At 37.0% G+C, this 60948-nt stretch overlaps 3 protein-coding genes across 4 annotated transcripts; 1 reads left to right on the top strand and 2 right to left on the bottom strand.

The window, feature by feature from the left end:
• Positions 1–23319: 23319 nt before the first annotated feature.
• Positions 23320–31989, bottom strand: LOC133745644 (protein EI24 homolog). The gene is made up of 12 exons (XM_062173749.1): positions 31797–31989; positions 31640–31705; positions 30225–30375; positions 27970–28022; positions 27502–27636; positions 27323–27386; positions 27112–27197; positions 26937–27019; positions 26440–26516; positions 26230–26345; positions 23772–23870; positions 23320–23618 (listed from the first exon to the last, which is right to left on the bottom strand). The coding sequence occupies exons 1-11, from the start codon at positions 31895–31897 to the stop codon at positions 23804–23806; spliced, it is 999 nt and encodes a 332-aa protein (XP_062029733.1). The 5' UTR covers positions 31898–31989; the 3' UTR covers positions 23320–23618; positions 23772–23803.
• A 1597-nt stretch (positions 31990–33586) lies between these two features.
• LOC133746280 (cx9C motif-containing protein 4, mitochondrial) lies at positions 33587–34796 on the top strand. Its single transcript, XM_062174460.1, has 2 exons — positions 33587–33767; positions 34334–34796. Exons 1-2 carry the CDS (start codon positions 33667–33669, stop codon positions 34437–34439), a joined length of 207 nt encoding a protein of 68 aa, XP_062030444.1. The 5' UTR covers positions 33587–33666; the 3' UTR covers positions 34440–34796.
• Positions 34797–42215: 7419 nt separating this feature from the next.
• Positions 42216–49635, bottom strand: LOC133743876 (probable magnesium transporter NIPA4). 2 transcript variants are annotated; one of them, XR_009863293.1, is made up of 10 exons: positions 49232–49635; positions 48983–49039; positions 48657–48747; positions 48424–48584; positions 48173–48300; positions 47915–48052; positions 43652–43744; positions 42808–42913; positions 42425–42658; positions 42216–42330 (listed from the first exon to the last, which is right to left on the bottom strand). XR_009863293.1 is itself a non-coding variant. In XM_062171943.1 (9 exons), exons 1-9 carry the CDS (start codon positions 49401–49403, stop codon positions 42549–42551), a joined length of 1056 nt encoding a protein of 351 aa, XP_062027927.1. In that variant the 5' UTR covers positions 49404–49635; the 3' UTR covers positions 42216–42548. The 2 variants fall into 2 exon arrangements, 1 of the variants encoding a protein (XP_062027927.1); XM_062171943.1 differs by having other exon boundaries at positions 42216–42658.
• Between the last annotated feature and the right edge of the window lie 11313 nt (positions 49636–60948).

Below are 60948 nucleotides of genomic sequence, written 5' to 3'. Positions count from 1 at the left end.
TCCTTACATTTCTTGCGCCATTTCCTTAGTAAAACTCTGTTTAGGAAAGTTTCCATTCTTTGATTGGGAAAGTTCCTATTTGTAGAAAGTTTCCATTTTTCTTAGTTTCTACTTTCCATTTTTAGAAAGTTTCTATTCTTGTAGTTTTCATTTCTCATTTCTGGCAAGTTTCTATTTTTCATTTTTAGTAACTTTCTATTTTTCATTTTTTTAGTAAGTTTCTATTTTTCAAATTAGGAAAGTTTCTATTTCTCATACTAGTTTCTATTTTCAGGACCTCCGAGCTAAAAAGTGGAAATGAACACACGAGTGGAAAGAGGAGCTTGCGAACGTCAAGGGGAACAAAAATGAAGAACATTGAACCACACATTTGAGCAGAAATGAAGAAACAAGCTTTCCTAGTGCAACCAGGAAATCCTGCGAACTGGAGGAGAGCTTACCAATGAAGTTTCCAACGCAACTATGAAAAGAAATGAAAGAAATGAAGTGTTTTGCGTTGGAAAATATGAAGGCTTGAAGATGAAGCAACGTGGCCCAAGAACTCTCAAGAATGAAGTGGATTTTCGGCAAAATGGACCAAGGCCCACCAAAGCCCATGACATTAGGGTTTGTGACGCAAAACCCTAAACCTAAAGTTGTTTTGCCGTGAAAACCAAAGGGAGGAGAGAGAAGTGGCGTGAAAATCAAGCAAGGATAAAGAAGATTTCGGCAAAGAGATTTCTTAGGGAGATTTTAAAGGAAAGAGAATATGTGTTGAACTCGAAAACCTCTCAAAAGAAGTCTAGATACATTCCTGGAAACCCTAAAGGAAGTTTGGCCGAATTGGAAGTGCAAAAATCAGAAAATTCTCAAGGTATTTCGGCAAGAAAATCAAGGGAAATATTCTAGGAAATTATGTGATTGGTTGAGACACATCATAGGGCTTACTTGGCAAGATTTCATTGGAGGGAATTATGTGGAGTTAACAAGTCTTTGCCGTGAGTTTCTCTAGGGTTTTACACGGCCTTGGAGACCAAGTGGCCGTCCCCTATATAGTCTCTCCTCTTCTCAACGTAAAGAGTTCCTCGCCCCATACAATTTACACTTTGAGAAAAATTCAGAAAACTCTCTAGCCTAGCCGTGCTCTTCTCCATCCTCTAGGGCAACCACGAAGTGCAAGCAAGGCCAAGGAAGAAGAAGACAAGCCGTGAACACCATCCATCCTCCACCTTGAAGATTGCTTTCGAAATTCAAGAGACCACATCACCTTTTCGTTCATCACCATCTCCATCTCTTGGTGTAATCCGATTCTCCTTGTAACTTTGTTTGTATTTTCGTTGGTTTTGCCCTAGTTGACACATATGTTTGAACAAGTATTGTTTTCTGAAATTTTATGATTAATTGTTAATTTTCAGATTCATGTTTTGCGATTTATGGTTGCTTATGTGTGAGTGTTTGATTAAATTTGCATGATAGAAATCTTTTGTATGTTAATCTTAAAGGGTTCGAAACTTTTAGGGTTTTTATATAATTGGTGCTACGAATTTAAGAACATGAATCAACTTTTTGGTTTTGTGTTCTTGAATCAATAAGTAGTAAAGGTTTTGTACAAAAACCGAATTTAATCAAAGAAGATTGCAATTAGGTGGACTTTTTCATACTAAGTTGCACATTTGAATTGATAGCCTTTCTAGATGCTTAATGCGTTAGACATGTATGATTGACTAGCTTTCTAGGGCTTGAATGCATGTTTGATAGGATTAGTCTATGTGCTTTCACTTAGATTAATTAGCGTTGAAAGTAAAATATGGGAAATTGTTTGCTTTGAACGTTTCACATGATCAATTCCTCTTGCATGACTATGATGAACAATGATGAACTTGAATTAATTTTAATCATATGTTTCGTTTTTGATCTTTGTTCTCTCATTCCATCTTTATTTTTATGTTTTTGCATTTTAATTGTTTTATTAACTTAGTTTTATTTTCAGAAAAACCAAAATCAAAAACCCCCTTTTAATTCGTAAATAATGTGCATATGTGTGAATATTATACTTTGTTTTAATTTTAATTGTTTAATTGTTTGACAATGACAGGTGTACCCTCAATCCCCGGAATAGAACGATCCCTATTTACTTTATACTACTAATGACATTTCAGGGTTAAATTATGCGCTTGCTTTTAGCGCATCAGGGAGTAGCTCAAGCCAAAATGGATTCTGCCTCTTGTGCTCGCCCTCCCCTACCTAGCCATTTCAGTAAGGTTGCCCAAAGGATGTAGGAGGGACTTTGTGTCTAGACGACTATACTTGGGCCGCACGTCCACTTGATTTACCACTTGGAATTAATTCGACATCAATGATATTTATAACAAAAGAAAATGTTGTAATACACTAAGGTATATTGGATTAAACATAGTCTTGGAAAGGTAGCTGTTACAGCCCATTGCACTCCGAGATTCCCTGTTCCCGTACCTAAGTGTTGAAATAATTGTAAATAAAAGAAAAGAAATTAAGTTTAGGGAGTTTAAATTGGAGTTTTGTGATTGGTTGGACCACATCATAGGGCTTACTTGGCAAGCTATCATTGGAGGAAACTATGTGGAATTTTCAGATTAATTCCATGGGTTTATTAGAGAAGTACACGGCTTGGAGACTGTCATGCCGTCCCCTATATATACTCCCTCATTCTAGACATCTAGGGTTCCTCTCCATACACTTTTACACTTTAGAAAAATCAGAAAACTTCTCTTGTTGCCGTGAGTTTTCTCTCCCTCTCTCCATCCTCTAAGTGCAAGCCACGGATTTCAAGCAAGGCCAAGGCAAGAGAAGAAGGAGCCGTGAGTTCATCATTCATCACCACCCTTGAAGCTTGCTTTCGAGATTCAAGAAACCAACAACGTTAATCATCCATCCTCATCTTCCATCCACAGTGTAATTCGACCTCTACCTTGTAACCTTGTTTGAATTTCGTTGGTTTTGTGCTTAGTTGACATTGATGTTTGAACAAAGTTATTAATTCTGAAATTTATGTAATTGAATGAGTATTTTCGAATCCTATATTGTAATTCTTGGTTGCTTTTGTGAGAATTGTTTGATTAAATTTGCTTAATAGATATCTTTCGTATTTCAATCTTGTGTGGTTCGAAACACTTAGGGTTTCTATATGAATGGTGCTAGAATTTAAGAACATGAATCAACTTTTTGGTTTTGTGTAACTTAAATCGAAAGGTAGTAAAGGTTTTGGACAAAAACCGAATTTAATTAAAGAGGATTGCAATTAGGTGGACTTTTTCATACTAAGTTGCACACTTGAGTTGATAGCCTTTCTATGTGTTTTATGCGTCTAACATGATGTGATTGTCTAGCTTTCTAGAGCTTGAATGCATGTTTGATAGGATTAGTCTTTGTGCTTTCACTTAGATTAATTAGCGTTGAAAAGTAAAATATGGGAAATCGTTTCTAACGTTTCACATGATCAACTCCTTTCTCATGAGATGAACAATATTAGGGTTGAATCGAATTTGATTATGATTTCGGGTTTGATCTTTGTTTCTCTCATTCCATCCTTGTATTTATGTTTTTGTGTTTTAATTGTTTTTCTTTACTTAGTTTAATTTTCGAAAACCTAAAACAAACCCCCCCCCCCCCCCTTTTTCGTAAATATGTTTATACTTTGTTTTATTTTTGTAAATAATATACTTTATATTTTTATTGACAGGTGTACCCTCAATCCCCGGATTAGATCGATCCCTATTTACTATGTACTAACGATGACATTTTCAGGGTTAAATTATGCGCTTGCTTCTAGCGTATCACAATCCCTTGAAACTCTCCCTTGATATTCTCAATGTAATCCCCTTGATTTCTGCTACGCTTAAAGCAAGCGCATAATTTAACCCTGAAAATATCGTTAGTAGTATAAGAAAATAGGGATCGTTCTATTCCGGGGATTGAGGGTACATCTGTCATTGTCAAACAATTAAACAATTAAAATTAAAACAAAGTATAATATTCACAAAGATATTCACAAGTATAAACATTATTTACGAAATTAGGGGGGGGTTTTGGATTTGGTTTTTGAAAATAAACTAAGTAAAAACAAATAAAACACAAAAACATAAAAACACGAATGGAATGAGAGAACAAAGATCAAACCCGAAACTATGATTAAAATCGATTCAATTCTAATATTGTTCATCTAAGTCATGAGAAAGGAGTTGATCATGTGAAATATTCGAAAGCAAATAATTTCCCATTTTTACTTTTCAATGCTAATTAACCTAAGTGAAAGCACCTAGATTAATCCTATCAAACATGTAATCAAACCCTAGAAAGCTAGTCAATCATGACATGTTTAACGCATTAGACATAGAGAAAGGCTATCAACTCAAGTGTACAACTTAGTATGGAAAAGTCCACCTAATTGCAATCCTCTTTAATAAAATTCGATCTTTGTCCAAAACCTTTACTACTTTGATTCAAGTTTACACGAAACAAAAAGTTGATTCATGTTCTTAAGCCTAGCAACAATTATGCATAAACCCTATATGTTTCGAACCACACAAGATTAATACACAAAGGATATCTATAAAGCAAATTTAATCAAACAAACTCACATAAGCAACTCTTGAATTACAATAATAGAATCTGAAAATTTCTCATTTAATCATAAAAATTCCAGAAATTAATATTTGTTCAACACATATGTCAACTAGTTCATAACCAACGAAATTCAAAGCAAAGGTTACAAAGGAGAATCGGATTACACCGTGGATGATGATGATGATGAACGATTGATATTGTAATCCCTTGAATCTCGAAAGCAAGCTTCAAGGATGGTGATGGATGATGGATGCTCACGGCAATTCTTCTTCTCCCTTGGCCTTGCTTGAACTCGTGGAGATGACTAGAGGATCGAGATGCTCACGGCTATGCTATAGATTTTCTGATTTTTCTAAAGTATGAAAGTGTATGGAGAGGAACCCTTGACGTTGAGAAAGAGGGAGTATATATAGGAGCACGGCATCCTTGCTCTCCAAGCCGTGCACTCCTCTTTATTTTCCACGAAATTAATGTGATAATTCCACATGACTTCCTCCAATGGTAGCTTGCCAAGTAAGCCCTATGAGGTGGTCCAACCAATCACAAAATTCTCTAAAATATCTCCCTAAATATTCTTGCCGAAATTCCTTGAAAATTTTCTGATTTTCTTTCTTTTATTTCGGCCAAAATACCTTTAGGGATTTTAGGAATGTATCTAGACTTGTTTTGAGCTTTTCTTGGTCTCCACACATATTTTCTTTCCTTAAAACTCTCTAGAGGATATCTCTTTGCCGAAATCTTTTATTTTCTTCTTGATTCTCACGCCACTTCCTTCTTTCTCTCTGGGCTTTGGACGGAAACCTCTCTCTAGGGTTTAATCTTGCGTCACAAACCCTAATTGCATGGGCTTTGTGGGCCTTTGATCCATTTTGCCGAAAATCCACTAAGTCTTGAGAGTTCTTGGGCCTTGTTGCTTCAACTTCAAGCCTTGTCACCTTCCAACGCCATAACACTTCATTTTTCCATTTCTTTTTCATGGTTCCTCCCTTTCGCAGGATTTCATGGTTGAAGTAGGAAAACTTCTTTTCTTCATTTCTGCTCATTTCTGTGGTCCATTGTGTCTCATTTTTGTTCCCCTTGACGTTTGCAAGCTCCTCTTTCCATTCGTGAGTTCATTTCCACTTTTTAGCTCTGAGGTCCTGAAAATAGAAACTAGTAAGAAAAATAGAAACTTTCCTAAAATGAAAAATGGCAACTTTCCTAAACTGAAAATGGAAACTTTTCCAAAAATGAAAATAAGAAACTACAAAATAGAAACTTTCTACAAATAGGAACTTTCCCAATCAAAGAATGGAAACTTTCCTAAACAAAGTTTTATTAAGGAAATAACGCAGAAAATGTAGGGAAATGCAGTTAAAACGTCGCATTAAAATGCTCCTATCAAATTCCCCCACACTTAGCTTTTGCTAGTCCCTTAACAAAATCACACTAAGACACACACTAAGACTCAACGAAAATTTAAAGACTCAAAACAAATACAATGACTCTACTGCCCTTCAACTTTTTGTCTCAACAATCTCTTACTTTCACAACACCAAGATTAGCACTCAACCAAGATTCAATGTTTAAGCATTCGAGAGTTAATTAAAACATATAATCCGCACATACATAAGTAGGACTTGGTTGTAACAATGGTGATGGGGTTAGGCTCAGCATGCTTTAGACAAGTATGATTCAAATCTCACAAAGTATATCCACTCTTTCTTCTCTCAGATCATGGCAATGCTTAAAGGCTAATTCACTCAAGTATATGTGAAAGATAAACAAACTAGATCACATATGTATAGAAACGAAAGCACATAATTTTTCTTTTAAAGATCTCATGAAGGATATCAACTGCCTGCACGAATGGACTGCCATAGGTTCAACTCTTGTAACTCATCTCCGCATCAAGGGCTGTCCCATCTTAAGGATCAAGAAGGTCTTCTCAAAGGTCGTAATGGGGCTAAGGCTCAAGGTTTAAAGAAATGAAAGGTAAGGATTTATCAAAGTGTCCTAAAAACCTAGCAGAGCTCATGTAAATGTAGAGTCCTCAAGAAATCCACCAAAGCATTGCAAAAACGTCACTTCCCCTAGAGGTAACATAAAAGGGCCAAATGTCTTCATGTTGGGCCCAATCTTCAATGTAAACTTCCCTTGAACTCTAGTGAAATAGACAAAGGCCAAATTTTTCTGTAGTGGGCCTTCAATTCAAAGCAGACTCCAAAATCACTAAGTATGGGGGACTAAAATCCATAAACCTATATTTTTCTTTTTCTTTTTCTTTTTAGCCGTACACATTTTTTTTTTTCTTTTCATTTTCATTTTTCACGGCTTTCACATATTTTCCTTTTCATGGACAAGTCTACCCCCACACTTGAACTTTCACCTCTTCTCAATTTTCATCCTTAGCACCAAACCCATGTAGTATGTCTCAAAAGATAGCTCCACTAAGTTCTTAGAACAAAGGGTAAGGTTGTAACTATACTAAGGTTCATGGTTAAGGATTTTTAAGGGTGATGAACGAAAAGGCTTAGTGTAGGCTCAAAGGGGCTTATCTAGGGGGGTCCCACGACGGGCACAAATAGGGACACAAGTTCATTTGGCAATGGTGGTAATTCCTAGGGTGCCTCTATCCCTTCCAGAATCAGGGCCATGTATTGATATAACGTCTCAACAAGCACAAGAGTGAATTCTAGCATTCTCTAGTCCATTAAACTTAATCTATGGCAAGCAATCAATCAAGATGAAAGAATAATGAGATCATCAAAACATCGCCAAGAATTAAGAATATATATTTTTCATTTTCACTCCAAGAAAAAGGAACATGGCTCAATTATCTCACATGGCTTTTATAAATCAAACTTATCTTAACATGCTCATATTCTGTGCCAAGGTCACGAGATCCATATCCACTACACATGCATACATTTTTCATATATCTCAATTAACCAAGGAATACCATGTTTAAAATCATCTCAATATTGTGATCCTCTTTTAGTCATGATTTCAGAGATATAGAATCATCCTAGACAGTTGAAAGGCATCCTATGACTCAAACAAAAACAAAAGCAACGAATTTTTTTTTTTTTTTTTTGTATTTTCCTATATATATGACTCAAAATAAAAGACAAAAATATAACTCCCTTCCCCCACACTTACATATTGCATTGTCCTCAATGTAATCAATTAAGAGCATGCAATGAAACACTTAAGCATATAGAGATGGAATTTACGAAAATAAAGTGCAAAGAAAAACAAAATTACAAAATAAAGAAGTAGGGAGGAAAAAGCAAATCTGCGTTGAAGGCTCCTCCACAGCTACTTCTGAATTGGGTTGCCTCCCAAGCAGCGCTTAATGTTTATAGTCTTTCAGCCTAGACTTGTACCTCCATTTAATCCTCTGGTTGTGGGGCGTTTTGGAGGGGTACATCCTCCAAGTCATTCTCTAGTCTTCAGAAGCTCTGCGTCTCAACCAAATAGGATACCTGGGTGGACTAGGAGAGCCCAAGAACAAGCTCAAAACGTCATCTACAAAGGTGATATGGATTGGGAGTCATTTTTGGCAAGAAAAGATGGTTAAAAATCAGATTTTGGATCCGTATTAGATGCAAACTAATTTTGGCCGAATTTCAAGAATATATATGGATAATGACATCTCAATTAAATCCTAAATGCATGATTATGGCCAAAGGGAGATTTCGACAGATAAGGAAGGAGAATTTCAAGGGATTGCAACAAGCAGAAAGGTTGAAAATAGGTCCAGATACATTCCTTGATTTCCACATTCATTCTTGGCCAAAATTGAGGAGATAAATAAGAAAATAATCATGCAATTAATTCAAAAATAATCTCCCTAAATCAAGGTGTTAAATTGGAGGTTTCTCATTGGTTGGATGACATAGCAGAGCTGACGTGGCATTATCTGATTGGTTAATGCTGTGTGGATCAATCTTGAAGACTTGGAGACTAAGTTGCCATCCTCCTATAAATAGGAGCATTCTCGACACCAACACAACAACACCACAACCACACCACAATTCTACACAAAAAAATTATCTCCATTCTCTAGTCTTCAGAAGCTCTGCGTCTCAACCAAGGAGGAGAAGAAGTCATGCAATACATCAAGATCCTAGCCACCATCCATCCTTGTGTCGTCCCTAGAAGATTGCTTGCTTTCAAGGATCTTCAAGTTCTTCGTCTCAAGGCTTGTCATCCATCTTCCACGGTGTATTTCATGCTTTTCTTTTGTTTTCCTTTGTTTGATTCGTAGAGTTATGAATTCTAGTTAACATGACGTTAAGAGCAAAGTTTAAAGCCCATTTTTATGTTTTGAAATAAAGTTGTGATTTCTATATGTTGATTTTTATGTTGCTTATGTGAGATAGCTTAATGATTTTGGATTATAAAAAACTTTTATATGTATGTGTTCTTTGGTGGCCAACTTAGGATATATGCATGTAATTGGAGCTAGATTTAAGTAGTAAAGGCTTTGGACAAAAGTCGAAATCAATTAAGGAGGATTGCAAATAGATGAACTTTTTCATACTAGGTTGTGCACTTTGGTTGACATCCTTTCTTTGTTCTTCATGCATTGAATGTGTTCTTGAGTAACTAGCTTTCTAGACTATGATTGCATGTTCAATAGGCTTAATTTAGGTGCTTTCACTTAGATTAAATATTGAAGGAAAGTAAAATATGGAAAATCGTTTGCTTATTAACGTTTCACATGGTCAACTTATTTCTCATGACATAGAAAATCAACTATAGGAATTGTAATTGGATTTCATTCATATGGATATGGTTTTGATCTTTATTCCTTGCGTTCCACCCTTGTATATATGTTTTTACATTTTATTTATTTTATTTATTAATTTTATATTCCTAAGACCCCCTTATTTGTGTTTACTTGTATATATTTCTTTTCTTTGTTTTATTTTTGTAAATATAATACTTTTTACTTTTATTAATTCTTTATTTGTTTTTGCAATTACAGGTGTACCCTCAATCCCCGGTTAGAAAGATCCATATTTACCATATACTAACTATGACATTTTACAGGGTTAAATTGCGCGCTTACTTTAAGCGTATCATCTAGAGAGGAGGGTATATATAGGGGAAGGCAAGGCTTCATGAATTTAATTTCTAAGGAATTTTCTGGTTGCACCACACAGCTCCAACCAATGAATTAATGCCACGTCAGCTCTGCCATGTCACTCAACCAATCAAAAAGCTCCAAAATAAGTCTATAATCTTTCCAAATATATTATTGCTGATTTTCCCAATATTTTATTTGATTTTTCTCTTAATTTTCGGCCAAAATAATCTTGAGTGAAAATAGGAATGAATCTGGACTTGTTTTGGACCTTTTCTCCCTTAAATCTCTCCCTGGCTTTATCCTTAACATCCTCCCCTTGATTTTCTCTTGATTTTCACATTAAAACTACAGATTTTATTCTCTAATTTCAGCCAACATATCTTGAGGGAATTAAGGAACGAATCTGGACTTGTTTTGAGCCTTTTCTTGTTGCACAATCCCTTGAAACTCTCCCAAGATTTTCTCAACGTAATCTCCTTGATTTCTTCTTGATTTTTCACATTATCTTCATGATTTCCCACGGCAAAAATCAGATTTAATCTCCCATAATATCTCCCACGTCATCTTCAAGCCATGTGGTCTCCTAATGCCTTCAGGTTTCCTAGCCTCATCAGGATTCCTGCGTTGACTGGGATTCCTAGTCGGACCAGGAAAACTCCAATTCTTCATTTCAGCTCATTTCTGCATCCCTTCTGCCTTTAAGCTCATTTCTTCTCCATTTATTCGATGTACCTAGAAAATAGAAACTAAATTAAAAATGATTAAGTAAAGGAAATAACTAAGCAAAATATGGGGAAATAACTATTAAAACATCGCATTAAAATGCTCTTATCAAATTCGCCCATACTTAGCTTTTGCTAGTCCCTTAGCAAAATAAAAACAAAGAAACTAAAAACAAAGACTCAAGGACTCATGAAATACACTAAGTATAGAAAATGTAAAAGACTCAAGGACACTTAACTCAAAAACTACTAAGCCTTCCAACTATTTTTCTCAGAAATCTCTTACTTTCATAGCATCAAGATTAGCACTCAACCAAGAATCAATATTTAGGCATTCGAGAGTTAATTCAAACATATAATCCACATATGAACAAGTAGGACTTGGTTGTAACAATGGTGATGGGGTGGAGCTCAGCATGTTTCAGACAAGTATGATTCATATCCTCACAAGGTATATCCACTCTTTCTTCTCTCAGATCAAGGCAATGCTTAAAAGCTTATAATCACTCAATTATATGTGAGAGAAAATATTTTGAGGCAATCAAATAGCTCACATATATAAGAAATGAAAAGCACTTTGTGAATATAATTTTTTTTCAAAAGATCTCGTGAAAGATATCAACTACTTGCACAAATGGACCCAAGCCATATGTTCAACTCTTGTAACTCATCTCCACAGATCAAAGGTTGTCCCATCTTAAGGATCAAAAACGTCTTATAAAGGGTTGTAATTGGGACAAGGCTCAAGGTTTTAAGAAACAAAGGGATAGGGAATTTCACAAAGTGTCCTAAAAACCTAGCAGAGCTCATGTTGATGTAGAGACTTCTAGAAATCCACCAAAGCAAAACGTCACACCCATAGAGGCAAAATAAAAGGGCCAATATCTTCACTCTGAACTTCCCTTGAACTTTTTTGAATTGGACAAAGACCAAATTTTTTCGATAGTGGGCCTTCAATTCAAAACAATCTCCAAACTCACCAAGTATGGGGGACTAAAATCCATAGACATATCTCTTTTTCTTTTCTTTTTTTTCTTTTCTTTTCTCTCTCTTTTTTTTTTTTCTTTTTTTATAGACAAGTCTACCCCCCCCCCCCCCCCCCCCCACACTTGAACTTTCACCTCTTCTCAATCGTCATCTTCAACGCCAAATCCTCAAGTAAAGTCTCAAAATTAGCTCCACTAAGTTTTTAGAACAAAGGGTAGGATCGTAACTATACTAAGGTTCAGGGTTAAAGATTTTTAGGGTGATGAAAGAAAAGGCTTAATGTAGGCTCAAAGGGGTTTATCTAAGGGAGTCCCACGACGGGCACAAATAGGGACACAGGCTATATTTGGCAATGGTGATAATTCCTAGGGTGCCTCTATCCTTTCCAGAATCAGGGACATGTATTGATAAAAGTTTCAACAAGCACAAGAGTGAATTCTAGCATTCTCTAGTCCATTAAACTTAATCTATGGCAAGCAATCAATCAAATGAAAGAATAATGAGATCATCAAAACATCGCCAAGAAAATAAGAATATATTCTTCATTTATCACTCCAAAAAAAAGGGACATGGGCTCAAATATCTCACATAGGCTTTTATGAATCAAAACTCATCTTAACATGCTCATATTCTGTACCAAGGTCACGAGATCCATATCCACTACTCATGCATACATTTTTCATATATCTCAATTAACCAAAGAATACCATTTAAAATCATCTCAATATTGTGATCCTCTTTTAGCCATAATTTCAGAGATATAGAATCATCCTAGACAGTTGAAAGGCATCCTATGACTCAAAAACAAAAACAGAAACATTTTTTTTTTTTGAATTTTTGATAGGAGCATAAAATGCGACGTTTATAATGTTTAAACCCTATATTTTGCTAAGTTATTTCCTTTATCTTGATCAATTTAACTTAGTTAGTGTTTTACAGGTAAAATGGAGTCTCAAAGTCCAAAAATGGCTAAGGAAGGCACAAGTGGCGCAGAAATGAAGAAAAATGAAGAAATGGAAGTCTTCCCAGTTTGACTAGGAAAAGGAATCCCAGTTGAAGTAGGAGTCTGAAGCTGACTTGGACTAGGAGTTCTACTTGGACAAGGAAACCCAATTCTACTCAGATAAGGAATACTAGTGTGACAAGGAGTCCCTGTGGGATAAGGATTACTCAAGAAGGTTCCGGAAGAGTGTAGAAGCATCTCGGAAAAGAAAGCAGTATTCAACTAGGAAACCTATTTGCATATGGAGTTCTACTCATACTAGGAGAGCCTTGGAACGTTCATGAAGTATCTAGAAGTCTCAAGAATGGTCATATGCCGTGCACATGGAAGAGGAAGCAACAAGGAATTCGGATTTCAAAGCAATGTGGAGTTTGGATTTCTAGTTGAGTATGGATTGGAATTGCCGTGAGATTCTTGAAGGTTCTAGGGAGTTCTTGACGTTTCATTCTTCAATAAGGCGTGGAAGACATGTGAAAGGCATGTGATGTGAAGGGAAATCGAATTAGACTTAAGTTGTGCTTTAAAAGTCAAATCCATTACAGATTCGGATTACTGCCTGTGCAGATCAGTCAAATTCAACGGAGCATAGAAAATCGCTCAGAGCTCAGAAAATTATGATCTTTATATGGTTGGAAAGCTACAGATGTCTAGTTTCCAGAAAATTTTACAGCTCGTCGATATCTATTTTCTAGAGGAAGTTATGGCCTTTTTAGTGGACTGAGGTCAATCCTGCCGGAAATCTGCTTTGTGCCAAACAAGTCCTAGATCAACACAAACTTGGAGAAGTCAAGTAGAAACGAATTGGGAGTGCCTTGGGACGTTCTACTATATATACCTTGTGTATTAGACGTTCATGGGTAACAATATTCTCCACAATTTCGTATTCTCACTTGTTCTCTCTAGTTTTTCAGGTTTCGCAATCTTCAAGGAGAAAGGCCGTGACCATCCACCTTCCTAGCCGTGATTAACACTTGTGCATCATCTTGGATCTGCTTTGGAGCTTGGGACGTGATCAAGGGTTGTCCACACCATAATCTCATCATGAATTTTCACGGTTTTTGCTTTCTTGTAGTTAGAGTTTCTGCTTTGGAAAATCTGTTGTGTAAACCGAAACTATGATGTGACAAAACTGTTTTCGACGTATAATTTTGATGTTCTTTTCATGATTGATGTGTTTATGTGTTCTTGATCTTGCTTGGTTGCCGAATTGTTGGAGTGATAATCTGATTTTGTGCTTAACTACATGTTAACGATTCTCTAAGTCTGACAAACAATTAGGATGACTTGCATGTAACTTGCTAGTAATTAGGTTTTATGCTTTGTAAACCCTAATTCGAAATAAGTAGTAAAGGCTTGCTTTGAGTCGAAATTTGGTTATGCATGTGATGAATTGACTTGCTTGGAGTGCTTGGATTTGCATGTTTATCGATTCTTTCTTGAACTTAATGATTTGAAAACGGATTTTCAAACACAGTTGCTTTGATTGTGTGATGTCTTCTTTTCAAAATAAAATTGATTTGGTGCTTTGCTATTTCGATTTAACTTAAGAAAGAAAGTTAAAAGGGACATTGGTTGCTTTGATCTTTGTGTCTTGGTTGATAACTCTCCACGGTAATTGAGAAAGATTAAGGGATGCATGAAACATGGGTCTCGATTGGTTCTTGATAAGTTGTTCTTCGAAAATTCTTCTTTTCCCACCTTTGTACAGAAACGATTTTAATCTTTTTATTTGTTTTCAAAAATTTATGTTTTCAATCTTCAAAAACCCCCCTTGTTTCGTTTGTTATGTGTTTTTGTATATTTGTAAATAATTAAAATTAACTTAGAGTTTTTAGGTAGCATGTTAATATAAATAATAAAATATAATAAATAAAATAAAAAATGTTTTTAAATTCGTGAATAGTAATTCCGTGAATAGTAAATATGTGTTGGTGTTTTCTAGGAATTAATTTAGTGGTTTTTAGGAAATTGTTTTGTGTTTTTTAGGGATTGCTAAAAAATAGGGATTTCTTTGGTGTTTTTTAGGAATTGTGTTTCTTAGGGATTTTTGGTGGTGTTCTTTAGGGATTTTTGGTTTCCTTGTTGTATATGGTTTTCCCTATGTGATATGGATTTGTAATTGTGTATAAATAGGAGTAGGATTTCCAAAACCCATTCTAACTTGGTTTTCTTTGTTTGTTTCGATTTTTGTGAGTATATATATGTGATTTCGTTGCTTTCTTTGTTCATTGTCTTCTAATTTCGTATGTTAAATGTAAGTGCTCTCTCTCTAACTCTTGTTGTTCTAATTTTAAGCATGCTTGTAACTTGTAAATTCTAATTTTTGTAAAACTTGTAAAGTGTTCTTTCAATTTCGTAAATGTGTATATTCTTTCTCTTTAATTTGTTCTCACATGTTAGCACCCTCAATCCCCGGTTTTGAACGATACCCTATTTGCTCTATACTAACGATGATATTTTTCAGGGTTTAAATTGACGATGCTTTTGCACGTATCAATTTTTCGATTTTTTTTTGTATTTTTCAATATATATGACTCAAAATAAAAGACAAAAATATAAATCCCTTCCCCCACACTTAAATATTGCATTGTCCACAATGTAATCAATTATACATGCAATGAAACAACTAAGCACAGATAGAAGGCATTTACGAAAACAAATCCAAAAATAAAAACAAAAGAGAAAAATTGAAAAATAAAAAGAAATAGGGAAGGAGAAAGCAAATCTGTGTTTGTAGACTCCTTCACAGCTGCTTCTGAATTGGGTTGCCTCCCAAGCAGCGCTTGAGTTTAACGTCTTTCAGCCAGACGGTACCTCCATTAAATAAAGTTAGTGACTAAAATTAACAAAGAAATACAAAGTACACAAATAACTATGAATTACAAAACTACAAGTATAATTAACAAGTATATTGTACACAATTTCTCACACAAGACACAAGTTAAGGGAAAATTCTACAAAATGTTAACGTATGACATGCATACAATTGCCTTAAAAGTGGTAATTTGAGTCCTCAAAATAGTAATATTAGTCCTCAAAGTTGTAACATGAGTCCTTAAAGTGGTAAATTTTCTTAGTTACCACAAGAGTCCTCAAAATAGTAATATTAGTCCTCAAAGTGGTAACATGAGTCCTTAAAGTGGTAAATTTTCTTAGTTTACCATATGAGTCCTCAAAATAGTAATATTAGTCCTCAAAGTGGTAACATGAGTCCTTAAAGTGGTAAAAATAGTTGATATATGAGAAATGTTAACATACCATAGCTTTACCCCAAGTTAAGTACACAAGTGAGTAAAAAAAACATGAAAAATATTTACACAAATGTTTTTTTTTTTTTTTTGGTCAAGAGTTCAATTTATTTGAATACTTAGCTACGGGAACAGGGAGTCTCGACGTGCAATGGGACTGAAACAGCTACCCTTTTCAAGACTATGTTTTATCCAATATACCTTAGTGTAACACAACATTTTCTTTTGTTATAAATATTATTGATATCGAATCTAATTCCAAGTAGTAAATCAAGTGGACGTGCGGCCCAAGTATAGTCGTCTAGACACAAACTCCATTTCAAATCCTTTGGGCAACTTTACTGAAATGGCCAGGTAGGGGAGGACGAACATGAGAGGAAAAATCCATTTTGGCATGAGCTACTCCCACATAGTGGTTTAGGCCCATTTGTAAGCACTTCTGGATTCAAAAACCCGTCATGAACGTTGTCTCCTTCCTAGACACCATTCCACATAGGCTATACTTACTAAGATGAGAAAGGTCATAAGTGTGAAGACAGTTCAACAAGTGTTAATAAAGGCCGTTGTCACGCCCCTGATTTTTAACAAAATTAAAAATCGATATATAACCTCATAATTATACATGCCATCAATACCAAATACGTGGAAAACTTTTTCCCTTAATACAACATACATATTGATGCCCTGAACCCACTATGTCAATATTGACCCGCCCACAGAGTCATATATTACATAAGCTTACGAATTAAATTGTCAACAACAAGATAAAACGTAAAAGCTCCTCAGAGTTTACTACATAGCGGAAGTCATAACAATGGCAAAGCCAATCAAGTTTGCTTCCTACCGGTTCTGCTGCCAACAAGCTACCTCAGCTTCAGCCCCGATTATCCTACCCTGCAGGATTAACCCCTACACCGTTGGAATGGTGCACCGGGTTGTCACACAACAAACCCGGTAAGCTTTTGCAAGCCCGTATGAGTAACTCAAAACAACTCGCACAAAACTACAGGATGAAAGCCCGCGCGTTTCGATCGAGAAAACAACTCACACAAATCATGAGATAAACTCACTCAAAATCACGTTTAAATCAATATGTTAATCACGGGATGAACCCACACGAATCACGAGATAAACTCACACAAATCACGAGATAAACTCACTCAAAATCACGTTTAAATCAATAAACAAATCACGGGATGAACCCACACGAATCACGAGATAAACTCACACAAATCACGTTTAAATCAATAAACAAATCACAGGATAAACCCACACGAATCACGCTTAAACTCACACAAATCACGTTTAAATCAATAAACAAATCACGGGATAAACCCACACAAATCACGTTTAAATCAATAAACAAATCACGTTTCAATCAAGAAACAAAGCACGAGATAAACTCACACGATTCACGTTTAAATCAATAAACAAATCACGTTTCAATCAAGAAACAAAGCACGAGATAAACTCACACGATTCACGTTTAAATCAATAAACAAATCACGTTTCAATTAAGAAACAAAGCACGAGATAAACTCACACGATTCACGTTTAAATCAATAAACAAATCACGTTTCAATCAAGAAACAAAGCACGGCGGACAAACTAGAGCTCTAACTGATCGTATCCACTAACCCGGCCAAAGGCGTGGATTCCCGATTTTCCCACCCACGATCACATTTCGTGATCCACGACCCTCAACTCGTAAGTCTATGGATCCACGGTATAAATACCAAAACATTAAAGGAGTCGCACAGGACCCAAAATGTTACACGAATCTAAAATGAAAGATTCCCCGTAATTGATCCCTATCAATTACTCTCGGTACAAGACCCACATTTAAATAAACCACCCGCGAACTAAAATGTTCCACAAAACACAACACTTTTCAAAACAATAGAAATCAACCCTTTCACAAATATTGTTTCACGAAAAGTCATGCCCAAAACAATAGAATGAACGCACCCACAATTATTGTTTTATCACACAATTCCACCTACACATATATATTTCACGTAAATATATATATAAGTAGTCATCCGCTCAGGAATGCCTACTAATACCAACTATAGTTTGCAGTTAACTAAATAACTAACAAAACGATAAGGTAAGCCCGTTCGTAAATGAACATTGTGAGATTACTCACCTCGAAACTCCCGCTGCGTCTTCAACCAAGAACAAAGCAGCCAATCCCAAAAACAACCGTCCAAAATACTTCGTCAAGTACCTAAGGAAGCACAGCTCTGATTCAGTCAACGAATCATAAGGAATAACGTTCGAAACCCTAAACCGAACCAAAATTCCCAAAGTGGCGCCAATCGAGGCGAAACCACATCCGAGACCACCCAATGTCTCCGGAATACTTCTACGATCGATATGTCCAAACCACAAGTCGATCGAACGCTCGGATCCTCACGGATCGAATAAATTCACCGATATGAAACGGTTAAAATCATAACAAATCCATACGAACTCCAAAATTTGCATATTATATATAGAAACGCTCGTATCAACGAGTAGAACATATATAATACCAGAAACAGTCCCTTACATGGCCGGAACGCCGCCACAGAAGGAGGCGCACCGCCGCCGGCCAAAACTCATTATTTCACAAAACTCCCAACATCAAAGTTCTTCATCTAAGCATGCTTGTGAATTTTCATAACTAGCTCGAAGTCAGAAAACAAGCATAAAAGGTCGAAAACTACCTCACAAGCCGTGAACAGTAATCCCAACTGAGTTGAACCAAGTTTTACGTGAATCGATCCAAACAACCACCAAGGATCGATCAAGGAGGCAGCTCTGAGCTCCCCAAGCCCAGCATGAAGCCCCGGCGACGTCGGAGATCGGAGAACCGATCGGGTCCAAAAACACCCAACTGCGCCCTCTTCTATTGCCGCCACCACCGAGAATCGGTGCTAGAGGACACCACAGGGACGACCAGACGGAGGAGCCGATCCTATCTGGAAAATTTCTCGGCCGGAGACCGCCGGAAAAGCCGGGTCGGGTTGACCGGGTTCGGGTCAGGTCAGTCGGGAATTTTTGTTTCTGAAGGTGCAGCCGAGAGAGAAGAGAGAGGGAGAGAGTTTTCGGAAATGGAAGAAATGGAAATAGTAAGTTTCCCACTTGGGAAACTCCTATTTATACTAAAATGGAAATTTCTTCCAATGGCCATAACTTCCTCGTACGAACTCCGATTGACGCGTTCCACATGTCCACGAACTTGTATCGACGCGCTCTACAATTTTTGTGAAGGAAGTTTTCGGAGAATCCCAACGAATAAAAAGTCAACCCTTGCGCCCCCCCTAAAATGGCGCTTCCCGAATAATTATTCGCCCGAAACACTTCTGCTCCGTCCACGAGCCACGAAACAACCACTAATTAAATTCTGGAAAATCCTCGGAAAATAAATACGAATTTCCGGGGCATCACAGCCGCCCTCAACCTTAAGGGACTTGAACAAGGTACCAATAAGGGGTTGAGGCCAATATTAACAAAAGAGACTTCACCTATTCCGTTCAATTTACAACTTACAATTAAAACTCGTATTCAACAATATAAAAAAACAACCTAGTTAATTTACACTAAGTTCCAAACAATTTATATACAATAATTATAAACAAAAACAAGTGATTTTTTAATCCCCGGCAACGGCACTAAAAATTGATACGCCTAAAGCAAGCGCATAATTTAACCCTACAAATATCATCGTTAGTATATAGTAAATAGGGATCGTTCTATTCCGGGGATTGAGGGTACACCTGTCATTGTCAAACAAATAAAGAATTAAAATAAAAACAAAGTATAATATTTACAAAAATATATACAAGTAACGAAAAAACGGGGTTTTAAGAGTTGGTTTACGAAAATAAAAATAAAAAGAAAGAAAATATACAAACACTTATACAAGAATGAAACAGAGATCAAAACCAATTCCATAATAAAATTCGATTCAAACACTATAATTGATCATCTAAGTCATGAGAAAGAAGTTGATCATGTGAAACATTCGACGCAAATGATTTCCCATATTTTACTTTCCTTTACTAATTAACCTAAGTGAAAGCACCTAGATCAATCCTATTAAACACGCAATCGTAGTCTAGAAAGCTAGCTAATCAAAACATGTTCAACGCAAGAAGCATAGAGAAAGGTTATCAACTTAAGTGCATAACCTAGTTATGAATAAGTTCACCTATTTGCAATCCTCTTCAATTGAATTCGACATTTGTCCAAAGCTTTTACTACTTATGATTTAGGTTCACAAAACTATTAGGTGAATCGTTTACCTAAATCTAGCACCAATTACATGCAAATCCTATAAGTGTCGACCCAAATAAGATAAACATATAAAAGTTTTCTGTTAAGCAAATTCAATCGAACAAACTCACATAAGCGACTTAGAATCACAATTATAGAATTCGAAAACTTTATTTAAACAAAGAAATTGGGCTTAAACTTGGCCCTAAACGTAATAGTTAACTAGAAACAAATTCATACGAAATCAAACAAGGAAATCAAAAGATTACAAGGAAAAAGAATGAATTACACCGTGAGTTGGAGATGGAGATGGAGAACTTGATGGTTGGATCTTGAATCTTGGAAGCAAGTCTTCAAGGTGGATGATGGAGGATATGATCTTCACGGCTCTTTCTTCTTCTTCCTCTCCTTGCTTGAAAACGCAGAACTTTGCAACTAGAGAATGGAGAGAATTTTTCTGAATGAAGAGGTGTTGTGGTGTTGTTGTGTTGTGGTGTGTTTTAAACCGTCTAGAGAGGAGGGTATATATAGGGGAAGGCAAGGCTTCATGAATTTAATTTCTAAGGAATTTTCTGGTTGCACCACACAGCTCCAACCAATGAATTAATGCCACGTCAGCTCTGCCATGTCACTCAACCAATCAAAAAGCTCCAAAATAAGTCCATAATCTTTCCAAATATATTATTGCTGATTTTCCCAAGATTTTATTTGATTTTTCTCTTAATTTTCGGCCAAAATAATCTTGAGTGAAAGTAGGAATGAATCTGGACTTGTTTTGGACCTTTTCTCCCTTAAATCTCTCCCTGGCTTTATCCTTAACATCCTCCCCTTGATTTTCTCTTGATTTTCACATTAAAACTGCAGATTTTATTCTCTAATTTCAGCCAACATATCTTGAGGGAATTAAGGAACGAATCTGGACTTGTTTTGAGCCTTTTCTTGTTGCACAATCCCTTGAAACTCTCCCAAGATTTTCTCAACGTAATCTCCTTGATTTCTTCTTGATTTTTCACATTATCTTCATGATTTCCCACGGCAAAATCAGATTTAATCTCCCATAATATCTCCCACGTCATCTTCAAGCCATGTAGTCTCCTAATGCCTTCAGGTTTCCTAGCCTCATCAAGATTCCTGCGTTGACTGGGATTCCTAGTCGGACCAGGAAAACTCCATTTCTTCATTTCAGCTCATTTCTGCATCCCTTCTGCCTTTAAGCTCAATTCTTCTCCATTTATTCGATGTACCTAGAAAATAGAAACTAAATTAAAAATGATTAAGTAAAGGAAATAACTAAGCAAAATATGGGGAAATAACTATTAAAACATCGCATTAAAATGCTCTTATCATTCGCTGCTACGCCCAGATCACTTCACATTCCGGGTATTTCTGGATCAGCTTTCGCTGCACATTTGGCCAAGGTTCCAGCTTCAGTAACTGTACCTATCATGAAGCCCATGCAGGTTGATGATAAGGCCGATAATCCCATTACAGGGAAGAAGAGATCTGCAACAGTGGCTTTGGTACAATATTCAAAGCGCAAGAGAGCAGATGTTGTGCCCCCTCCAACTGCTTCGATTGTGTTGGATTTTGAACCGGAACTAGCTCTGAAGAATACCAATGGCATCATTCTGGTGTCCCCTGCTAAGAAGGCAAAGGTTGGGCGCCCTCCGGATCGGAAGAACAACCCTAAACCTGCTAGTTTGAAGCCTAGGAAGCTGATAACTAAGGAATCCAAACCTCGGCGGAAGAGGAACTTCAAGGCAATTGTACTCTCTCCTTCATTTGGAGAAGGTCAGATGGAAGCAGTCCCTGCAGCAGCTCCAAAACTAAATGTGGAGGAGATACCGTCCTCCAGCAAAGCTCCTGAGCCGAAGGAAGGCACTCTCAAGAGTGCCCTAGAGTAGGGTGTTTTTGGGAACATGAATAAATTGGGATGACTTCTTGATTGTTTGTCGGTGGTCATTCTAGTAGTGTCGGATTTTTCTGCAGCATTTGAGCTTCATCTCATGGTTACATTATGTTTGTGTAGTCTAGGGTCTTTAGATTACTCATTCATGGCTCTCTTCTGTCGTTGCCCGGAGTCCGGGTGAGTCATACTTGTAATGTTTCCTACTTTACTATTAATGGACTGACACCCCACGCGTTCAAAAAAAAGTTGAACAAGGAAAGATGATTTGTATATTTAATCGGATATCTATGAATATCTCTAAGAATATCTCTAATAGTAAACCCTATTACAACTAGGTAAAGTAACCTAGAGTTTAGGCCAGACACATATTCTTGATTTACTTGAACAGTTTTGTATTTTTTTTATGATTTTCCAAAGTTCAAAACCAAAAAAAGAATAAAAATTAGAAAACTCGATGAATTTATGAGGGGTTGATTCCAAACGTTCTAAAAATAATTCTCTATAAGTCCTCATGATAAAATGGAGGGGCTGCCTAGCAAGGATAACATGCCAAAAAAAATTATTGAATATGTCAACACCAATTTTTATTGAAAATGTTTAGCACAAAATTCATCGTGTTTTTTATTTTTTATAATTTTTCAAATTTCAAAATCAAAAAAATAAATTAAAAAATAGGTCACTCGATGAATTGACAAGGGGTTAATTTCAAAATATCCGAAATATCATCCTCTACATGTCCCCATAATAAAATGGGGAAAATTCTACAATGTGTTAACGTATGACATGCATACAATTGTCTTAAAAGTGGTAAAATGAGTCCTCAAAATAGTAATATTAGTCCTCAAAGTGGTAACATGAGTCCTTAAAGTGGTAAATTTTCTTAGTTACCACATGAGTCCTCAAACTAGTAATATTAGTCCTCAAAGTGGTAACATAAGTCCTTAAAGTGGTAAATTTTCTTAGTTTACCATATGAGTCCTCAAAATAGTAATATTAATCCTCAAAGTGGTAACATGAGTCCTTAAAGTGGTAAAAATAGTTGATGTATGAGAAATGTTAACATATCATAGCTTTACCCATAAAATGGAAGGGTTGCTGCAATCTGGCACATGCTGCTTAGTGAGGATAACAAGAAGCATGGCTTACAAGGCCAACAAAGCACAAATGACAAGCCAAGAACTTTATTAAATTTGTCAACACCAAATTTTATTGAAAATGCAACACACAAAATTCATCGAGTTTTGTATTTTTTTATGATTTTCCAAAGTTCAAAACCAAAAAATATATATATATAAATTAGAAAAATGGATGAATTTACGAGGGGTTGATTCCAAAAAGTTCTGAAAATCATCCTCTATAAGTTCCCATAATAAAATCGAGGGGCTGTCGCAATCTACCACAACCTGCCGCATCCTACCTAGCGAGGCTAACATGAAGAATGGCTGGCAAAGCCAGCAGTGCCAAAATGGCATGCCTAATATAAGATAAGAAAACCTTTATAACTAGCTTGAATAAAACAACCCAAATACTGAAAAGAAACAGACACACAGCTACCTTGACTTTGTTTTCTTCTTGCTTACAACAAGCTGTTTTTCAAACTTATCCACAAATTGTTCTATACCAATGTAAGTTATCAAATGTAGTTTTCATACATTTCTGTAGTTTGTTAATTTAACATGACCACTAAAATTGGTATCTCAGGATATTGTTGATGTACATAGCTTTGGCCATACCTACTGTCTATGTACACAAATTGTTAACTTTAACCCATGCGTTATCTTGAACCATCCAACTTACATAATGAACAGATTTGAAGGAATTTATCATCCTGTTGAAACAAACACAACATCACATTATTATACCCACAAAACAAAATTACTACAAAGCAACGTATCCACAATTTTTTTAACGGAAAATACGAGCATGATAATATTTCATAAAATTGCAAAGCTTATATCCATATAGTACAGTTTCGACTTACATTTAGAATTATCCATGCATTAAGGTACCTTCTCACAGATATTTCTGTTCTTGCAGATGTCTCTTTGATTGTACGGGAAATAGCGACAACAACCACATCCTATGCAAGATCAATGAGGATTAATGTACACAAACATATATAATTATATAAACAATTATACATATCACATTTCCATTACACAAATAGAAGTCAATAATGGTAGTTCTTAAATTCAAGACCACAATTTTGCATTGACAAAAGTTCAGCATTTTATATTTCAGAACCTGGAGCATTTCTTATATAAGGCATATGTTATAAAATACAAAAAGCTCTATATTTCAGGGAAAAAATATTAATATTGCTAAGGAATGCTTTAACGTTCAGCTTATGAATATAAAAATTTAATTACAAGGCAAATACGAGATGCAATTCTGAGTTCAAACATATCTCTGTGTTGTGAAAAAGGTAATTTTATTTTACTTCCAAAACATGTTAGGTTGATTTCGACTTGAATATGTGCCGTTCAAGCAATAACCACAGCCACAAGACCTAAGGCCTTGTTTTGAGGTGGGTTTGAATGAATACTTGGGCCAAGTGTGCAAAAGTGCCCAAGATAGCTGATATATCCATCCAAACCTCAGTAGGTTTTTTTCGGATTTTGCATGAGGTTTTGTTGATTTTTTGAGGGTTGGTTGGTAATGCTTATATATTTGATTCAATGGTGGCATATTTAAATGGTTCAATTTCCATCAGCTGTTGTACTAAAATTTGTGGTTCATATATGTGGCTCTGAGGCTTACAGATTCTGTTTGGAAAAGACTTTGTAGATTTTTTATTTCTATAATTACAATTTGATTTAGGAATGTGAACCAGAAGGAATTTTTATATTCCCTCTCCATCTGGTAAGGTGGGTAATTTGTCTGTTGAGATTTTGTAAGTAAATGTTAGGATTAAGTGTGGTTCATACTATATCTCAGATTGACAATGACCCTCTCAAAAAGGGAAGATTTCTAAAAGGAAAGATGAAAAATCCAGAAGGAAGCCATGCTCTTCTCTGTCAAAATCATTTTGGTCTTGGCAAACAGAAGAAGGATTATCCTTGGGTTTGGTTTTGGTTCTGTATTCTCTGCCTTTTGAGTCCTATGGATGGAAAGAAACAGAAGGAAATTTAAAGATGCTAATATGCAGATGTAAAAGCTTTGGAAGACAAGTGAATACTGGTCTGCTCTTGGGGTGTCTGTTTTGGCCATTTTTAAAGACTAGTCTTTCTTCCATTCTGTTAGATGGGAAGGCAGTGGTAGTCTAGGTTTCTTAGGTTGTTTAAACGGTATTGTGTGTCTGGTCCTTATGTTGCTGTTGTTTCATGGGTTCTATGTTGTAGTTCTCATCTTCTCAGGACCTCTTGTCCATTCTCTTTTCTTTATATATCTTTGATTAATAAAGTCTTATTACTTTTTGGAAACAAAAAAGGACACAACTTTCAAAACTTTATCAACTGTTTGATTAATAGAAGGAAATGAAGTATAACATGCGGATGAATACATAACATTAGAAGGAAACAAGTAATGACCTAGATACGTGAATATAACGCTCATAACATTATCTATTTTATCTTTTTCTTGATAAGAAACAAAAATTTATTGAAAACAAAAGAAAAGAGTAAAGGCAGCGAACAACCGGTCCACTAGGGCTAGCCTAGAAACAACTCATCTGCTACACCCAGAAGGAGAATAAAAATAGCAGAACTAACTAGGCCATTCCATCACAAATGCATTCCAGTCAACGAATATAGGGGCACAGAAAGTGAACCCTCTCCCAAAGATGCTCTGCCTCCTCTCCCTTTACATCATTGAAGACCCAATGCTATACATTTGTGGCCTTATTTGGAGGTGGAATTAACCGACTGTGTAAGGGATTTCTTGCTGACAGAAATGATCAAGAAAGGGAGATATAGGTTTTTAATCGGTGATTTACATCCCACCTCTCAGAGAAAAGCGCGCTCACAAAAAAGCATAAAATCAAAAAATAAAATCAAAAACAAAAATAGCTTTCTTGAGAAAAGAGCATTGCCTCGGCAGAAAAACTGACGCCTTCATGAAATTTCACATTGCAGGAAGCCCACTCCTTGAAATGTGCCTCCTTTGTTTCTTTTAAAACACTGGGATACTTGGATTTCTATGATAACAAAAATGTTTTAAATGTCTTTTCCCAGAACAGTCGAATGCTGCACCAAACAAAAGTCAACAAAGGCCACCCTCCTGTACTCTGCAGCCAAATTTGGGCTGAAGATGTGCGCTTTTCAGAGTTTTATCATTTATGTTTAACATACTCTTTTGGTTGGTATACCTATGACAATGAAGTTAAATCTGTCTTTTCCTACACCCCCTACCCCACCCTCTCTAAATAGAATAAACCAATTACCACTCTATAAAAGTACATATCTTCAACACAGAGATCATGAGTAATGAGGATAGCTTACGACAAACTATCTGCAGTCTTAAATATTTGAAGCCGTCCGAAACATGCGCCTCCCCAGCTTGTTCTTCGAGAAGAAATAAGTTGCTCAGCTTCTGAACCTGTAGCTGTCAAAACAAACTGAAAACATCTATCATTAGCATAGATTTAAAGAAGCCAAAATTATAGGTAGAAGCTAATTGATGCCAAATAAAAGTAGTGCAGTTGAACATACCAATGGAAAGAGTATAGCCATACACCCATAGCTCACAAGAGGTGAGAAAAAGAAAAGAGGTACAACGCATGGGCTTCCTGCAGAGCCATTGAAGATATCAATACCTCAAAAGTCAAAACATGTAAAAGATTTTTGAAGGTTACATGAAAAGTACCTAAACCATATCGTACAAGTACTCCAATTTTTTCTATCTATCTTCCTTTAAATTTATACAAAAATAGACCTCTGAATAGAGTTTAACCACATTCTGATTTCTAAACAACTAAAGCACTTTGATTAGGAGTCTCGCATTTACTAATTAAGAACGGAAGATCAGGGGTCACGAGGAAAGGCAGAAGCAAATTCCTAAGGGAAGCTGGATCAGCATCATCTCCAAGTGAAATTAGCTAGAATATATGCTGGGCAGGAAACACTACTGAAATAAACAATAGCCAAAAACCATTTTCATCAATACGAATTCAACATGCGATTCAACTGAAATCCAGAAAGGTAGTTACCAAAACCAGCAAAAAATGCCCAGTTAGATTCAAAGAAGTCCAGCCTTTTGTCTAGACCGATTTCAGAAAAATTCCATTTGTACCTAAAAAAGTTCAAAGGAGTACTTAGAGCACACGCACTAAGGAAGTTAGCAACTGGAACACATTAACCAAGAAAGTTACGTGTACCACATACTCAAAACAGTAGTAGGCATACATCCAGGAAAGAAGCAGAAAATTTAATGCCTTGCCCACATATGGTATAAATCCAGTCACATATACCTGCAGAGCCATCAACAAGTCGGTTATTCAAAAGTGAGATGAGCAATGTAGCATATACCCTCGTCCTCCAAAAACCATGTTTTTCACATACACACAATTAATACTGCTTAAAAGATAAATATCACCTCTAAGAAGAAACAGCTCAAAAGAAGCACTGAATAAACCTGCTCTCCTATTCCAATCATGACCCTGCAGATTCAACAGATGTATGCAATTCACATGAAACATAACTTTCTATTCAGGAAGAATTTGTTTGCCACAAAATGAGACTTGTGAATTATCAAACGTCAACTAAGTTAATTACCGTCCTAGGTCAGTTGGTCTTTCCATGCCAGCTGCATTTTGTAAGGTTGATACATCACTTTGCCTGACGGGATCCAATTTGTTAATCACAGGTCTCCCCATTGCAGAAAATCCATACTTGGCAATATCATTGTACCTTCAGCGAAAATAATTGTAGGTGTGGATGAATAAATGCTGGAAGATGGAAAGATAAAATTGCACCAGATCGTAACACATCAAGACATATGCTATACTATACAAATATCAAAAGCTAGTAAATAAAATTATGATAAGCTACATACTGGCATTATAGCATTATGTAACAACTAATTGGATTACATGGACATCCAGAATATAAGGAAGTCTGGAGCAAAGTTCTAATAGGAGTTCGAGATATTGATGTGTACTATATTTTGGCTATGTAACTATGCAAAACAACTAAATAATATAGTGGTAAGAAAATGAAGCAGGAGGTATTTAGGTAAGGTACCAGATGTTGCTCAGGATAAAGCTGAATACATATAATGGGTATAACCAAGTTACCTACAAAGGAAAAGAAAAAGATTAACCTTTTCAATAAATGCCAGTGCACTAATAAAAGTATCCACAATTCTACATATTATCTCACAATTTTCCCAAGGTGGACACAGCAGACACCAAAAGCAATATCAGAACATTATACAGGTTATGTGCAAGGGAGATAACAGCATGTCAACCTGAAGACCATTCGATCCACACTAAATTTAGAGTCCTATAAAGTCACCAGAAAAAGAATATTTCTGAAAACTGTGATTCTTTTTTCTTCCAGTAGCTAGCGAGCTATTATGTAATTGACAAAGAAACTATGTAGATAATTCATATTGAAGTGGAAAACAATGGATATCTAGGTTTCTACAGTACAGCCAATTTGGGTTCATTAGTGCTAAAAGACTTTCAGAAAAATCTGCACCATTTTAAGAATTGATGCAGGAGGAAAAAAAAAATCTGTACTCACTAGTTTAGGCATAGGGTGAAGCTTAGAAATTAGGCTACACAAATCTTTTTATGAAATCAGAATTGTGCAGCGTTGCTATTTTCTTTAATCTTTTTCCTTTGAAATTTGTTGATAAAGGGTTTGAAACATCTTTGGTGGATCCTCTTGTTCCTGATTTTCTTCGTTTCAGAAGTTGTTTATGTTTCTTCCTCACTCCTTCTGCCCCCGCAGGCCCCTCTACTGCTTTTCTTCAGAAGTTTCTTCCAGATTATTAGAAACAATGAGTGATGGTATTCTTACCAGAGTAGACAGTGGTAATCCAAACAGGAATACTAAAGCTTGAGCCATTGGCTAGCGAACTATATTTAGAATTCCGTAATTGATTAATCATATACGGGATAGATCCTTGCTTTCCCTTCTTTTCTATTCTCTCTGGTGTCCTATCAAATCTAATTTATTTAGATCTTTTATCGTAAGTTCTTCTTGATTTAGTTTTGCCACATTAAACTTTTACCTTCTACTTTAAGTTCTTCTTGATTTAGTTTTGCCACATTAAACTTTTACCTTCTACTTTAACTTGTACATGTAGTCACAGATACCTCATTGGCAGACACTGTATATACTCTGAAGCTAATTTCTTGCTTCTCATGATCAAAAGGTGCCAGTGGTATGTTCCAGTTTATCTTTTCTGGTCATAACTTCCTTCTCATGATCAAAAGGTGCCAGTGGTATGTTCCAGTTTATCTTTTCTGGTCATAACTTCTGTCAATTTTACAATTACCCTTTCCATTATGAAGATGCATGACTCTTGTGTGTACTCATGCCCAAGATTCTAACTGCAAAAGTCCAGCAATTACAATTCATGGAAATTTCCTTGTAATTTATTTGGTTCTTCTATCACACAATGATATCAATAGCTTGTCTCCATTCTATTGTTACATAATTCCCTTTAGTTAATGATTCTAATGTCTTTTACCCTTAAATTGTATAAAAGAATTATCTTTTGGTACTTCTAAAATAGGCAGTTGATATATTCTGCTAATCCATGACTCATCTTTTCATTACTTTTCCATGGTACTAGTTTGGTGACAACTAACAAGTGACTCTTTGATCAGACCAGGAAAAAATAAATAAATAAATAAAGGACAAGTGACTCTTTGGAAGTGTCTACATCATCCCCACTCTATGTCTTCCTGTACGTCTTCGTACTTTCAATATCCCTATAGCACCAACTTCTCATCTAATTCTCGCTAAAAGATATCATTTAGATGCAACTTCAACAATAAACTTTCTGTCCCTTCTTCAATCAGCTCTTAAGAACAGTCGCACATTAAATGCTTTTATACCATGATCCTTCCAAGGAACTGGAGAAAACCATGCTACCCAAGAAAAACAAATGGGAACCAGTGGCGATGCCGAGTTGGGAGTTCTATTAGCCTAAATGTGATTAGATGTTTTAGTGTTTTAAGAATGATTATGTGGGAATGGGTGAGTAGATGATACTCTACTACAACAAATGAAGTTCTTTGATTGGTTCTTTTTTCATACCTTACCTGAAACAAGCTGTTAATGAACAGAGCCCTGGTGCAGAATTAAAATTTTAAAGGATGCATTCTCAAAAAGCTTTTCTCACATATAAAAAGACCATAGATAGATAGATATTCAAGCGAAAGTGGGAAATGCAAATAGGTAATAGAATTCCATCCAAGTGGTTTTCAAGAAATTTATGTAAGTGATTACAGAAATTGAACATATGTCAACTGAATACTTACATAAAAGATTTGTATGAGTCCGTGACGTAAGAAGGAATAAAATTCCCAAATGACAGCAAATGAGCAGAATTCTTGAGAACTAGATTCTGGACACATATCAGGCAATATCCAGTATAGAGCTGGGATGATGAACGAGTTAAGGATAATTATGCTGCACAGAAACCGTTTGAGAAATATAAATTCCAAGATTCAAACATGTATGATTTAAAATGATGTGTCCAGTGAAACACTTAAAACCTGCTTATGAATACCTTTTCACTTTACAAATGACTTGACAGAACTCATAATAGGAAAGGAATAAGTCAGGCAACCAAATACATGTATCTAAAAGCTTGACAGCTTCCACATTACTAGCTAAAAGATCCCAACTTGAGCAGGAAAAAAAAAAAAAACACTTATTGATAGAAGAGACCAAGCACTCCATCACATGAAAATCCTTGATTGGTTCATCCAAAGCATAGTATCTGACAAAAAATTAATATATCACCATGCTAGTCCATTTCATGCAAACAAGACCCTTCTCAATCAATGTGATCTTGGAAAAACAGCCAGCAGAATGCAATGTAGCATTATAAGAATTCGAGACAGAAAAATAACAAATAACTCACAAGCTACAATTCCTCTCTCTCTCAATTGTAGGCATGGTAGTTTGACATAGACTGGCCTTAAGTGGAATTCAATGTACACCAGAATTTCACTCTTTTCCTTTTTTCTTTTTTTTTTTCTTTTTTTCCTCTCTCTTTCTGATGCCCAGAAATCCACTTGCAGGATTCAGGTCCTTAAATGGAGCCTCTGGCCAAGGCCTAATGAAATATTTAGGAGACAGGAAACATTCTAGCAAATAACTAGGTACGAGGTAAATCTTGGTTTTTTTTTTGATATAATCTTGGGTTTTTTCATCAGCACTAACAATTGCTTCTCCATCATGATATTGTAACAGAGGAGGGTCTTTATTTTTATACACTGAATGTCTTCACCCGCCCCCCTCCTCCTTAACAATAGTTTGTGAACCAAAATTTTTCTTGAGAAGAGAGTATTTGTCAGGTTTGGTGGATTTCCAGGATATTGGTAATTGATGTTAGCATAAGAGCCACTTTCCAAGTTGTTTTTTCATTGAAACAGAGTGGTTTTAGCTTCACACAATACCTAGTTAAGGTAATTTGGACATGGGCGGTGCAAGAGTTGAGTTGAGGAAAATACTCAACTGCATGCATCTGCAAAATGGTGTAGGAAGGAATCACCTTGAAGTCTATAGACAGAAACATTATCACCATGCACTTGCTTTTTCCATACAAGCAAAGTCTCCAATGCATCAATCAAAATGAGACAAACAAAATTTCACAAACAATAGACCAATACTGTATTTGTTTGTAACTAAAGCCACAGAAGAGAGGAGAGAGAGAGAGAGAGATTACCTTCCTAAGAAAATGAAACCATTCAACAGAAAACACTGTCCTGTGCGTATCAGAAGCTTTCTGGACCTGCCATGACCAATAAAGATAGTAAGACGCTGAGGCTGAGGCACCCAAATAACAACAAGAAATTTAGGGGAGAGAGAGGGGGGGGGCCCACCTGTGGCAGAGAATCAGCACACGGTGAAGGCAACAGGCCTGTCTGAAGCCCTCAAGCCAAAGCACCGCGGCTAGCTTTGATTTTGCGCTCAGAGCTTCCATTCTCTCTCTCCTTCGTCTTCCAATTCCGAATTCGATTCTCGGTTGTTCTACTGAAGTAGAACACAAATACAATTCTTTTTTTTTTTCTTTTTTTTTTGGCAACTTAACCCAAATACAATTCGGAATAGAGGGTTAATAATTTTTAAAATGCCACGTCAGCGTATAAATAAAGGGTCCTTGACCCAAAGCACCAAAATAGACTAAAATGATCCCACTTACCCCAGCAAGAGATTTTTGTTCCCACTAACCCAATGTAAAAGAAAAAGACACTTTTAGGCTCAACTTAATTATCAAATTACGTCAATGCCATTGACAATCTCTTTTCACCCTCTCTCCATTTCGACTTTGACCGAGGGAAACTCTCTCTCACTCTCTCCCCTCGGTGCAGATCGCCGGTGCCGGAATCTGTCCTAGTCGCTGCCTCTGTTTTTGCTCTCTGTTTCTCTCTCTCTCCGTGCAGATCGCCGGCACCAGACTCTTTCTCCTCGTCACAGCCTCGTTTTTGGTCGCTGTGATTTTCTTTCCGTGCAGATCGTCGGCGCCGGACTCTCTCCTCGTCGCCGCCTCATTTTTGATCGCTGCAATTTTCTCTCGGCGCAGATAGTCGGTGCCAGATTCCCTGCCACGTGCTCTCTCTCCTCCCTCGGCTCCGTCGTCGTGGGCGGCTTTATCGTCGTGGGTGGCTTCATCGTCGTGTCCTCTCGCTTCTGTAGGCTCGGTTTCGTAATTTCCGGTTGGATTTTGGCTCAGCGCCACTCGCCTGAAGACGACGTTCGGTGGTCTGCAACCAGGAAGAAGGGAGAAGGGGGACGTGGGTGCCCATATCATTTTCTGGGTGCCCAATCAAAATTTTGTTTTGTTTTTTTTTTTTGTAAATTATGGTCAGAATGAAAGAAAAAGAGAAAAGAAAAAACGTTTTATTATCTTGTAATATAGGGCTATTGGGGGCCAATAGACTTCTATTGAGGGGCAATAGACATTTTGAATTGACGTAATCTCCTCGTTTTTTTCTTTAATCAAAGTTTTATTTGTCTAAATTGAGGGACATTAGTTCTTATTCTGGCAATTGAAAGTCTTATTGAGGGGCAATAGACGGCTATTGGGGGGCAATACATGGCTGATAGACATCTATTGGGGGGCAATAGACGTCTATTGGGGGGCAACAGACTATTGGAGGCAATAGACATCTATTGGGGGCTAATATACATCTATTGGGGCAATAGACCTCTATTGCCCCTCCCTTGGGGAGCAATAGACGTTTATTGGGGTAATAAACATGTCCGGCGGCCGGTGACCGGAATCCGGCGAAAATTGGCCGGAATCCGGCGGCCGGTGACCGGATTCCGGCGAAAATTGGCCGGAATCCGGCGGCCGGTGACCGGATTCCGGCGGCCGGCGGCCGGTGACCGGATTCCGGCGAAAGTCTCCTATGGCTTCTCTCTCTTCCATTTTTTTTCTCTCTCTAAGTAACAAAGGGGTAAAATGGTATTAAAAAAAAATTAAAAACAAAAAAAAAATCTTAATGGGGTATTAGGGAAGAGTCCCTTAGAGTGTATTGGGTAAGAGGTAATTAAAAAAACTTAATGGGGTAAGTGGGAAAAAAATCCCTAAAAATGGGGTAAATGGACAAAATCCCATAAATAAATAACTAAATAAGTAAGAATATAATCAATCAAAAAAAAAAAATAAGTAAGAATATAAGAACAAAGGGTGCTTTGGCCTTGGCGGTGGGGAGAGGGATCGAGATCGAGATTGAGATTGAGATTGAGATGGGAAAGCAGCAGAGCAAAGAGAAAGAGATGGAGCCGTGTAAGAAAGAAGCATGCTTAATTCAGGCATGTCTCTCCAAGAATGACTTCCTCCCTCACAAGTATGTTGTTCGTCGCCTCCATTCCTTCATTCTTTCTTTTTTCTTTCTTCTTTTTTTGAAATAAAGGGTTTATTTCTTTTTAATTACATATGGATGCTAATTAGGGCAGGGCCCGGTTTATTTCTTCTCACAATTCCGCCCGGATCATGGCATGCAACCATTGTAGGAGCTTACTACATCTGTGCCGCCTAAATATCACTGCATATCTCTATTATTTAAGCTGCTCATGTTGGACAATGCAAGAATGAGTATGAGTTGGGATATCATGGGCTTCTACATCATAGAAATCACCGTGACTTCGACCATACTCATCTCTGCTTTTGAATACATTGAATCTTGAATATATATATACACCGCCATTTTCATATGTTGTAACTCTTATTCAATTTGAGCGAAATTTGGTTGTTCTGGCTTTGATTACCCACCAGTTAGAATGGTATTGGCTCTCTTTTGTGTCCTGTAAACTATCAAATTAGTTTCCATGTGCACATCTGCCTATTTATGGCATTATATTCCGTTAGTGTTTTCTCATTACTACTTATGTGATTTCTGTTCATAATTCGCAGGTGCCTTAAAGTTATTGAAATGCTGCAGTCTTGCTGCGAAAAATGTAATTACAACTCGACACACTGTGCTTCTGTCTCTGGTCTTCTGAAACAAAAACCCAAATGAAAAAGGCTATGCCAATTTTATACTTCATTGACTTAGTATACCCTCTCCATCTGTAATGTTCCTGGCAAATTCTGAAGAACTGAAGATCAGCTAAATGTTTGATATTGGTTACCACTCACTACCAGGTGCTATAAGATCGCAGATCAATTTTCTATGTTTCTTGGTGTTTTGTACTCATGAGAAGTTTACTGTATATATATATATATATGTTGTGATAGATGGGAGAGAGGAAGAACAACAACATTTCTAATAAAGAGATGCTACAAAAATTTTAATGGTGTGAAATCAGGATTTTTCAAGTTTAACCGCTTGATTTGTGGTATAATAAATATTTGAGAAGTACTGATACTCATTCAACTTGAATGTCCACACAAGTCATTACGAGGTACTTGAATGCTGTGCTTGTGTACACCAATTGCAATCCAGAATTGGATTCTTTTGGAAAGAATGGGAGATGTTTTTACTGATTCATTACAACCTCGCTCTTACCATTCTCCTATTATTATATACAGATAAATTGTGGATCGCTCTTAACAAATCTTTCAGTAACTTGCCTCACCATTTTCATGTCATGCATTACATACATTTACGACAATTTTTTTTTCCCCCACTTTATCTAAACTCCCCAAATGTCTCAAAATACCTTGGTTTTCCCTCTTTCCCATTTTTATTACTCCCCAAATGTCTCAAAAGTCTTGTTTCTTCATCACAGAAACTGCGTGTCAATCACCCTGTTTTGTTATCATTTTCCTCCCATCATTCACCCTTTCTAATATATTTTCCCTTTGGGCTCAAAACTTAGTCTACACTCTTTGCTCTCTCGTTCCCAACATGTAGCATAAGGAGCTAGCATAAGTCTTCTTCTTTCATTTTGATCATGATCTCTTCTTCCATTCTAGTTCCCAACATACATGCTTCCATACCTCTCCATCTTTTTCCACCACTACTACAACTCCATTACAACCATTTAAACTTCCATCTCCACCACCATAATTTCTATAATCTTCATCTCCACTGCCATAAATTCTATAATCTCCATCTCCACCACCCTCCATAATTTCTATAAACACGATCACCACCACTCAAATTCTCTAGCTACATCTCCTAATCATATGATATTACATATACCAAGCAATGTCATCACTTCAAGCTTGTTAGAGAAGAAGGAAGAAACTACCACGCAAGAGGAGCCACCACATCACCGCCATGACAACCACTCATTCCGGCGGAGTTATCTCCATGAGCTCACTGATTTCATTATTCTTCGCTTGTGACATCACTAACAGTCCTACTACTAATTATCTTAATGTTTTCCATTATGTTGATGCTAATTTATGTAGACGTGTGAGTAGTTTATTGTTGGGGCTAGGGTTGAATTTTTTCAACCCTAGCCAAACTTATTAATGTTATTGTATTTATGCCAAATTTTTAATGGATTGATGTTATTATGTATATTTGATGCAAATTGCTTTGTTACTTTCACAATGCTATTTCAAGAAGTGAATGCTTGTGCTTGAGCCTAACTAACTTAAGTATAGTGTGTTTCTCATTACATGAAAGGTTTTCAAAAGTAGTTAACCTTGAACATCGCAAGCATGAATGCACACCATGTGTGCATGTGAAAGTTGAGACGTCCTTGATATCAAGACTAATTCTTTTGTAGTTAATTTCATACTTAACAGGTGAAAATTGATAACATCGACGGAGTTTAGATCTTTCACTACTAGAATACCCTTATTTGACATCGCATTGTTGAATTAAGTTAAAATTGGCAGCAATGTTAAGATTATATCACATCGTTTCTCAAAATGTTAAGAAATTATATCACATCATTTCTCAAAAATTGTGATTTATTTAGGGATCTTGACCAAAAGCCCCAAAATGAGCCAAAGTTATCCCACTTACCCCAGCAACAGATTTTTATTCCCACATACACAATTTAATAGAAAATGACCATTTTGCCCTCAGCCCAATTAAACAATTACAACCATTGCCACTCAACACCAATCTCTCACACATCCCGATCTCTCTCTCCTCTCTCTATGCCCCTCCCTCTCTCCCTACTGACCTCTGGCTCAGGCGCACGACCCAGGCTCTCTCTCCCCTCCGGCGCTGGACCCAGGCCGTCTCCCTTTCCTCCAGACTCGGGCCGCCCACCACGGCTTCGTCACCGGAGGAATCGACCTCGACGACTCTGTCCAGATTGGAGTCGACCTCGACGACTGGCTGGTCCTAGTCCAGCACCACTTCACCGTCGATCATAGTAACGACCACAACGCCGAATTCAAAGTCGACAATTTCTCCGTCGACGACGACGGCGGTTCCACTCCCAAGTCCTCCTCTGCCGTGGCGATTCGTCGAACACCTCGAGCTACAGGTCCACCAGTAGCATCCGGAAACTCGATCTCATCCCACTCCAAAGCGGTGACTGACCTCGGTGGATCGGCTGGTCCAGGTGACGTAGAAGAGGTGAGTGAGTGAGTGACGTCGGTCAACGACGAGAGCTTGGCCTTGGAGTCCTAGGCGTTGGAAACGTCGCACTGGATGTACTCAACGGAGCAGAAGAAGAGGAGCGAAGGAGGAAGATAAGGAGTGGAGAGAGTGAGGGGCTGAGAAAGGCCGGTAGATGAGATGAGGGGAATAGTAGGTGTTTTGAATCTTTTGATTTCTGAGCAGCCATCTTTTTTTTCTCCTTTTCTTTTTATTTTTCCTTAATTATCTATTGTATGGACTTGCAACAACTAGTATTAGAGAATCTTTGAAGATTGGAGCCTACTCATCCTGCATATAGTCCATACCTTGACTTGTTTTTTTATGATTGAGCTGCAACCCTCTTGCTTTTTTTATTTTTTTACTTTTTTGGTAAAATAGGGGGCAGAAGGTCGAAAAGGAAAGAAAAAAAAAGGAAAAAACAAGTTTTATTGAGGGACAATAGACGTCTATTGGGGGGCAATAGACGTCTATTGCGGGGCAATAGATATTTTAAATTAATGTAATCTCCTCTTTTTTTTCTTTAATTAAAGTTATATTTGTGTAATTTTAGAAAAATTAGTTCTCATTTCGGTAATCGAAACGTCTATTGGGGGGCAATAGACGTCTATTGGGAGACAATAGACGTTTTAAAATTGATATAATTTCTTCGTTTTTTTCTTTAATCAAAGTTTTATCTGTCAAATTTTAGGAAGATTAGTTCCTATTTCGGCTACCGAAAGTTCTATTGGGGGGCAATAGACGTCTATTGGGGGGCAATACATGGCTGATAGTCGTCTATTGGGGGGCAATAGACTATCGGGGCAATAGACGTCTATTGGGGGGCAATAGGAGGCAATAGAGGTCTATTGGGGGCCAAAAAACCTTTCCGGTGAGATTTTCAACAAATTCCGGTGACCGGAATCCGGCGGCCGGTGATCGGAATCCGGCGAAAGTTGGCCGGAATCCGGCGGCCGGTGACCGGAATCCGGCGACCGGTGACGGGCTCCGGCGAAGTCTCCTATGGTTTCTCTCTCTTCTATTTTCTCTCTCTCTCTAAGTAAATAAGGGGTGAGGGGTAAAATGGTATTAAAAAAAATTAAAAACAAAAAAAAAATCTTAATGGGGTATTAGGGAAGACTCCCTTAGAGTGTATTGGGTAAGAGGGAATTAAAAAAACTCAATGGGGTTAGTGGGAAAAAAATCCCTAGAAATGGGGTAAATGGACAAAAACCCATTTATTTATCCATTTTTAACATCACTATTTAAAATAGTTGATAGGTAAAGCTTCAAATGACACTTACGGCAACCCTTTAAATGATAAAAGGCATAAGGGAAACTTTGAATCAAGATTTGGTAAGCCCACGTGGCAAACAATTAGTATGGCCCCATAAGAGGCAGGTTATGATGGGCCATGAGATAATAAGCTCTAGCCATGTTTCAGCCAACTTAAGCCAAGGTCAAGCCAACTTTAGCCAAGACCAATTTTAGCCATGGTCCGATTAGCTTAACTGAGGTTCGGCTCACCCTAGCCAAGGCTTTGGCAGTTCTAGCTAAGGATTTGAGTAGTTTTAGTCAAGACCAATTCTATGAGAATCCAGCTAACTCTAGCTAAGGTCCAAGGTCCAGCTAGGTTTAGCCAAGACCAATTGTGGCTCAGCTACCCCTAGTTGAGGCTCAAATTGGTTAGTTGAGAGAAGTTACAGCATTCAGTGTAGCCATTACCAAAATTTAGAAAGGCCAGCTTGAATGGCCATTGAAGAGTCTTAATGGTCAATCGTCAGTTTTTGCACGACAAAGAAATTTTATTTTTAAAGTTAAATTTGTAATCAATACGACCTCAAAAATTAAAGACGAGATTGTATTTGATACAGCATCTTTAGTTGTATACTATATAAAAACGATAATAGGCATATCTATAAGAGATCCACGACCAAATACACAACATCTCAATACAAATCCAACATTCTCTATTTTTCTATCACATCTTGGCACACTACCAATCTACAATATTTCTTGTCAATCGTTTTGCAACGCCTCATACTTAGATTTAGCCATTTACTATTCATTTAGACGGTAAAGGATAAGATTTTCACTTTTCACTCCCATTTATAACATTCAGGGAGCACTAGAAATGACTTTTTCTTTTTTTCGCTTTTGAGAAATTTTTCTTCATAATAGTTGTAGAACACGTTAAACCGAGTCCATCGACCCGAAGATCGAAGTTTGTATGAGAGACTTATGGTCTAAAGAAACTAGATTACTGTTTCGGGAAACCCCTATATAAGGAAGTTTCTGTTTCCCGAATCAGAAACTTTCCCTTTTGTCCCCAAATTTCCATAAAACACAAACTTCGACCTGACCTGACTTTCTTTTAATCCTCCACCCACCTTTGGTTGCTTTATCAATAGGAAAATGACCGTCGTTTCACCCTCGTGAGAATTATACCCTTGAGTTGCATCAATTCCAACTTTGGAAGAAGAATTAAAAGTTTTTCCTCGTCGCAGATTCGATCAACCAATAATAAATTAAATACAAGATTTATTATTGGTTTATCAGAATTTTATGAAATTATTGAGGATTTTCGATAAATAATTGTGATATGATTTATCCTCTTGTTTCAATTGGATTTGGGAACTTCAAAGTGTGATGTGGATTATTATGACATTTATCCCTTTTGAGATGTTAGAGATTTTGTTTCGAGGAGTTAGTGAATTTAGGCTATGTGTAATTATTAGTAGGAAGTTATATCTATTATCATAGCATGCATGCGTTAACTGACCAACATTAACCACTGATGCGTCATCTGGTCGATAATACCCTCCAGATTGCATGAGATGGCTAGTCGGCAATACCCTACAGTCGTCACCCTTTTCTACGAGTAGATAGTAGTATTATTTATATATACTCCAACTATGGTGAGTAGTTGTATAGTACGATCCTTCATTTCCAGTATATTATGATTGGTGGCCGCCCAGTGAGTGCTACAGGTGAGATGAACCTAGTGACCACTTGATGAGAGCTACTAGTGAAGTACCAGCTACTGCTCATGTCAATTGACAATTAGATTTTTTATTTTTATTTTTTTTGAAAGAGACAGCTAGGTTCATATATTGACGATTTGAAAGTGTTTTCCATGAAAATTTATTGTATGCATTAGTGACCACTTGATGAGAGCTACTAGTAAAGTACCAGCTACTGCTCATGTCAATTGACAATTAGATTTTTTATTTTTATTTTTTTTGAAAGAGACAGCTAGGTTCATATATTGACGATTTGAAAGTGTTTTCCATGAAAATTTATTGTATGCATTAAAATTTTATTAGAATTTCCTTGAAAGTATTTATTTTGTCTACTCACTCTAACGGTTTTTCTAAATGCTTTTCCCCGGGCCTTTTAGATTTGCATTGCCTAGTCTGCAGATTAGTTGAGGTCGGGCATGCATAGAACTTTGAGGCATGATGTCTACTGCTTCCATCTTTGTCAGTAGGTTACCTGTTTAACCTACTTATATTTTACTTTTAGTTAATTGTCTAAATTGCTCTGATTGCCAACCTTATGTTTGTAATAATAAATTGGTATTTGAGATTTGGGGTTGAGACCTGTTGCCAACCTTATGTTTGTAATAATAAATTGGTATTTGAGATTTGGGGTTGAGACCTGTTGGATCATAATTCATATATATATTTGTGCCCTAAAACATGAAAATTACTTATTCTAAAGTCTAATTTTATGTTAACTAATCTAATTCCATGTTTTGTATAAAATCTTGACAAGAAGAGAAAAAAGTGAAATTCTGGCGAATTTTCCATGCACCACCACCATTCACGGTGGTGTAATGTATTTTTCGGCCATATTCATGAAGGAGCAAGGAGGATGAGTAACATAGTATCTATTTCATTACATCCATTCACCATCTCTTAACCAAATTCCAAACTTTTTTGTTTCAATTCAACCATACATTTCTTCCATCTTTCTCATACCATCTCTACTCTCTATTACCCAAAAATCCACCATCATCATCACTTCGAAATCTATTATGTTTCTGGTTTAATCACCATCTCTCACTCATCATTACCTACTCTAACCTACACCATCACTCTCATACTTCACCTCCACGCTTCTTTCAAGAAGCTAGCTGTTTTCTTTGGCTTCTAATCACCATTTCACACCTCTCTCTCTCCATCTATTTAATCATTCCCATCACCCACACTTAGCCATTATTTCCTTTTCTCTCTCTATTCTCTACACAATCCACTTGCATCTCCTCCACAAACCTCCATCACCACCACCTTCAATCCATAACCTCCAGGTTGTGAACTACAATCACTTGTCAACCACGCACAAATATGCTTGAAACCCCAATTATCTTCTCTATTGCCTTTTACTCTTCTGTTTAATTTTTTACAAGTTTATATTAGTTTATATAATATAATATAATATTATATATATATATATATATATATATATATATATATATATATATATATATATATATATATTATTTATTCGTTGTATCCTTCTCCTACCCATATCCTATAATTTTTCAAAAAATTCATTTCCTCGTATTGAACGGTACCGTATCCCCGTTTCCATGCTTCTTAGCTTAAACCATCGGTAAGCTCTGTTTGCAGGTTGATGGTTTCTTCAAACTGGACCTTCATCTCCCACCTTATCTCCTCCTCAGTGCACAAGCTTTATCCTTCTTCCTTAAATGCCCTCGTGGTAACAACTCCATTCACAGTTTCATCTTCCCTATCCTATGCGGGTCAACTTCATGTCTGACATTCTGACATACGGTCGTCTGTTGGTGCGAAAAAGTCTTGGTGGTTTGTAGACAAGCCCATTATAATAACAATGGCTTGAAGAGCTTTGCTCCAGTCTTGATCTGCAAAAATATCTTCGATAAATTTGGCTTGAGCCTAAATTAGCAGAGATGTTTCACTAATTTTGAAATCACATAAAAGTTTCCCATTATTTGATTGGGGCAACCCCAAAACTGGGGGAATATCTCTCACTATTATCGGAGTCTAGATTTCACTCGATATTTTTCCCGGATTGTCAAATCTAATCGACCATTTCAGGCTATTAGAATAATGTAAATTTAGGTCGATTCACTGCAAACTTGGTCCATTAACATGAAATGTCCAGTCATAAAACCTAAACTTTCTGAATTTGGGAAATGAAAAGGAAAAAGGAAATACATAGTGCTACAAGTCTTGCGCCAAGACACACCCATATACCAACATCTGTCTGAAGAAATATTTGGAGACAATAACAAGTCAAAAAAGTGGGAACACAGTAATAGGAGAGCACGGGAAATAAGATACGATCTTTAGAGATTCATTGAATGGCAAATGTCAGCCAAGATACACTGCAGAACCAATTTGCTCAAAGTTCAATTGCCCAGGGTCTTTCTTTCCTAGAATGAAGAGAGAGTATACAAGTGCTTAAAGTAGCAACAGTAAAAGCCAACCAGCCAAAAAACGGGGGAAGGGAGGGGATGAAACTCTTACCAATCTAAACTATCCAAAAAGAAATGATTGGGCGGTTGGGTAGATACGATGCTCCATAAAATACAAAGGCCCGCATTAGTAAGTTCCCCCGGAATAAGCATGCAAGTTCTTTGGAATTGTTGCGTCATGATCTTGAGCTATCCTGCCGCCTGAGTGGGATGCCTTCAGCACCATCCATTCCATCCTCCTCTGCATGCTTAGATAGTCGCAAAGAGGACATTGATGTTGTCAAACCTGTGCCAGATTGATAACATTATTGAAATCACAACTTTAGAACACGAAAAAAAAAAATTAATTAAGTGCTCTTTATGCACAATCAATACTAAACAGTACACTGAAAATGGGATAAAATATTCATGATAATAATAATGAAGGACAAATACCGTCAGTCATATCCTTTGTTCTGTGAAGAAGAAAAGTTCCTCCAAGTATAGTCACAAAGCCACACATTTCTGTGATAACTTGTGTTGGACTCTGTCTGTCCCAATCCTGAAAGTACAGTACGATGAGGAAAATGTGGATTAAGCATTATCCATTGATAACATGGAGATTTGTGGTTGTAACTCAGGGTTTGAGAGAAGCCAATACCCGAAAAAACAATGATAATAATAATAATAATAATAATGCTGAGGGAAAAGGAGATCTGGATCTATCATTTTTAGTTATGAGAGAGAGAGAGAGAGAACTAAGACAATATATATAGACTAAAGATAATGTCAAGGAAGAAAAGAACCAGATTAAAACTAATCAGATAAGTCATCTATATACTCTTCCTTCTTTCTTACTGTTATCTATATCCCCCTCACTTTCCTTTGCATCATTATCCTGTATCCCTGGTCCCTAGCAATTATTACTAGCAACATGCCCGTGTTTCTTGCGGGTGATATTGTGAGGTTAATGAAAAATGGATCAACTAAAAAGAATAGTGGTTTTTTTTTTTTTGGGACATAGAATAGTGGTGGTTTTGTTACTTTTTCAATTTTACACTTTTCTCTATTTATATTTTATTGGCTTACATTGATAATTACGTTATGTAAGGGTATTATGGGCACATTAAAGTTTGGTGCAGCCCTTTGACACTGAAACAGAGCCTCCATTTATAGTAGAAGAGATACACATGAAATATTGAAAACAATCAGAGAGAAAGAGAAAGAGAAAGAGAGCAAAATGATGTAACATACAACTTTTTTCTTCATAAACAGAAAAGAAAGTGTGGGAGAACTATACCTTAAACATGATCACACTAGCCAGAATAGTTAGTGATGTGAACATAACATAGTATATAGGAGATACCACGGCTGTGTTGAATGTATCAAGTGCCTGCAATGGAAAAGAAAAATTATCATAACATAAACTTTTAAAAAACAATAACCACCAAGTCAAATGATAAACATGGGTTCTAGTTTTCAAAAAAGTATATGAAGAAAAGATACACAGATGACAACCAAGGATCCTGTTGTCATTAGAAAACATCAACCATCAAGTCAGATGGTAAACATAGATTCTAGTCTTTTAAAAAGCATGTGAAGAAAAGAGTAAACAGATGACGACCAATTCTTTGTTAGGTGTCTTATTCTATAATTTGAGTGGAATAGTCCACACTTTTTAAGAAGGATGTAAGAGCAATTGTGGAGACATTATCAAATTGAAGTAAAATGTCAAGTTTTGCCTCGTTCCAAGTTCCCAAAGAATGGGCTAGATTATAATCCTGTGGGACCAACCATATCCAGACACAAATAAAGAAACTAAAACAATTCTTTATGCTTTATCTGTTTTAATGCATCTGGAGCCTTTATTTAAAAAGCAAAGAAAAAAAAATCAAATATTTTTAAATCAACTGAAAATAGTACAAAGCTGCGGACATGAACTCCACCTTAAAAATAAAACAAGGAAACTACTAAGAGTAGCAAACTTCCACTGTGGAAAGAAGCCAAGAAACAAAACAGACATAGTGGACTTTAAGAACATCAGAAAACAGTAAACCCCTATTGGCTGCAGACTCTGATGCCCAAAATCTGACTGTCCTGAAGCTCCTCCACTACAACTCCATTATAATTCAAAAAATCTACTACAAATTAGGAAATAAAATAAACATTGGATGCTCAAAGTCCACTACCAACTATTCCAATTGGCCAAGATGGCAGCTCACCCGTGAGCAACTATTGCTTCTTACCGGTCATGTGAGCCAATAGAGGTCCAACATATCCTCTATGGATAAGAAAACCACCAGCCAGTGTTCTAAAAATCGGCGCTGGATGGTGGGGCGCCAGGCGACCTGCCTAAGCGGGTTTGGGCTGTTTTTTTTTTTTGGCTGCTGTTCGTGGAGAGAAAGAAAAGGGATAGGTTGGCATGGTTGGTCTTTTCCATAACTTTTTACAGGGCCACATCACCCTGCAAGGGTTCAAATGTGCTGCCAAGTCTTGTCCATTACGGTTGGCATGGTTGGTCTTTTCCATAACTTGCAGAAATTACACAACTCATGTCTTAATACAATAAGCCAAATAACACTCCAAATATCACAAGTAGTTCAAATAGAGGCAAGCTCTGGAAAACGACAAAAAATTTGTTGTAATCAGTTAGAATGGGAAATCAACATAACAAATATAGCACAACAAAGACGAGTCTCACACACATATAACAATGCAGGACAACTGAAATAACGTGGTTTGACAAATTTGTTTACGTCTACGGGGCAGTATCCAATATTCTCTATAAGTAAAACAGGTACACTATCTCACCAAGCCTCTTAACAGACGTGATAAAGACTAGAAAGAATACCAAAAACAAGGACCGTCTCTCTTCTTTTCCTTTTCTCTCCTCTTTGCCCTTACTCCCTGAGGATGAAAACGTGTGTGCCCTGTCTCTGCACTTCTCTAATATATTCTGTCGCTGTAATTCCTACAACGGAATTCCCTTTCGCTGACAGTCACTCTAAACCTTGAAGTGGTATTCCACCACTTTATATAGGCACTATAATAGTCCTCTCATTCAGCCCACTTTCAACTAGTTCAAACAAAAAAAATTACTTTAGAATAAACCAATCCACACAAAAACAAGCAAGACTGCTACAAATTTGCTATATATGCAAACTTGACAAACCCTCAACATGTAATTTCTGAAGAGAAGCAAGTAAACTGGGTACAAAGACTAGACACAGGACCAAAGCCAAGAAAAAGAAAAAAGCAGCAGCTGAAAGTGCTTTAAAACCTCTAGAAAAACATACCACACGACAGCTAGCCAATCCATCATAATGAAAGAAGCAAAATTGTGTTCCTAATAATGGCTCTTGCCCAAAGAAAAATTTCCATCATCATGAAAGAAGAAAGCAAAACTGTGTTCTTAACAATAGCTCCTGCCCGATGAAAACTGTGCTATAAAATCAATGGACACAATGAGGCTGGAATAATGCTCGTTTGTTCCTCTTCTGGACAAAGATTTTAGATTTTGTGATATCTCTGGAAAATCAGTGGTAATAGGAGCCACAAGAATGAAAGTGAAATCTCTGAAAAATCAGTGGTAACTGAAGCCCACAAAGCCTAACAGATTCTAAATATACACCAGAAGCTTTTCCATCCCAGCCCCATTATAGTTTCAACGATATGCTCCATCTAAATGATCCAGACAACCACCAGCACCAAGCAGCCCTACAGAGTCTTATCCTTCTTTCCATCTCCCAAATAAGGTAAGTACTTAGCAACTCCAAGCACCCTTTTAGGAATGACCCAGCATACACTAAAGAGGATACAAATACACAGATGCGCTTCTCTTGGTGAGAAGAAAAAGAAGGATAGAGCCTCCTTTTTTGGAGCAACTCACACACATACTGATTTTACCATAAAAAGAAAACATATGAAAACATCCAATCCATAAAGAGACCACAATCTTTTATTTATCTGGACTGAACTCAAGGAAATAATAATAATAATCTGAGACAAAGTAAAAATTTAAGAACTCCAAGTCATCAGGTTTAATGGTAAAGTCCAAATGAAGGCTCTAGAAGATGCCAAAAAAATTAAGGAAGAAATTACCACATTAGGCATCAAAGATCTTTTTAGATGACAAACATAAATCGAAAAAGTTAGCCTGCCCAAGAACTGTCTAGTTACTTCGATATAATTAAAAATCTACCAGTACTTATTTTATGAATAGGAATCAAACACAAGCATATTGATCAAATTCTTTCCTGTTAACCTAACTACGCTTTCTAGCATAACCTAAAGGACATAAATAGCTACTCCACCCAATACCTCATCTAGTATTAAAATATCTACTCTAAAGGAAATATAAGAAAAAAAATCAATTACAGTAAAAAATAAATAAATAAATAAATATATAAAACCCTTTCTGTGGTACATAATTTACACCTATGCTGATGCAAACAGAAACCCTTATTGGTTTTACTCTGAACCTAGCCGCATCTTAGTTTCTTAACAGAAAAATCCTTTAAAAATAAAAAATAAAAATGAAAAATAAAAACCCTTCAATCAGGAAAAAAACACAAACAAACAATTTGTGTTTGGGAAAAGTCATGAAAGTTAATAATTTTTCTGCCTATCAATGAATAGGATATGCTTTACAATATCAGCCAGAAAACCTCATTCCACCCAGCACCTCCATGGCTCCATCTGATATGGAAACCCATGCACAAAGTAAATATGACAGGACCCACAACATAAGTGTTTTAACTTCCAGATACGAGGTAAATTAAACCTAATAAAGACAAGAAGGGAATAAAGCCCTGCCTACAATGAGTCCCAGAATCTAACTAAATCTGACCTGGCAGGCAGCTTTACATCTTCTTAGGGCCTAGCCTGTCTAGATGCTGTTAATAGTTATCTTGTTTGTTTATTGTCTACCAACGTACCGCATTGTAATGTTCGAGTGAACCTTCAGTCGAGTAATTATTTGATGTATTTGTAGTGTTTTCTTTCTGTTTTATAAAATCATTCAGTCTTGTATCCAACAATAATAGTGAAAAAAGACAGTCAGGGAATAAAGCTTATTGAGGTAACAATGGTATCACGCTTGCTTCCAAGGAAAACATCACCCACAATCTGACAATGTAATCTATTGCAACTTTCGGAACTTTGGAACTGTGGGCATATCACTGAGGATAAAGTGACACCTTTCATTAGTTCACATTTTTCTAATTTCAGGCCTCACTCTGTTACTTTTCTGATTGTTAGCAATATCATCAACGGCATATGAATATATGAACAGACTTTCACCAATAAGGAGGACCACATAGTTATATGTTATGCAATACGTTGTTCATTGCTTTGCAGGTGATTGAATGGGAATATGAAATATCTGCCTATTGTTTCATAGATGTACTTGAGGAAAAAATTAAAATGAGATGAAATGTGCTAAGTTCTTTTTCTTTTCTTTTTTGTGAAGAGATGACATTTGCTTTTGGCTACAAACATACGGAAGATGATTGTTTAAAAAAACATATAAAAAATAAACGAACAGAAAAGAACTAGTAATTACCTTGTTCAAGTAATTCATTTGGGTGAGCACACAAGTAATTACAACTAAAGTGAAGACCCAAGTTTGGGGATAGACTAGTTGATTCATTCCGGATAACGTCAACTTCAGAGCAATTCCAAGTGCTTTAACACTCATGACCTGTCAAATAACAACTCTCAGATAAACACAAGAACAAAAACAGACAAGAAATATAAAGGGATGAGAGGGAGAAAGCAAGCATAACTGTAAAAATACTGAAAGTCAAATAGCAACACATACCGACAAGGAACCTACAAGCGAACAAACTCCAATGTAAACCATTATGTGTGTCTGGCCATATTGCGGGATGAAGTGGAATATAAGTATAAAAACAGCAGTTATGACAAGAGCTGCATAAAATAGAAAACCTGACAAAAAAAAAACCAATACTGATTATAAATTATTTTATTTTTTTTTTCCTTTTATTCTATAGAGTATAATTAAATTGAATAGTGAGTGAAAATACAAGTAGCTGCAAATAAACTATTTACCTGGTTCCATGGCAAGAGCCCAAACTTCTGTTACAGATTCAATCTCACGTTCTTGAGGAGCATGTAAAACAATTGTTGTAGAACCAACAACACATAAAGCACAACCAAGAATCCCAAAGATATGCAGCTTCTCCCTTAAAATAATATGTGCAAGCACAGCACTGCAAAATGTTATTTTAATCAGCACTCAACCCTAAGAAGTAACCATATTTAGGTGTAAATGTTTATCCTGCCTGATAATTATGCTGAGAGCGCCAAGAGGAGTTACTAGTATAGCTGGCGCAAATGCATAAGCCGCAAAATTAGCAACTTCTCCTACAATCACTGTCAAAGTGGCAGTTGTTTTGTCAGAATATAATTTTTCATTACAATATAGAATTGTTTTTCAGATTCACCAGTTTTATCTGTTTAATTGTTCGTCCACTATATTGGTTTAGAGAATGAACACACAAGGCACAGTATATTTGAGTTAGATAGTATAGTTCACCAGAGAGAAGAGCTAATAATTGATCTTCATTGGTGACACATGCAGATAAAAAAAGAGGAAGAAATAACTCACTTGTTATCATGCCCACCCACCAAAGTGGCTCATATAGGTATGAATATCCTCCCACTCCTGTTACATGATAGGAACAACAACCAAAAGAAATGAAAAGGCTGAGTAACAATTAAGAGAAAGAGAAGATTTTGGAAGAAATTGCAAAATTAGGATTCATGACAAGAGTTGTTCAACTGCTAGGCACTCAAATCTGACCCAATTGCAATTCACTCTTCTTCTTTTTATTAAAAGTATAAAAAATAAGCGAACCTGCTCGGATGCCAGAAGCCCCAGCCTTCTTCAAGCCCTTTTTCTTGACTATGAAACTAGCACCAATAAACAAGCTTGAAGACAAAGCAAGAACCAAACCCTTAATGTTGTCAGAGGACATGCCTCTGTACGAGTCTCTCCAGCTCATCGGGCTCTGAACCTGAGTCGCCATGGCCTAAGCTTCTTCTTCGCTCACACGCTTCGACTCTAACATTACTGACGCCTTGACGAGTTGAGAGAGAGAGCGAGTGAGATTTAGATGATAATGTCGGCGCTTGGAATTGGAATTGGAATTGGAATTGGAATTGGCGGTGGGTACAGAATACAGCTGTAGATCGGAAGGCAAAGAGCGGAGATGAGATGGGTTAACTGCTGATGTGGGGATTCGATTTTCTCATTTTAACCTGGGTGGTAACGACTTCACTCCGACCAAAGGTTGCTGAGTGCTACACTCCACCACTTTCATTCTTCTTTTTCTTTTTCTTTTACTCACAATCATTATCTTTTTCTTTTTTTGAAATACAATCATTATCTTTTATATTTATAATATTCTTCATCCACACCAATTTTTTAATGGGTAATTTGCTATTTTTATTATGTGATGATGTATAAGTGCGGGTTCTTAACGGGCCGACCCGGTAAGAACCTGTTAGCTTAACATGTTTTGCAGGCTAAATCCGGCGGGTTTGTGGGTTATCCGTTGAAACTCGTTAAGACCAGTAAACATACTTTTTTTTTAATAATTTTTTTTCAAAGCAACTAGAACTAGTTAATAAGGCTTGTGTATATAATTTTTTTTTTTCTTAAAACCATTAAAATCCGTTAAGACTTATGTATTTTTCGATTCATTCTTTGATCAACTGTTAGAGAAATATATTCAGATCAATTAAAAGATACATGTGTTGGTTGAGCTAAGCTAGTAGATATAATTAAATATTTCAATTGCTGAAATTGATTTTCAAATAAGTGATGAAATAGCATAAATGATAATAGTAGCAACAAAGATTGAAATAGGTTCGTTAAATAAAATACATATTTAATGTACTAAAAATTAAATCAAAGACGTCAAAGTCATCTTAATTGCGGCTTTCTCCTTCTCCGGATCTATCTTGCAATGTCAAATCAAATACGTCTTCAGTAAGATCCTCTAATTCAACGCGCTCTTTTTCTAAAATATAAACAAACAAAAAAGAAAAATATTAGAATGACATAAAGATTGATATAGTGAGAATAAAACCAAGTTGTTTTGAGTTTACCTTTGTTACGGGTTTAAATGCCAGACCTATGTGATTCTATTCAAACTTCTAATTAGTTGGCATAAGTCTTACACTTTTTTAATTCCTCCCTCATTAAAGCAAAAACCCTCAGCGTCGCTGCTCCAGTGCGTCGCCGCCACAGCAGTTTTGCTTGATTGCTTGACCATTTCCCGTTGCAATGCAGCCGGTGAACGTTCTGGTTTGGAATTGTCGGGGTATCGTAAACAGAGAGACTCAGCATGCTCCTGTGGATCTGGTTAGGGCTAAGCGACCAAATCTCATCTTTTTGGTGGAAACTCTAGCACAATAGAATATCATAGACTCCCTTACGGGACGTCTAGGCTTTAAGGGGAATTTATGTTTTCCTCAGGACCATGAAACTCAATCACATGCGGTTGCGCTGATATGGAATTCGGACCTGCATGCTAGTTTACGTTCTTACTCTTCAAACCACATCGATGTGGACATCAGCTCTAGTCCGGGTGAACCTGCTCTTTGGCGTTTCACTAGGATCTATAGAGTCGCCTCTAAGTTGGAGCGACATCGAACATGGGACCTGATTGAAGCCTTAGCTGCAGGGGGCTATGAGTTGTCGTGGCTCATGGCCGGTGACTTTAATGAAATTCTCAACAATGTCGCATTTCCCCAGCAAATGCATCTATGCTTCGCTTCTAGCAGACTATGACCAATGGTAGATTGTTCGATATGGGATTTATGGGTAGCAGATTCACTTGGTCTAATAAACATACAAAGGAGAGACTCAATAGAAGTTTTCAAAACATGTCTCTATGAGATTGCTTTCCATTTAGCCAGGTGTTAACGTTGCATCCATCAGAGTCCGACCATTGCCCTCTCTTAGTCGAGTTGAGGAAGGAGAGCTACAGATCAGTTCAGGCTCCAAAGCATTTTTCGGTTTAGAGAAAATGTGGCACGATAATGATGATTGCCACAATATCATCAAAGACAATGGTCCAACCCTCTTACTGGAAATGTCTTGCAGCAACTCATTAAGAAAATTCATGACACTGGAGAAACCCTAATACAATGGCATAAGGTGGAATTTGAAAAACAAAAGTAGAGATGCGAGTTGTACAGGAGAAGCTGAATGACATCATGAAAACACCATGCTCTGCTGCTCAATACAAGGAACAACGTCTCCTTCAAGCCCAGCAAGAAAAGTATTGGCATCAGCGATCTCGATCACTATGGTTGCTAGATGAAGATCGAAATTCTGCATTTTTTCATAGACAGGTCTCCAATCGAAGAAGTCGAAATTCGATCAAAGGTCTCACTGATGCTCAAGGTGTATGGCAGACTGAACCTAATTGCATAAAGAGTTTATTAGTAGAGTATTATGAACACATCTTTGCTTCAGGGGTACAGAGAATGAAGCCATTATGGAAGTTGTGAGCGTTACTGTTCTGAAAGTCACAGACGACACGAACTGTGCACTACTACAGCCTTATATGGACGAGGAAATTCAGCACGTTCTTTTCCAATTGCATCCTTCCAAAAGCTCTGGTCCTGATGGAATGTCCTTATTCTTCTTTAGAATAATATTTGGTAGAGTCACCCCTAAAAATGGACTACTAAAAACCTTTAGAAACCATATTTACACTTCTAAACAACCCCCTTAATCTCCTGGAGCCACCCTGCTCCCCAAATCACAATAACTCCACATCCAAGTAAAAACCAAAACCAACACTTCCACAGTTCACTAAAAATCCGAAATTTAACATAATCCCTAGTACATAAACATAACTCCCAAATTATAACAATTATCCCAATACGTAATCAGAGCAATCTAGGAAAACTAACCTAATTACATTATAAGTAGGTTAAGCTAGTAACTACACAAAATGGTAACAGCGGAAGGATGCTATGCCTCAACTTCTACTATGTCGACTCAGCAAGTCTGCAAACTGGACATTTGAAACCAAAAGGCTGAGGGAAAAGTATAGCAAAATGTTAGAGTGAATGGCAGTGGCGGAGCCAGAATTTTGTATCAAGTGGGGCACTCAAATTTAAAAAAAATATATATAATTTAAAATATATACCAAAACTTTAATAAAAAAAATTGTGGTAAGATTAATATTTTTCTTAAAATTACATATTTTATTAGTAAAATTTATAGATATAGATTTAGATATTAGACAAATTATGGTGACATAATTTATTTTTAACTTTTAAAACTATAAGGAAAAATTGTGTCAATGCTCTTAAAAAGAAAAAAAGAAAAAAATTCAAAAGCCAATCTTCCCAACGGATGTTTTTCGAACCTGGGACCAATTGAAACCAGTTGAAAAATACATACATAGCCTTGCCACTACGCCAAGTTCGCTGGCAATGATACTTGCGAACTCTAGGCAACTTATACTTGATTTCATATACAAAAAGTTAAAAATATATATATAATTCAGTGGGGCACGGCACTGGGTCCCCACGTGGCTCCGCCCCTGGTGAATGGACGAAAATAAATAATCAAATTAACTGGAACAAAGAATTTAATATTCTCCCACTTTTGTAACATTCTTAAAACCAAGCATGGGATTCAGTGATTCACCTTAGCATAAGAAAAAGCTTTAAATCAACAAATAAGAAACACATTTATTGGAAAAGGAAGTCAACAAACCAATGCTAACAAGTGTCCTCATCTAAGTGTACAATGGTAACCCTAGGGGCTAGGGGCAGCACGAATAGACCCGCATACATCCTCACACAAATCTCAAATATGCTAATCCAAACTAGGTCTCCAGTACATCTCATCTCTCCTGGAGACACAACTACTATAGCCACCAGTACATCCCCTCTCTCCTGGTGTTTCTACTCCTGGAGACCACTAGTCCATCCTCTCTCTCCTAATGGTCCCGCATCAACTACATAGTTACCAGTACATCCCCTCTCTTCTGGCGCTACACTCCTATGAGACCACTAGTCCATCCCCCCTCTCCTAGAGGCTCTAACAACATACACCATATTCAATAAACAATTGAAATGTAACAAGTCAAGCAATAACTCACCTCATCATAATAGATCAAGGAACATGGTTCGAAGGAGGCACAAGTTATTAATCAATCGATAATCCAAATTCGATGCAAGATTCATAACGAAATATTATATTTTTCATAATATTGCAAATTGAATAAAATAATAGATTATTCAAGCACGATAAAATCACTTACTTACTTGGAATGGAAAATAATCATGAATCGGAGACAAGTGGAATGGGAGAAGAAAGGAATCGGTATTGATTCCGGAGGAATGATTCCTAAACCCATCTCCCCCCCTTCGTAATCGAATTCCTGAGTATTCAGGAATCGATTCCTGATAAATAGGTGGGACCTACACCAATTCACATTCCTTCATGTGTTAGTAAACACATGAATTCTTTTACCTGGAATCATTCCGATTCATTTTTGTGTTAGTAAACACAGGGATATTTTTACTCCGTAATCATTCCATTACATTCCATTCCATTCCAAGTAAGTAAACGTGCCCTAAGTTAATTCAAAATCCGATATCGCCTTCCAAAATACCAAAGAAATCATTTCAATAATATTTATTTCTGAAAAATTAGAATCACATGCATTTTAATTCAAAATAAATGTCCATTCATAGTTTATTGCTAAAACCGCCAAGTGTGGGGATCCTCGTTAAGCGATGGGTCGGTACCTTGTTCCTGTATAAAATTATAAAATGTAAACAATGATTCGAAAATTAAACAAGATTCTAAAACGAGACCCGAAAACCCCTCACACGAGTAATTCGTCAAATATCTGAAATCACATTGGAATCGACCTAAACTCAAAGGTTTCACCAACTCATTTATTCTAACATCCCACACAAAATCGAAGACGATCCAACGGTCGGATCTCCTTGAATCACATTCTGAAAATTTGAAACTCTGGAAATTCTGATCGATCCCAAACCTTCTCCGATTTCTACCAAAACCCTGTCTACAAGTCCGCAACAATAAACTAGAAGGCCACTAGAAACGGCCGAACGCGCCGCCGACTCTGACCCCAAGTTGGGTCACCAAATTACATCAACATGTTCCTCTCATCATTCCCAACAACTTTCTCAACTATGACAAACCTCAATTTCAAGTCTATTTATCGAAAGTTACCTCGAAAACCCTAGATTTCTTCTCGCTGTCGATTCACCTTTCTCCGGCGAAATTGGAGCTACCCACTGGTTGGTTCGAACCAGGAAGAAGAGATCTTCCAGATGTGGGTGGTGGTTGGAATAACTAGATTTGACCGGAAAACCGCAGATGACGTCGCCAGAGTTCTCTGCTTGCTGCACCTCCTACCACTGGAATTGGCATTCTCCACTGCCACAAATAGGAAGAGGGAGTCGCGGCGGTCTAGATGGGACCGGTTTCACGGCCAGAGGTGGCCGGAATCGGCTCCGGCGAGGCTGGAAAGCTTGGCAGCTCTCTCTCTCTCTCCGACTTCCCAAAAAGGAAATCTCCAAAAATAGTAAGTTTCCCATTCGGGTAACACCCAAATATACTATAATGATTTCCCAAAATTACAAAATTGCCACTGCAATAGTTAGAGGGTACTATCAACTAGATGACACATCGAAAGGTACTACCGACAAATATACTATGAGGCGATGACTAGAGGGTACTGCCGACTAACCATTTCATGTTATCTAAAGGGTACTGTCGACCAAGTGACGCATTGAAGGGTACTACCGACCGAAATATATCATGGAGGATACTGCCGACCAGAATATTTTTTAGAGGGTACTGTCGACTAGACTATTTTCTGGAGGCTACTATCGACCAGATGACGCATTGGAGGGTACTACCGACCGAAATATATCATGGTGGATACTGCTGACCAGAATATTTTCTAGAGGGTACTGTCGACTAGACTATTACCTGGAGGCTACTCCCAACCAGGTAATGCATGCATGCACTATCATAATCATCTTTCATAATTTACCTCCACAATTCATAATCCAACTTATTAATTTCTCATTTCATAAATAATCATCAACTCATAATATTCAATCTCCATCAATGGAAATTCTCAATAACTTGATACTCAAATTACTCGATAAAAATCATCATAAAAATCTCAATGATTCATCAACTTTTCGAAAGAAAATCTTAATAGCTCGAAATTCAATTAACTCGATAATTAATAAAAGGGTTAAATACTGTTTACTCCCTGAACTTTCAGGGAAAAAACAATTCAGTCTCTCCCTTTTTAATTTCACACGTTTACTCCCTCATCTCTCAATTTTGGACCAATAAGTCCGTCCGTTAAGTCTCCGTCTAATTTTGACGTTAAATAAGGGTAAAAATGTCTTTTTCCTCTCTTCTCTCTCTTCATAAACAAATTCCCAATTTTTTTTTTTTGGGTCTGATCCCACCTCGGTGAGTTCGATGGTGGCGGAGTTGTGCTCTTCATCGTCTTCCTCAGCCTCTTATGGCATAGAAGACTTGTAAGCTCTTCATTCGCCTCAACGACCTCGAAGAAGCCGCCCTCTACACCCGCCACTCCATCCGCCACCACCATGCCCCCAAAATCAAAACCCAAAAAGTGCAAAACCCCAAAACCAGTAATCATTCCCACACCGGAAAATCCAACTCGGAAAACTGCAACAAGTCTTCTCTAAACCCAGATCAATTAGACAAAAAGAAAAGAAAACCAAAACGATTCCATCAACAATCCATGAGCTCCCGACAAACCCTGCTCAAAACCTTCTTTAAAAACCCCAATACCATCAACAATCCCAATCCCAGGCCAAACAGCTCCATGCCCAATCCACACCGCCATCACCAACGCCACTGCTCCGCCGCCCAAAACCTTAATTCCCCACTTCCCCAATGGCCATCACAAAACCTTCAAATTAAACTTCCAAAATCAACAAACAAAAATCTAATTCCAGAATTGATAAAAAAAAAAACAAAAAAACAAACTTCTGACCAAGACCAAAACTTGACCCCTCAAATTGAATACACATGGGAGAGATTGGCGTATATGGTCTTGGCCTTGAAGCTCTGCTGCCAAGCAAGAATCAAGCAAAGAACAGCAATTTCCCGGTTTCGGTGGAGAATGAAGGTTGATAGGAGCATTTTAATGCGATGTTTTAATAGTTATTTCCCCATATTTTGCTTAGTTATTTGACTTATTTCCTTTACTTAGAGCAAGTTCACCCGTTGGGTCACCGGGTCACCTACTATTTACTGCTTTTTAGTGTATATTTTCATTCTCTGGGTCACGAAATACACTGTGCTCGTGACCCAGGGCACGAAATACACTGTGCAGGTCACCATGGTGACCCAGAACACTGTACCGGGTGACCCAGGGCACGAAATACACTGTGCTCATGACCCAGGGCACAAAATTAACACTAAAAAGTAGTGAATAGTGGGTGACCTGGTGACCCAACGGGTGAACTTGCCCTTAATCATTTTTAATTTAGTTTCTATTTTCTAGGTACATCAAATAAATGGAGAAGAAATGAGCTTAAAGGCATAAGGGATGCAGAAATGAGTTGAAATGAAGAAATGGAGTTTTCCTGGTCTGACTAGGAATCCCAGTCAACGCAGGAATCCTGATGAGGCTAGGCAACCTGAAGGCATTAGGAGACCACATGGCTTGAAGATATTATGGGAGATTAAATCTGATTTTTGCTTGGGAAATGAAGGAGATTACGTTGAGAAAATCAAGGGAGAGTTTCAAGGGATTGTGCAACAAGAAAAGGCTCAAAACAAGTCCAGATTCGTTCCTCAGTTTCCTCAAGATATGTTGGCCAAAATTAAGGAATTAAAATCTGCAGTTTTAATGTGAAAATCAAGAGAAAATCAAGAGAAAATCAAGGGGAGAACGTTAAGGATAAAGCGATGGAGAGATTTAAGGGAGAAAATGTCCAAAATGCATCCGGATACATTGTCTAGGTTCATGCCTAGATATTTGGCCGAAAATTGTGAATAAAATCAAATTAAATCATGGAAAATTCAGCAACAATATATTAGGGATTGATTTTGGAGCTTTTTGATTGGTTGGATGACATAGCAGAGCTGACGTGGCATTATTTGATTGGTTAATGCTGTGTGGATCAATCTTGAAGACTTGGAGACTAAGTTGCCATCCACCTATAAATAGGAGTATTCTCTACACAATTCTACACCACACCAGACCACAACACCTCTCTCCCTCAAAAAATAAACATCAGAAAAATTCTCTCCATTCTCTAGTCTTCAGAAGCTCTGCGTCTCAACCAATGAGGAGAAGAAGTCATGCAATACATCAAGATCCTAGCCACCATCCATCCTTGTGTCGTCCCTAGAAGATTGCTTGCTTTCAAGGATCTTCAAGTTCTTCATCTCAAGGCTTCGTCATCCATCTTTCACGGTGTATTTCATACTTTCTTTTGTTTTCCTTTGTTTGATTCGTAGAGTTACGAATTCTAGTTAACATGACGTTAAGGGCAAAGTTTAAAGCCTGTTTTTATGTTTTGAAATAAAGTTGTGATTTTTATATGTTGATTTTTATGTTGCTTATGTGAGATTGCTTAATTGATTTTGTTTTACAGAAAACTTTTATATGTATGTGTTCTTTGGTGGCCAACTTAGGATATATGCATGTAATTGGAGCTAGATTTAAGTAGTAAAGGCTTTGGACAAAAGTCGAAATCAATTAAGGAGGATTGCAAATAGATGAACTTTGTCATACTAGGTTGTGCACTTTGGTTGACATTCTTTCTTTGTTCTTCATGCGTTGAATGTGTTCTTGAGTAGCTAGCTTTCTAGACTATGATTGCATATTCAATAGGTTTAATTTAGGTGCTTTCACTTAGATTAAATATTGAAGGAAAGTAAAAAATGGGAAATCGTTTGCTTATTAACGTTTCACATGGTCAACTTATTTCTCATGACATAGAAAATCAACTATAGGAATTGTAATTGGATTTCATTCATATGGATATGGTTTTGATCTTTATTCCTTGCGTTCCACCCTTGTATATATGTTTTTACATTTTCTTTATTTTATTTATTAATTTTATATTCCTAAGACCCCCTTATTTGTGTTTACTTGTATATATTTCTTTTCTTTGTTTTATTTTTGTAAATAATACTTTTTACTTTTACTAATTAATTAATTGTTTTTGCAATTACAGGTGTACCCTCAATCCCCGGTTAGAACGATCCCTACTTATTCTATACTAACGATGACATTTTTCAGGGTTAAATTATATGCTTGCTTTAAGCATATCAAAGGTATAGATGCTGCCATAGATGCAACCGGCAAGACGATAAAGCAAATCCCAGCTGGCTGGCAAGGACGAGGCAGATGCAACCGGCACCTGGCATAAGTGACCTGATCGAGCGGAGGAGACGGTGTGGGTCTCGATCTGGGTGTCGAGGCGGAGAAATTGTCCACTTTGGCTTGCCGAAAAGTCATGGAGAACGCTGGAGAAGATCGATCTGGGTGTTGACGTGGAGGCGAGGCGGTATCTGATGGTGGGGTGTGTGAGGAATTCGGATTCAGATGGGGTGTTTCGACTTTACCAGGAGTTGAAGGAGAAGTTGGGAGGGGAGGTGGAGGATGGAGTTGTGGTTTAGGATCCACCCAGTCCTATTGATACGCTAAAAGGAAGCCCGCAATTTAATCCTGCAAAATGTAGTTGTCAGTATAGAATAAGTAGGGATCGTTCTAGCCGGGGATTGAGGGTACCTCTGTAATTGCAAAAACAATTAATTAATTAGTAAAAGTAAAAAGTATTATTTTCAAAAATAAAACAAAGAATTAGAATATATACAAGTAAACACAAATAAGGGGGGTTTATAATTATAAAATAGAAAATAAAGAAAATGTAAAAACATATATACAAGGGTGGAACGCAAGGAACAAAGATCAAAACCACATTCATATGCAAGAAATCCAATCACAATTCCTATAGTTGATTTTCTATGTCATGAGAAAGAAGTTGACCACATGAAACGTTAGTAAGCAAACGATTTCCCATATTTTACTTTCCTTCAATAATTAATCTAAGTGAAAGCACCTAAATTAATCCTATTAAACATGCAATCATAGTCTAGAAAGCTAGCTACTCAAGAACACATTCAACGCATGAAGAACAAAGAAAGGATGTCAACCAAAGTGCACAACCTAGTATGAAAAAGTTCATCTATTTGCAATCCTCCTTAATTGATTTCGACTTTTGTCCAAAGCCTTTACTACTTATGAAATAGGTTCACAAAACTATTAGGTGAATTGTCTACCTAAATCTAGCACCAATTACATGCATATATCCTAAGTTGGCCACCAAAGAACACATACATACAAAAGTTTTCTGTAATTCAAAATCAATCAAGCAATCTCACATAAGCAACATATAAATCAACATATAAAAATCACAATTTTATTTCAAAACATATTAATGGGCTTTAAACTTTGCCCTTAACGTCATGTTAACTAGAATTCATAACTTTACGAATCAAACAAAGGAAAATAAAAGCAAGTATGAAATACACCGTGAAAGATGGATGACGAAGCCTTGAGACGAAGAACTCGAAGATCCTTGAAAGGAAGCAATCTTCTTGGGACGACACAAGGGTGGATGGCGGCTAGGATCTTGATGTATTGCATGGCTTCTTCTCCTACTTGATTGAGACGCAGAGCTTCTGAAGACTAGAGAATAGAGAGAATTTTTCTGAATGAAGAGGTGTTGTGGTGTGTGTTGGTGTAGAGAATGCTCCTATTTATAGGAAGATAACAACTTAGTCTCCAAGTCTTCAAGATTGATCCACACAGCATTAACCAATCAGATAATGCCACGTCAGCTCTGTTGTGTCATCCAACCAATCAAAAAGCTCCAAAATCACTCCCTAATATATTGTTGCTGATTTTCCCATGATTATTTCTTATTTTTCTCTTAATTTTCGGCCAAATATCTAGGCATGAACCTAGACAATGGATCTAGATGCATTTTGGACAGTTCTTCCCTTAAATCTCTCCATGGCTTTATCCTTAACATCCTCCCCTTGATTTTCTCTTGATTTTCATATTAAAATTGCAGATTTTATTCTCTAATTTCAGCCAACATATCTTGAGGAAATTGAGGGATGAATCTGGACTTGTTTTGAGCATTTTCTTGTTGCATAATCCCTTGAAAATCTCCCTTGATATTCTCAACGTAATCTCCTTGATTTTTCACATTATCTTCATGATTTCCCACGGAAAAATCAGATTTAATTCCTCCAAAAATATCTCCATTACGTCCAACAACCCAAAATCCAATGGGCCTTCTCTCATTTGCCGAAATCCAAATTAATCCAGAAGATTCTTGGGCCTCCATGTATCATCTTCAATCCATATAGCCTCCTAGTGCCTCTAGGAATCTTCCTCCAACGTTTTCCAGCTTTTCTTTCCCTTTTGAGCTTATTTCAGCTTGTTTGCTCCAATGACCTGAAAATAGAAACTATTACTAAAA

Source organism: Rosa rugosa, chromosome 4 (assembly GCF_958449725.1).
Source record: "Rosa rugosa chromosome 4, drRosRugo1.1, whole genome shotgun sequence".
Classification (NCBI taxonomy): Eukaryota; Viridiplantae; Streptophyta; class Magnoliopsida; order Rosales; family Rosaceae; genus Rosa; species Rosa rugosa.
This window is presented reverse-complemented; position numbering and strand designations above follow the sequence as displayed.

Coding starts and splice junctions, on each gene's coding strand:
- LOC133743876 (XM_062171943.1), bottom strand. CDS start 49,403: ATGGCGACTCAGGTTCAGAGCCCGATGAGCTGGAGAGACTCGTACAGA. Junction 48,748..48,982: donor GTGGGTGGGCATGATAACAA/GTGAGTTATTTC, acceptor CCACTTTGACAG/TGATTGTAGGAGAAGTTGCT. Junction 42,914..43,651: donor CTAGTGTGATCATGTTTAAG/GTATAGTTCTCC, acceptor CTGTACTTTCAG/GATTGGGACAGACAGAGTCC.
- LOC133745644 (XM_062173749.1), bottom strand. CDS start 31,897: ATGGAAGCTCTGAGCGCAAAATCAAAGCTAGCCGCGGTGCTTTGGCTT. Junction 27,387..27,501: donor AGACCAACTGACCTAGGACG/GTAATTAACTTA, acceptor TTGAATCTGCAG/GGTCATGATTGGAATAGGAG. Junction 27,020..27,111: donor TATGCCTACTACTGTTTTGA/GTATGTGGTACA, acceptor GAACTTTTTTAG/GTACAAATGGAATTTTTCTG.
- LOC133746280 (XM_062174460.1), top strand. CDS start 33,667: ATGGGAAAGCAGCAGAGCAAAGAGAAAGAGATGGAGCCGTGTAAGAAA. Junction 33,768..34,333: donor AATGACTTCCTCCCTCACAA/GTATGTTGTTCG, acceptor CATAATTCGCAG/GTGCCTTAAAGTTATTGAAA.